General features: G+C 37.3%; 1 protein-coding gene across 1 annotated transcript; it reads left to right on the forward strand.

Annotated features, from left to right (window-relative positions):
• The first annotated feature begins 1333 nt into the window (after nucleotides 1-1333).
• On the forward strand, nucleotides 1334-27967 carry LOC100727015 (melanoma-associated antigen B3-like). The gene is made up of 2 exons (XM_063242913.1): nucleotides 1334-1500; nucleotides 26692-27967. Exons 1-2 carry the CDS (start codon nucleotides 1334-1336, stop codon nucleotides 27965-27967), a joined length of 1443 nt encoding a protein of 480 aa, XP_063098983.1.
• The last annotated feature ends 44122 nt before the right edge of the window (nucleotides 27968-72089 follow it).

Genomic DNA, 72089 nt, shown 5'->3' on the forward strand with positions numbered 1-72089 from the left:
GTGTCCCGGAACATAGGAGGTGGGACACAGCCTTCAGTGTAAGGCCTAGTGGGTGGGACAGGAAGTGAAAGATCGTAACTTCCGCTTTACCCACCTGTCTGGGCCAAACCCTCACCTTCCAGATTCCGTTAAGGGTCAGCTGAGACATGAAAGGAGTTGCCAGTTGTCTTGGTGGGTAAACAGAAAACTGTGATAACTTCCACGAATACCTGAAAACTCTACCCGTATGACTCCTAAGAAAGTAAACACAGAGGGCACCTATACTACCGAGCCCTGCCCCCGGTACCTAGAATCCCCAGGCATGGCAGTTGGACCCATAAGCCACTCACTTCCGCCTCAAGTGTCAGGGAATGACGGTTAGGTGGCCGACTCAGGTCAGAAGAGGGGAAATTTTTAGGCTCTATGGAATTAAGTAGAGGTCCTCTGTAGATGCTAGTGTAGCGTGGCGGGGTTGGGGGGTGGACGCACAACTCCACCCATGATGTTGGCTTGGCTGGTCAGCACCTAAAATTAAGGTGCTGTCTTATTTTGTCTTCAGGAGAATCAGGGGAGGGGGGACTTTGTTTTTATAGTATGAAAAATGACCAACAGAGAACGATTCTCAAGTTATTCAAAGAGGCTAAGGAAAAATCTGATCTCAGTGGGAGCCAGTGTCTTGATGAAAAAACAAACAAGCTTACCTATCATTTCTCTTGTCTCCCTAGAACTTCTAGATAACTTCTGAAAGAAGTGGTTGTTTCAATTGTCCCCTGATTTCCTTCTCCTTGGTAAGTTGGAAATTATAGTATTAACTGTAGATCAGTAGAAGGAAGAAGGTTTGGAACCTTGCTTACAATGGATAAGGTGGTCCTGAATGTAATCAGAAAAGATTATGAAGCCTGAACCAGGAGAACTCCAAGGCCAACTCCTTGTGTAATCTCAATTAGCCCCCAAGCTGGGCTGTCATTCAGTGGAATGAGCCTCTAAATTTCTCCACAGGGTTCTGAAGTACCAGGTTGATCCAGAGTTCAGTAGTCTGGTGAGTTCTTAGAGCAGTGCCTTCTAGGAAATGCACAGAAACGCTCTTGGTACAATACAAAATGCATGGCAGAGTGTATATAGCTCAGCAGCACAACACCTGCCTGGGAAGTGTGAGGTCGTGAGTTTGAATACCAGTACAAAAAAAAAAAAAAAAAAAAAAAAAAAGGGAAAAAATAGCTTCTCAAGCCAAGGTGCTTTAATAGCCATTCTTACTACTTACAAGTCACCTATTCATGTTCCTGCCTTGTCAACCCTCCTGCCTATGCTTCTTCTTACTGTCCTAAGCAATATCCTCAAGATCAGAAGCATAAGCATGGGAACACATGCCCAGTGCAAACATGTCCGTCTCAGGGGTGCTCATGGCACTGCAGGTGAGGAAGAAGAGTGTCCTCTGCTGTTGGTGGGGTTGGGATCAGCAGCTTTCCTGCTGTCTGCATCCCCCACGAGTGTCAGGGACCACAACCCTCTTGCTCTGCTTTCGTAGGTATTTCTTACCCCAGATCTGATATAGGTGCCTATAGTTTTGATGGAGCTACCTACAGCATCTTCCACAGTGGCTATAATATAGTACTAGCTAGAGAAGTATGAAATGAAGGAATCCAGTACAGAGGCCAAAATGTCAGATTTTCAGCAGGATGTGCAAGCAGCATTTGTCTGAAATCCTAAGTAAAGCTTGAAAACTGATAAAGGTGGTCTTGGTTTGAGTTAAAGGAAGTCTATCCCAGAAGTTAATTTTATGTACTAGTGAGTAACTTGGGCCCCTCCATTGAGAGAAGCCTGGGTGGCAGTAGGGGGCTGCCTAAGACAGGTGTTCTGATGATGCTCTTGGATGTGATCTTCATGAAGGGCCATGGTATCCTTGAGAAAGAGATATGATAATTCCCAGTTGTTTGGGACATACATAGTGAGAGAAGATGCTTAATGTTTGGGTAGCCCTTAGAGGCTCAGTAACGAAGATTTGGTTTAGGAAAAGTACCTGGGGTATTGTCAGGTGCTCAAATGTGATTCTCCAAACTATGAATACCTGTGAAATCCCAGAACCTATGCTGGGATCACCAAGATACAGTCCTGGAAGATTTGGCCAAGTTCAATACTACCCCAATTTCCTTTGCTAATCTGTATTACTAGCCTTGCAGAGACAAGCAAGAGAGAGGAATGGAAAACACACGGGTAGGACTAATTATATTGCCAAGGTCAGGGCTTATCCAGAGGCTGTTTCCTGTAGCTCTTCCCATACCTAGTCGGCTCTGATGATGTTTGAAGAGCACATGATGTTTGAAGAGCTGTCATTCTTTAATCTGTGGACCATACTAGAGGGTAGAGGGAACAAAATACAAATGTTTTTCTTCTTGTTAAACATAAGTAAATATAGGTACCTTTATTTTCTAATTTTCAGGCATTTCTGTAATTGAAGTATTATTTTTTTCACAGTCTAAATTTTGTCACTTTAAGGATCATATATTTATTGATTTTTTTCAACTTTAAGGCTGGATGTTTTATTATTTTTTTAAACAAATTGAAAACACTTTCATTACTTTCCCTGTAGTACAAATAACATGGAATGAGAAAAGAAATTTTTATGGAAATGTAAGACAAACCCTATAAAGAATAGTTTTTGGCATCAGAAAATGGTTAAAGAAAAGCATTTTGATTTGTTCATAGTTGTCTCTGTTGTCTTTGTCCTTTGATTGTAACATTAAATGAAATAAACTTGGATTTGCTTGTTTTATTCACACTGTATGAAAACTTAAATCATAAGTTAAATTTCTTGCTCATGGATTTATTATTTTTAATTTACTTTTTCCTAAGCATTAATTGAATATCTCTCTGTAAAAGTCTCCTGAGTGGCACTGGAGACCGTAAGGCAAAGGAGATCCAGGCACTGGCCACAGATGGTTTTATTGTAGCAGCAGCTAGTATAGGTAATCAAAATGGTAAGATTCTACCTAATATGTAAAGGAAAAGTAAATACCCGTATTGAGTGAGGCAGAGGGGATTTCATATGAAAGATAGTGTAAATTATCTGATCAAAGCAATTTGGAGCATTAGGAAACTCCCAGTTCCTCAGTGGGAGGTTTTTTTTTTGTTTGTTTGTTTGTTTGTTTGTTTTAAGGTTGCTTGGTTGACTGAATAAGGCTGTTGGAATATTTATCAAGTGTCAGGTCTTCATAACATACATCTCAGTTTTGAGAGACTAAAGTTGTAATGGAAAGGAAATCTGAACAATTGTAATTATATCAGAAAGAAATTCTCACCAAGCACAGAAATGGAAGGAGTTTGGGCTGTCCACGGTGTGGGTGATTATAGTATAAAAAACAGACACAATGTCTGGGGAGCTCCTAAGAAATATGTAAAATACTCCATTGACATGAGATTCTGAGAAGCCACTGAACTGTCACTTTCATCATGCTCTGGCAGAATTGGGTTCTACTCCATTAAAAGGACATTTTAACTGGGTTAATAGTGTATAATTTGTCAAATTCTGAGGAAGGTCTCAATACCTGGTGATAAAGCAAGGAATGAAAAAAAGGGATAAATTGGATGGAAAGACACCTAGGAGGGAGGTTGTTGGTCATTGACACAAGATAGGAACTGTGTATTGGCTTCAATTTGAGAATAACAACCCGACACTCCGATCAAATAACAGGGAAATACTACTTAATTTTTATGCATTTACTATTATTTCAGATGATGTGAATTTCTATGCCATTTGAACTTATATATTTTCAAATCTTCTGAAAGTAATTTATGTGAGAGTGTTGTTACCAATAAACTAAAATAACTTTAGTAATAGCTATTTATTAAAAAAACGTCTTTGCCCAGCACTGATCCAGGTAATTTGTGTAAATTACAAGTATGATTGAATTGTACATGATAAGGCTGTTTGGATTCCTGGGTTTTAGTTCCTCTAGAGTCTACATTAGTACACTCCTCCAAGACTGAGGGTCACTAAGTGACCCTATTAGTGCCCCTTATTCATTTTGTGGTTATCTCTTCAAAATGTATTTTAGGACATAAAAAATAATACTTCAAGCACAAAATACTGTTTTATCAAGAAATAAGCAACATCAGTACCAAAATACATGTGTGATATGAATAAAAGGGAGAGTACTAGAATACAATATTATCTTCAGGGTCAGTATTGGTACCCCTCAGAAGATGAGGAGTCCCTAAAACCATCTTATTCATCCTCTTCCTTGTAGAAAATACGGATGTAAAGCAGAATTGTGTAAGTGGTTAAGGCTGACTGGTAAAGACAAGGTATAGAGCAGTACATTTTGTCTCTGACAGCAGAGCACCTACCCATGTTTCTCTGCACTTGACTTCAGCTTTCACATGGAACATCACTGCTAGGGTGAAGCCTATTCTCTGCCAGGTTGTTGCAGGAGGGGAAATCAAGAGTTCAGAATTATGTGGTATTTTCCTCCCATAGAATATTAGGAACCAACACTAACAATCTAAATGATAAAAACTAAAAATGGGTACCCCGTAAAAAGGAGCCACAGCCTTTGTGTGCTCTCAGATCTAGAAGGCTAAAGCACAGCTGTTATACTGGGTGTCCTGTCACATATTATTCAGGATGCTCAGAAACATGAGAGCTTTCTTCAGTGTAGGTGATGTACCAAGTTTATTTCACTTCAGTGTCAAATGATTGTCACAATCATAGGTGGACACTAGAAAAGTTGATCTCATAAAAGTTGAGGACAGAATGATGGGTATTAGAAACTGGGGAGAGTAGGGTAGAGTGAGAAGTGAAGATATTGATTAATGGGCATTAAGTAAAATGAGCAAGAAGTTCTGATGTGCTGTTGCACAGTAGCATGATTATTTGTATACTACATATTTAAAAATGCAGGAAAACATGATTTAAACATTTTTCTTCAAAATAAATGATATACATTTAATGCTACATGCATGATTAACCTGATTTAAAAGTTTCCTGTTATATACATATATCAATACATTACATTGTACTTTATTAGTAGATACAGTGTTATGTATCAGTGAAAAATACATTGAATTAAACATGTAGAAACTCAGGGCCTTCCAAGAGTCAAGGTTAAGAACTTGCATAAGGAATGAGTACACAGACTTAACCCAAACACAGAGAGTCCCATGGAGCCTGAAAGAGAATGGATAACGGTAGTTCAATGTGGCATTTCTCGTTTACCTCTCTAGGGCTTTAGGACTTCAGGCTGTGGATCTGAATTTTATGCTGTTTTACTTTTGTTATTACTGAGACAAAATGCCCAATACCCACAACTTAAAGAGGTTTATTTAGCTAACAGTTTGTACTGGTTTCAGTACATAGCTGGTCCTAAAGCAAGGTAGCATTATAGAGGGGCACCATGGAAGAGACAAAGTCCTTGACGTGGCAGAGCTGGCAGAAGGGAGCACACAGCAGTAGCAGCAGCAGCATTCCTTCCTTCTCTCCCTTTGTATTTTATCTACACTGTAAGCCTATTGATTGATACCATCTACACACAGGTTGGAGATTCCATTATCTACACCCTTAATCCCAGTATTACCCTCAATCCACTTTCACACACCTAATTCAGCACTTTTGAAACTCCCCTCCTATGATTGCATGAGGCCTTGGGGGGACATCTAGATACAAGCCATAATAACATCTAGGACATTAAAGAGAAGTGTCTCATCCCCTGGAATTAAAGGTAGAACCATTTTTAATATTGAGAGCAGCACAGAACCTACAAGACTGGAGTGCCACAGAGCTTTAGTTTGCCATCTGCTCTGGAAGGAAATGATCAAGTCTGTTAGCCGGCCTTTCAAAAAAGAAAAAAAAAAAAGAAAAGAAAAAAGAAAAAGGATGTTGGCAATATGAGTACCTTGGACAAAAGAGAGGGCTATCAAATAATCAAAGGAAGGGATTCTAATCGTTTTCAAGAATTAATGTATGGGTCTTGAGGAAGGATGTAGGCACTTCTCCAGCTTCAGAACTGAAAAGATCACCCAAAGCTCCAACTTTGCTAGCAACAAATCAGTATTTGGGCATTGTTACCATGATGTGACATTCTTAGTTTCATGTTATACAGGGGACAAGGGATTTGGTCTAAGGATTGAGGCATGAGGTTGACAGTAGAAGGACTTCAATGTTTGTTTAGAGGCCTCAGTGGGGACCCCAAGGACCACACACCTCATAACATTGGGAGCAACATGGAATTATTCATTATTCATCCTTGAGAAATCAAGAGCAAGTATGATTGGATGAGAAGGCACTCACATAGAACAAAGGCTAAGGATCTTAGTGTAACATTGTTTTTCCTCTGAGCTAGCAGGACTCAGACATGGAAGGGAGGAGTTCTAGGCATCAAAACAAGTATAGAGAGAAGCATTCACCACTTAAGAATCTGATAGCAGAGAATATGGCCCTATCATAGTTTCAGGCCTTGAAGACCCGGGTAAAGGGTGTCAAACTTATATTCTTACCACTTAGTAATATCTGGCCTGCTATAGGGAAGAACCATATTCTGAAGTTGCAGTGAAAACACAAACAGATATTATAAGGGAGCAAAGAACTATGTGCAGTGCAAAGACTGAGGACTCCACAGGTGAAGAAACAGAAATTTTCCATTGATAAGACTATAGTGAGGTATCTCAAGAGCACTAACAAATGAGGGGTCCCTATGTTTCCCTTCTTATAAGTCCCAAGGAGATTTGTAATATCAATTTAAAAGCAGCACAAAAAGGGCCTTCTTCTACCTACTAGCAGTTGACATGTTTCTGAATGTGAAAGGATAACCCAACTTTAGATATTTCCAGCCTCTTTTCCATCCCATAGAATATCTGAGGCAGGCACAAGAGGGTATATACTAATGCTTACTCTAATAGCCCCCATAGGTTGCAGCAGAACAGGATGAGCTTAATAGCAGGGGCCCAATGTGTTCCTAGAGGCATTCCCTCACAGAAAACTGCAAATATAGTCTTCCTTAGAGCCATGGTAGAATCTTCTGCTTAACATTTATATTCATATTAATTTTCTCCTTTTAATCATTCCTATTCTTCTAGCTATAGCATTTCTAACTATAATGAAACAAAACAATTATTGGTTATATACAATTACATAAAGGACCAAATATTGTAGGCCCACTTACCCCCTTCCAACCTCCTTTCTGTACTGGGATCTCTATTGCCTGTTCTCTTACATTTCTACCTGATATCTCTGACCACAGCTATCATACTGCCATGTCATACTGCACAAACCCTTCATCTGACATTCCACGTGGCATGAGATGACTCTTATCATCACAGGAGAATTAGAGAAGAGCCTCTTTTCTCTTCCTCTGTCCATGGAAATTTCTCTTAGATCTAATCTGTTTCTGAGTGAAGCCGTGCTCCATAGTGCCTTTTATCATAAGATTGACTGCCTCTAGTTCTGAATGTCCTGTATAGATAAAATTCAGTGAGAATGATAATGGCTGAGATCATGAACATCCAAGTTCCTCCCTCAGAGGATCTAGTCTCTACTGAAAGCTTATGCAGCAACTCTTTCTCTACAAAGATGGGTTTGTTGAAGTTCCTGATTTACAAATGCAAAATTAAATAGTCCATTATCAAGAAAGACTTGCTGAGGATTGTTGACCAAAAGTATCAACACCAGTTTGCTGAGATCCTCAGGAGAGCTTCTTATCACACTGAGGTTGTTCTTGTAGTTCCATGGAATGAAGCCAACTCAATCAGTCATTTATATGACCTTGTCATTAAATTAAACTCCACAACAGTTGGAATATTCATACTGGCAAAAGGATGCACAAAAGGATGCACTGGTATCATGACACTCTTGGCTATGATCTTCATGAAGGTAGCTGTGCTTTTGAGGAAAGTATCTGAATATTCCTGAAGAAGATGTGAGTGTATCCTGCAAGGAAGAACTTTACTTATGGAGAGCTCTTGTGTCTCATCATGCAAGACTTGGTGAGGCCAAACTACCAGGTGTACTGGTATGTGCATAACTATGCTCCTGAATGTAGCAAATTCTTTTGGGTTACAATTGCTTAAAGCAACACTGTAAAGATGAAACTCAAATTTATGCCTAAGGTCAGTGATACTATTCCACTGCTTTTGCAGAGTTGCTGTCAGTTCTGGCATTAATGGCATAGGCAGGCCTGTTTCATGGTCATATTCCATGGTTGTTTCCACCCCTATGGCATCTGACTTTTCTACAAAAATTATAACACCATTGTAGAGGTTATTTTGGAAATACCAAATGTTCTCTAGTAAAATAGTATGCCTATAATGGAATACATAAAATAATATTAATAGTAATAATAACAAACATGAAAAATCTTGTGTTTCATTTCTTCATTTATTTTATTTTGTGGATAAATGCATGAATAAATGCACTGTAGTGTAAGATGTCAAGTCAAATTCTGATATTATGTGTGATCTTGACAATTCATAAATCTATAGTGGTCTTTAGCTACTCAGCTACAATTTCTCTTCTATACTTTGTATTTCCAGAGAAGTTCTTTTGGTACAACGACAATCTATATTTATAAAGGGCAACAGGCCCAGATCTTGCTAGTTTCCATTCTCTACCAGACATATGAATTATTTAAATAAGGAAATTACATAATCTCATGGGACCTACCAATAACTTTTTTATTCCTTGATGTACCAATCCTGCTTCCCACAAGCCCTGACTATTTGCTCTATTCCTGAATGCAAGTCCCATGTGGCACTTTGTAGTATAGGATCTCTTTCTTCTAAATGCAGTAAGCATATGTGAATATGTGACTGATTAATTGCTTTTAATCTTTATCTGTCCAGTGTTCAGTGTATATCATGTGATCATACTGTGGAAATTGCTGCCTCACCAATGGAGCACACAGGAGGATATTAAAATACTTTCTTATTAACTGCTTTGGGATCAGAGATAAATAGGAAGGAATGATTCAAATAAGAAACAATGGATAATCCAGTTGGAGAAATGAGTTTCTATGTTATTGCTATTGTAAATGATACAATAGACTCAATATCTTTAAAAAGAACCAGACATTTACTTTCTCACAGTTCTGGAGACTAGAAGTCAGTGATCAAGGTGTCATCAGGGTCAGTTTTCATTGAATTTCTTCTAAACTTGCATAAGAGCACCTTGTTTTGCTTCTTCTCTGTGTGGTCCCTTTCTCTGTCCTGATGTCTTTCTGTGTGTCAATTTTTTGTATAGGTTTCCACAAGTCAGTTTGTATTAGGGAACATTTTAACAGGGCCCTTTCAACGTAATCACTTTTGTTAAAGGCATTAACTCCAGCTAAGTTGACATTCTGAGACACTATTAATCAGGAATTCAGCATACAAATGTATGTAGAGAGGGGATTACAATTCAGCTACTAGTAGGCAAGAATGGGAGATATCATCCCTGCCCTGATCTCAATGTCCTGATCTCAATGCAGTGTGCAATCTTTTTCTTTTATGGACATTGTGCCCCGGTGTTTCTGAAAAGTAAATGGAATACTCTGTTGAAATGTAATGCACAAAAGCCACTTTTTTGGTCATGGTTTGCCTTGAATATAGAACAACAGTGCATTAAAAAGCTATTCTTTATTGCATCTTTAATGCATTTCAGTGCATTAAAAAGATATTCTCATTAGATGACTAAGTATAATTTGGCAAATTTTAGGGAGGGCTCAGTTTTTGTGGAGAAGAAATTAAAATACAATTAGGTTGGATGGAAGGATGATTGGGTGACACTAAAGGAATTGGTCCTTGATAAAAATTCTAGGAGCCCTGCATTGAATTCAGTAGGAGGAAATAGCAGATATCCCAATTTATTTTTAGGTACCCCAATTTAATAACAAATATGTTAATTGAGAAAATCTAACATTACTGGCTGCCTCTCCCGCCCAGGGCCCAACTACCACTGCTGGGGACCTGAAGGTGAGAGTACAGCCGAGCGGAGGCCAGCCCTGCGGCCGCCTCTCCCACCGGGGGCCCATACTACCACCTCTGGGGACCAGAAGGTGCGCATCCAGCTGAGCGGAGGCAACTCCGGTCCGGCCCTGAAACTGTGCAAATTGAGGAAGTTTTAGGTCTACCTGGGAGGAGCCTGGAAAGCCTCTTTTAATCCAGGGGCTCCGCTGCCCAAGGAGGGAGCTACTACAAGAGGAGTCCCAAGAGCCCAGGATATAAGAGTCAATTTACAACACAACCAGGGGAAACTCTGAAACAACACTTGAAACACAGTAATATAGGAAAATGGCAAAACGAAAGACCAAAATACAATCTCAAACATCCAACCCATCCCAAGAAAGCCTAGGAGCCATGTACATAGAAGAAAATACTTGCCATATACCTGAAATACCTGAAACAACAGTAACAGAAATAACGAAGCAGCTCTGGGAAACTTTGAAGGAATTCAAACTAGAAATAATATATCAGGTAAAAGAAGAAATAATAAAAGAAATGAAGGAGATGCTGAACATATCTAAAGACACAGCTAAAAAATTGGAGGAACTAAACAAAAGGATAGAATCTCTGGATGAACAATAAAAGAAACAAACGTAATATATAAAACAGATGCAAAGAGATATACAGGAAATCAAAAGCAACATTGAAAGTTGTAAAAACTGCCTGAATGAATGCGAATATAGAATTTCGGACCTCAAAGACAAAATTGCAGCCAGTGAACAGGAAAGGAAAGATCTTTTAAAATAACAAGAAATCAAGAAATAACAATGCAACACCCGCAAGATGACACAAAGAAAAACAACATAAGGTTGACAGGAATAAATGAAAAAGGAGACAATACAAAGAATGTCAAGAGGATATTTAGAGAAGTAATTGCTGAAAACTTCCCAAACATGAAATTGGAAAATGATATCAGGATCAATGAGGCATATAGAACTCCAAATAGCCATAACCAAAATAAAACTACACCCCGACATATCATAATCACCATTCCAGAAATTGAACATAGAATAGAATATTAAAAGCTGTCAGAGAGAAAACAGAGATCACCTATAAAGGAAAACCTTTCAGCAGACTTCTCAACACAAACAATAAAGGCAAGAAGAGCATGGAGTGAAGTATTTCAGACCCTAAAGGAAAATGATTTCCAACCTAGACTGATGTACCCTGCAAAACTGTCCTTCAAACTTGATGGAGAAATAAGATACTTCCACGACAAAGAACACCTGAAGAAATTCATGATCACCAAGCCAATCCAGCAAAGAATACTGAAAGACAGTCTAGATACACTTAAAAAAAAAAACACTTAACAAAGCAGAGAATTAAATAGAACAGATAGATAAAGATGCAACAGCACAAATATAACATTTCACTAATAAACCAATATATAACACTTATAACTATTAACGTAAATGGTCTCAATGCACTAATTAAAAGAAATAGACTGACAGAATGGATCAAGAAACAAAATCCAACCATATGCTCTCTACAAGAAACCCATCTAACCCAAAAGGATACTCATAGACTGAAAGTTAAAGGATGGAAAACAATACTTCATGCAACAGGAACCCCCCCCCCCAAAAAAAAAAAAAGCGGGGGTAGCTATTCTGTTTGCAGACAATGTGAACTTCAAACCAATAATGATCAGAAGAGACTAAGCAGGTCACTACATACTGGTTATGGGAAAACTTCAAGAGGAAGAGATAACTATCTTAAATATATATGAACCAAATTCCAAAGCACCCAGTTATATGAAACAAGAAATATCAGAAATGAAAAACAAAATTAGCAGTAATACAATTATAACAGGAGATTTTAACACACCATTGACACCAATGGACAGATCAACAGGACAGAAAATCAGCAAAGAGATAAAAGAACTGAATCACACCTGTGAACAAATGGAATTGATAGACATATACCGAGTATTTCGCCCAACAACAACAGAATATACATTTTTCTCAGCAGTACATGGGTCATTCTCTAAAATAGACCATGTATTAACTCATAGAACATATTTAAAGAAATGCAAAAGAGTTGAAATCATCCCCGGCATGTTATGAGATCATAGCACTATGAAATTAGTACTTAATGATAAAAGATACTGCAAAAATCCTATGAACACATGGAAACTGAACAACACACTCTTGAGTAACCAGTGGGTCACAGAGGAAATTAAAGAGGAAATTAAACAATACCTACAAACAAATGAAAACAGAAATACAACTTACCGGAATCTGTGCGATGCAATGAAAGCTGTCCTCAGAGAAAAATTGATTGCACTGAGTTCCCACATCAGGAAAACAGAACCAATACAAATAAATAACCTGATGTTACACCTCAAACAACTAGAAAAAGAGGAGCAAGTCAAGCCCGAAGCCAAAAGAAGAGAGGAAATTATAAAAATCAGAGCAGAAATCAACGCAATAGAGACTAAGAAAACAATACAAAGAATCAATGAATTACAGAGTTGGTTCTTTGAAAGAATAAATAAAACTGATAAGCCCCTAGCCAACCTTATGTAAAAAAAGGGAAGAAAAAGCTCGAATTCATGCAATAAGGAATGAAAAAGGTGAAATCACTACAGACCCAATAGAAATACAGAAGAGCATCAATACCTATAACAAAAACCTCTACTCTCAAAGGTTAGATAACACAGAATAAATAGACAGAATTATAGAAGCATATGAAGTACCAAAGCTAGGTCAAGAAGAAGTAAAACTGCTGAATAACCAAATTTCTATTCATGAAATCGAAAATGCAATTAAGTCATTACCTACAATAAGAGCCCAGGCCCAGATGGATTCACTGCAGAATTCTACAAGAAATACAAAGAGGACCTAATGCCGACACTCCTCAAACTCTTCAATGAAATTGAAAAGGAAGCAATTCTTCGTAAGTCATTCCTGGAAGCAAATATTACTCTAGTACCAAAACCTGAGAAAGACCCAACTGAAAAAGAGAACTACAGACGAATCTCCCTAATGAACACAGATGCAAAGATCCTCAGTAAAATATTGGCAAATAGGATGCAGCAAATCATCAAGAAGATTATACACCATGACCAAGTGGGATTCATTCCAGGTATGCAGGGATGGTTCAATATATGTAAATCAATAAATGTAATCCATCATATCAATAGAGTCAAAAGTAAGAATCACATGATCATTTCTATAGATGCAGAAAAAGCTTTTGATAAGGTACAACATTCATTTATGATAAGATCCTTACAGAAAATTGGAATAGATGGTCTTTACCTCAACATAGTAAAGGCCATCTATGACAAACCAACAGCCAGTATCATATTAAATGGCCAAAAATTGAAGGCCTTTACTTTAAAATCAGGCACAAGACAAGGATGTCCCCTCACCGCTCCTATTTAATATAGTACTGGAAATACTAGCCAGAGCAATTAGACATGAAAGAAAAATAAAAGGCGTAAAGATAGGAAAATAAGAAGTTAAATTATCATTTGTAGATGATATGATACTCTACATAGAAGAGCCCCAAAACTCCATTGAAAGACTCCTAGATATAATAAATAAATTCAGCAATGTGGCTGGATACAAAATCAATACTCAAAAATCAATAGCATTCTTATATACTAACAACAAAATCACAGAGAGAGAAATAAGAGAAGCCACACCCTTCACACTAGCAACCAAGAAAATGAAATATTTAGGAATTGCTCTCACGAAAGAAGTGAAAGACCTATACAGGGAAAATTATAATACATTGAAAAATGAAATTGAAGATGATCTCAGGAAATGGAAAGACATCGCTTGCTCATGGATAGGAAGAATTAATATTGTGAAAATGGCCATTCTCCCAAAACTGTTATACAGATTCAATGCAATCCCGATAAAAATACCATCAACATACCTCATAGATCTCGAGAAATCACTCCTAAAATTCATCTGGAGTAAGAAGAGACCTAGAATACCAAGGAAAGTTCTAAGCAGCAAAGGCAAGGCAGGAGGCATCACAATCCCTGACTTGAAGTTATACTATAAAGCAACTGTAGTAAAATCAACATGGTACTGGAACCAAAACAGAGCCGAAGACCAATGGAATAGATTAGAAGATACAACCACAACTACAAACACACTCAACCACCTCATCTTTGATAAAGGGGCCAAACAGGTTCACTGGAAGAATGACAGTTTCTTTAATAAATGGTGTTGGAAAATCTGGCTCTCCATATGCCGAAAACTAAAACTAGACCCATGCCTGTCACCATATACTAAAATAAAATCTAAATGGATCAAAGATCTAAATATTAAAACAGAAACACTAAATCTATTGGAAGACAAATTGAGTAAAAACCTTGAAGACATAGGGGTAGGTAGAGAATTCATGAACAAGACTCAAACCGCACGGGAAACACTTCCCAGAGTCTATAACTGGGATCCCAACTTATTAAAAAGTTTCTACACATCGAAAGAAATCTCTAACATAGTGAAAAGAAAACCCACAAACTGGGAAAAAATCCTAGTGAACTGTCCCTCAGACAAAGGACTTCTGTCTAAAACATACAAAGAATTAAAAAAAAAATCAGACCCTCAAAATTCAAAGACCCCATCCAAAAATGGGCATCGGAGATGAATAAACAATTTTCAGATGAAGAAATCCAAATGACAAATAAATATATGAAAAAAATATTCAGCATCACTAGTCATTAGAGAAATGCGAATTAAAACCACACTGAGATTTCATCTCACTCCTGATAGAATGGCCAAGATCAAGAAAACCACCAATAACAAATGCTGGAGAGCCTGTGGGGAAAAAGGAACTCTGCTGCACTGTTGGTGGGAGTGTAGACTGGTGCAACCATTGTGGAGGTCAGTCTGGAGATTCCTCAGAAAGCTGGGCCTGGAAGCACCATTTGACCCAGCTATTCCACTCCTAGGCATATTCCCAGAAGAAATGAAAGCATCATACCACAGTGATATATGTGCACCCATGTTTATAGCAGCACAATTTGTAATAGCAAGATCTTGGAAACAACCTAAGTGTCCATCAACTGAGGAATGGATAAAAAAGTTGTGGTATTTTTATACAATGGAATACTACTCAGCTATAAAGAATGATCACATTGAGACATTTATAAATAAATGGACGCAGCTCGAGACCATACTTCTAAGTGAAATAAATCAAACTCACCTGTATAATTACCGAATAGTTTCCCTAGTGTAAGAAATGATAAGAATACATGAAAGTATGTGGTAATCATGATTCCCAGTCACACTGGTTTGAAGCCATATAATGTTTTCACTCATTACTTGGAATGGTTTCAATTTGGGTAGTTTTATTTTATTGTCTGTGATACTACAAATAACTATTTTGAAGAGAATAAGAGCGTAATAGCTAGCACAGATTTAATATCATCCTGTTTTGAAGCCCCATCAAGTTTTTGTTCATTTGTTTCCATTGGTTCTAACATGTGGTACCTTATTATATCTTAATGTATGTGATAGTATAAGCACGTTTTTTATAGACAAAGAGATAATATAGAAATTGATGTTGGTTTCTGCTAGCTGGTTCTAAATTCCCTGCAATAATTTCATTCTCTTGAACAGTCTCACACTGTCTTGATAAATTTGATGCTATAGTACATGAAGTTAGACTCAAATATTTCAAGGAAAGAGTCACTATGGTAACTACTATTAATGTCAAGCTATCTGGGGGTGAAACACAATGATGGTTAAATTTTTCGATTCTGACCAGTGTTGTTATATTGATACATTCTTTTTTTTTAATCTCAGTCTCCCCCCTTTTTCTTTCCTTTTTTTAAAATTAATTTATTTCTCAGTATCTTTTAACTAAGGGAAAACTAAGTTAAAAATAGTGCGATAGATTATAGTAATTTTTTTGTTTCCCTATTAACCTGATTTGAACCCCTGTAGTGTTCTCCAAATCTTGTTCTGACTGATTTTATTATATTCTGTTTCGCTTAACAGTATCAAGTTTGAGTGTATAGGCAACCGTTTGGAAGGCAACCAGATATTCTATGATGCCCGTTATTATTTGACTATTATCTTCTTTGGAATCCTATAAGCTCTCCAATGTGGTTTTATTGGTCTTACATACAGTTTTGTTCAATTCTTTTATACTAGCTGATATAGGCTACTCTTTTTAGGATAACAAGAGGCATAATGGTAACCATTGCTGATCACCTAGTAACCCCCCCCCTTTTTTTTTCCTTTTATGCTATGTCCATCCTCCTGATCTAAATGACTCTGTTTTGCTTTGTAACATTGGGTTTTTCTTTGGTCCGTCTTGTTTTGTTTTTTGACCTTTTTTCAATCTTTTTTTCTTTTCCTCTTCAAAGAAAAAGTTAAAAAAAAAAACTGTGGAAGTAATGGAAACTAAAATGCGCGATTATTAGTGTAAAAAAGAGAGGAAGGAAATTGATCTCAGGGATATAACTGCAAGTTTATTTAAATGTGTAGGAAAGAGAACCATATTGCTGAGTATTTCTTGGATCATTGAACAGAACTGACTGCAATCTCACTGTATTAATCCCCACTTTGTATGCTTTAATTTTGTAATCTGGACAGCTGTTTGTAAGTTGACAATGTGTGATTTATTAACTGGTGAACTCTTACTGTATGTTTTTTCTCTTGAAATTCTGTGTTGCTTCTAGCCTTTTACTGTCTTGCTGCTTTAGTTTTGTTTTTCTCTTTAAATAAAAAAATCTAACATTACTTGCTAAAGTGCATTTTGGCTATTTCACTGTTCTTTGATAGCACTGATTTTTCTTTTACATACTCTGAATTTACAATTAAAAACTTTTGATAGCAGACAGTGACATTATCTGTGTAAAAAATGATGCAAATACCATTCATTACCATTCATTTACTGAATATTTACCCCTCATTGTGACAGGTTCTCTATATGAGACAATGTATTAAATATTCCCATGATCCTACAAAATTAATTTGATTTAGCTCATGCTTTGAGAACATAATTCCACAGGCAAGAGGGGTAAACAGCAACCATTAATTTCTTGCAACTTTTGAGACAAAAAACCCAAGATGAAGGGCCCAGTGAATTCAGTTCTTCGTGTTGTATCCAATATATGCACCTACCTTCTTACTGGTGGAGGAGGAAATAATTATCTAGTATTTTACAAGAGTGTTTATCCCATCATAGGGGGCCCAACTTCATGAATTTATCTAAGCCTAATTATTTACCCAAAGGCCTTTATTTTAATATAAGAATTTAGGAAGAACACAGTCCAAAGAAAGACTAACTGGAATTGTTTGATTAGGAACTAGTAATAGTCTCATTTCTCTAGGTACTGATAGACCTAGAATAGTTCTCTGATATTGATGGAACTAGGCCCCACACCACCCTATATCACCCACCCCAGAGCTGAATTTATGTATATGTATTTGTATTTCTCTTTACTATTCCTGAATATATATCACATGATTAAAAAACAGGTTATGTGTCAGAAGTACTGGGTTAGAATGGAACAATAAGAATATCACAATGAATGAGAGGCTCGGGTAACAAACAGAAGGATATTGTATTTGGTAATAAAATGATCATCTTGAGAAATGTGTCTTACAGAACACAATAGAACATAGAGGTGGAGCCTGGTGATAGAAGAGAAATATGTTTGTATATTTTATGTGACATCCAGGCTCTTTGCCTAGACCTCAACCTTGTTCTTTATATTTCACATGTCACATCAATCCAGAGACAGAGATGGATTATTCCAGTATCAGAAGTATGGACTCTACTAAAATGTCTACAGAGATTCAACATTTTCCACAAAACTTTCCATTAATGTGAGAGGAGGCAAGAAGAGGACTTGGATTAATAACAAGTGAAAGTACCTAATCCTACAGGGGCTAATTCAAAATCATTACTTCACTTCTTTATAGATTTCTGCAGATCACAGCTGCAGTGCCAGCCTGATTCTGCAAGGAGCATCTCAAAATGTAAGATCCTTGCTATAAAGGAGGAGTGGCAGAGGGAGGGACCAAAAGCTCTGAGAAGAGTCCTGTGTCCAGGCTTCTATGAGACTGAGGGAACATGCACCCCAGCACAGAAGAGGCACTAGGGTTGTTGCCCTTGCAATCTGCCTCTCTGAATCTTTTCATATATGATAACACTCACTTCCTTTTACAGCGCCTCAGGAAAAGAAGGGCTTTGCATACTGCTTCCAACTCTGGTAAAGTCGGAAAAAAGACCCAGTCTCTGATACAGTCAGGTAAAGAGTACTACAGATAAAGAAAGGAACACTCACCTCAGAAAAAAGTGCTTGCCTATTACCTTACCAAGCCTCATCCTGGCTTCAAGTCTTGATGGCTTCTAAGCAGTGTGGATTGGTTGATATATGCCCACATTTTCACCTCTGGGATCTAACGAATGTGAGAATAATAGGAGTGACTAGTGTAGTTCAGCAGACTGAAAGGAAGTAGATCTTAATGCCATGGATCAGGACAGTTTATTGTTTCCGGAACTTTCAAATATGGTGGTCAGGTAGAAGTGAGCTCTTGTTTTCTTTGTGATGCTATCAGTGAGCTGAAAGTCTCGGATGAGGACAAAGGGCTCAGGTCAGCTAAGGAAAAACTAGCATAAACTGCAAGGGATCAAAAGCAGAACACTGATTTCTCAGGAAACCACTGATCCCACAAGTTTGGTGTGGCACACTACTTACCCTGTCATCAATTCTAGGGGATCCCATGTGGAACTATCAGACTGTTTTCTGGAAAAAGGGTAACAGGAAAAGTGAGAGCCTCAGTTTCAAGTCAGCATGGGGGAGATCCCCAGCTACTCAGGCATAAAAGGAAGAAAGCTATGTGAGGAGTGAGGAAACTCAAACTCTGATGAGAGCCTGTGGTATCTGTGGGCTAGCATGTGTATTGGACTCATTGTCTCCCTCTGTGGAGGTGGGGCTGTTATTATTAGTGTAAGAAACTTTCTAAAAGGAATGCCCTATAAGATCAACAACCGGAGGGTTTCTAGGTATTTCCACTACAAAGTCCATCTTATGTACATTGATAGGCCATAAGTAGATGAGGTAGAGCTGTATCTTCTTACCGAGTCTTGGGGTGACAGCAGAAACACAAATATCTAGGTAAAGGAAGGCTTCAGAGGTCAAACATACAGGTGAGGGCACAACTCATGATGGGATACATAACAAAGAATTGTAGCCTGACTCAAATTTAACACTTGAAGGCCCAAGGCAGGCCTGTCAGGCTGTGTCACTTTTTAAAGGAAAATTCAAAACAGGTGATGGAGATAAAATTTGATGTGAAGATTCAGCTACCATGAGAAGAAGATGATTGTAACAGGTGATGCCTGGAGATCAGGATAATTTTTTGACTGAGAACTATATATATTAACAGCCCACAATGGAGAGGCCTCTGTGCAGCTTTTGATGGTGCAGAGCACATGACATGATAGTCTGAGATGCTCCTTCACTTCCTTCTCTTGGCTCTTGGATACAAAATGCTGGCTTTAGCCAGAGGAGTCATCTTCAGAGCAACAAAAGTGAGAAGTGCGGGACTACAGTTGGTGATAAGTGTGATAGGGAACTAAGAGGACCCCACACAACCCTTGTTGCCATCCTAAAATACCACAGAAAGGACTAGTAGGCCACAGCCTTAAACTCATTCTGCCTCTCTTTACAGGGACACGCTGAATAGAACAGGGACACTGTCAGTTCCCAGAGCCCTGCTCTCATCTCACAGAGCAACAGAAGTATGCTTGGTTAAAGTCGAGGTGGTATCTCTCTGCTAAGGGTGCTCACACAGTCTCATCCTCCCTCTTCCAGGTGCCTGAAGCACCAATCATCTTACTGATGTTCCTCCTCTTGTTTCTAAAAACATTCATAATGCCTCATCATAACAAGAGCAAAGTCCATGCCCAGAAGAAATGTCCCCAGGTTGGTGCTGACAAATAAGGGTTGTGAAAGTGCCCAGAGAACTACAGCAACAGCAGAAGCAGAAGCAGTAGGAAAAGAATCTTTTTCTCCCATAACCCACCTGCCACTAGATCAGGTGGTTGTCCCTGGGTGTGTCAAAGATTACCACGCACCAGCACTTCTACTTCTGATGGCCAGTCTGAGGAAAAGAAGAGCCCTTTTAAGGACACGCTTTTCACTAATTATTCATGGGGAAACTTCACAGCCACGTTAAAATGTTGGAGAGTTCATGCTCCACAAATTTGATTTAAAGCAGATTTTTTACCAAAGAAGAGATGCTGAAAGTCAGTGGCTGGAAGTACAGAGATGAATTTGCTGAGATTTTCAAGATAGCCTGTGAGCACCTGGAGACTGTCTTTGTAGTTGAAGTAAGAGAAGTTGAATCATCTCATCACTTTTATAACCTCATTAGTATGCTGAACCTCCCCAATTATGGGAGGGTCTGCCCTAGCAGGGGACACCCTAAGACAAGACTCCTGATGAATGCTCTGGCTATGATCTTCATGAAAGGTAACTGTACTGCTGAGGAAAACATCTAGAGATTTCCAGAAAAGATATGCATGTGTCCTGGGAGGAAGTCGCTGGTCTTTGGATATCCAAAGAAGTTCTTCACCCAAGATTTGGTGAGGCTAAACTACCTAGAGTACCAGCAGGTGCCTGGTAGTGATCCTCCATGCCATGAATTCCTGTGGGGTCCAGAATCCCATGCTGACACCACAAAGATGAAAGTCCTGAAGTTTATGTCCAAAGTTAATAAGATTCCCCCTTCTTACTTATCAACAGTTTATGAGATCCCTATAAGGGATGAGGTAGAGAAAGCCCAAAAGATTAAGCCAAGTAGAGAGAAACACAGTGATACCTTGATACACAGTGCAACCAAATCTGGCAGAAATACCAAACCTGGTGAAGTATCCACAGCCACGTATTCTGCTATTTTGTCCAACATTTCTGATGTGTGAGGTTTTTGATTTTCCACTTAAGGAAAGAGGATATCACCATAGGGAATTTTTTTGAAAATGTTAAACAACCCCACAATAAGTGGAATTATTCAGTATAGGAAAAAATAGAAACGTTTAATTTTTCTTTTACTTTTAATCATTGATTGGTCTTGTAAAATTAAATTTTTTAAAGTTTTTTTGCCTTACTAAACTTAATAGAAATTAAATTCTTATCAGATACATTTCCTGGTTCTTAACACTTATTTAGTAAACAATAATTGAACATTTTTCTTTGGCAGGCTCTGTAGTAGTACAAATATGGAAGGCAGTCTTTGTTGTAGAATTTTTGAACCCATGACCTTCAATCAGAAAGGGAGAACCTTGAACTACCATTTGACTTTTGAGTGTTTTAAAAAGGATTAATTAATATACTAGTGTCCATGGCAACAGTCAAATGGAAATTTCCTGAAAAATTTCTTTAAAACTTTTGGAAACTGCAAAATCCTTATGGGATATCATTTGCATTTAATTTAGGCAATGGACTAACTGAAATGGTGGGATTGTTGAATTAATGCTATACTTCCCATGCAATCCTGTAAGTCTGCTCTGTCTATCATGACAAGACACCATACACTAGGGAACTTAACAACATAGATTAATGTATCACACTTTTGGAGGCTGACTACCCAAGATTGAGGCATAAACATGTTAGTTTCCTGGTAAGAGCATCCTTGCCCTCATGACTTACAGAGTTGTGTTCTTCCTGGGTCCTCACATGAGGTGGAAAATTAAGCCAAGTAGAGAGAAACACAGTGATACCTTGATACTACTTTCTAATTGGTATCTGGGAGGCAAGGTTAGTACCAAAAAAGATGAGTTCCGAACATATTGTTTTGCCTGGCAAGAGTAGCAGATCAGGAGGCAGTTGATACCATGTTTTGGTTTGCCTATTGAATGTCAAACAAAAGATGGTCACTGGTTCTAGTGCAAATTTGACGAATTTCAGAGCAGTGGACTACCAGGGGTATAACTGAAGAGAGAGAGAGATAAATTTACAATTTCACTCTTGTTACACAGATTGCAAAATTGTTACACAGATTGCACTGAGAGAAAATCATCTAAATCTAAATACTTCTGAAAAGGCCCACCTTTTATTATTATCACATTGGGGCTTAGGGCTTCAGTGTATGAATATGAAGGAGGTGACACAGTGGCACAGTACTTCAGTGCATTATGGAAAACTGCTCAGATAAGTTCCTTTTGGATTGTGGGTAAAAGAGATACAAATCTCCCTCTGTGGAGGAAAAGAATATACTTTGATCTATTTCCAATGCTGCTGAATAAAGTCTGCAAACCACGTTTTCTATGCACATTTTCTCTAAGGAATTTCTTAAAAATGAGAATAAAAATCCAATGTGAAGCCACTACCTTAGTATTTTCTGTATGTTTTGTAGCCCTGGGAGTGAGACATAGCTTCTAACTTATCCTTTATGTTGGAACTTGTCTTTAATTGGAAGAACTACATTTCACTCCAATAAAAAGAGCATTTTATCAGTAGGCTTTTTTTGTCTTTTTCCTTTTTATTGGTACCGGAGATCGAACTCACGACTGCCTACTTGCAAGGCAGGGGCTTATGCCGCTGAGCTAGATCTCCAGCCCCCAAAAGAGCATTTTAATTAGATTATCTTAAGTCTAGCTTGAAAAACTTTCAATGAGTGTTATATTTTGTGAAGATTACAACTAATGTAAACAAAGATTGTTTGGATGCAGATAGATCTGGGTGGATAGAAAGACTTGTGCCTTGATCCCAGTCCTGGGAGGATGAATTGCAAACAACTGGAAAATAGAACTCTACACTCGAAAATGTGCTCTTTTGGGGAAAATTTACAGCTTTTCTTAGTAGGGAGGTTTTTTTTTTTTTTTTTTTTTTTTTTTTATTCAGTGCCATTTGAGTGAGAGCAGCCTATGTACTCTAACATCTGAGTTTTAGGGAAAAAGCTGCTAGTACTTGTTGCCCCCATCCATGTGGGAATTAACTCAGAAAAAAAATAAAGAAAACTAAGTAGATATTGATGACAGAAGCAGGTAGACACTGGCTAAGACTCAGTGCACTCATGATGACAGTGCTTCAATGTGGCTTTGAGCTACCAGCTCCCTGACCTGTGCAGAATTCCAATGGACTAATTCATAGATTCCTCTCATCACATAGCATGAAAGTACTACTGTCTAGGGAGATCCAGTGCAAGGAGGAACTGCTTTTAACTTTATAGTGAGTCCTCGTTTTTAAGTGGCTCAATATAGTCCCTTTTACTCCATGGAAATAAGATTCAAAGGGAAAAAGAACAACATTCAGATTGTACTGAGTGAATTTCTATCACCATAGAGACTTCACATGAGTTAAACATATAAATTAAATGGTGTGTATGGGGGTAATTTTCCAGTAGATATGATTTTTTCTTGTATCTCCCTAACTCTATTCAAAGTTCATCCTGAAATTATGCTAGTTGATACAAAATCAGTACTAGTTTTTCTTACTCTATTATGGGACAGAGATGCACTGGTTGGACCACAAGACAGAGGGGACAGAGAAACAGGTAAGGGAAAGACTGATTTAAGTGCCTTCTCTTTTTTTCTTTTGTTATTTTAGAGATTAAGACAAAAGAGGACATAACAGAGCATATCAGAACAGAACAATGTAAGCAACACAGTATCTCACCACACGACAACCCATAATTAACAGTAGCTACCATAATGTCTCTTTCTTTGAAATAGTTGAGCATAACTTCATATGCAATAGTATCAAAGGTAGAAAAAATAGTATAAAACGATTCAAGAGAATGAAAGTATTACAGGGCATTCAGAACCAAATAACAGAGAATGAACAATGGCTCCTATATTATCTCATTTTCCATAGAAAATATGTTTATACTATTGCACATAATAAAATCCAATAAGATACAATATGATAGAACCAATGGAAATAGAAGAAAAAAAGCATGGAAGGACTTCAGAATAAGGTGATATTAAATCAGTAATGGCTATTATGTCTTCTTTCTTAAGTGGGATGCCATCTGCTATGTAGGCCTCAGTCACCATTAAGAAGCATTTCGTTTTCTATGTGACTTAATTTCAGATCTGCAGATTTTTGGTTCTGTAAACAAGGTAAACTCCCAGAGCAGTCTGGGAATATCAAGATGAAAAATTTAAAAGCATGAGTCAACAAAGCAGCTATAAGCTCCAGGTGGGAGTAGCAGACGTCTTCTTTACAGAAATCACATTAACACAATTTTTTTTCAAATCCCTTGCTTAACTTTCAAGATTTAAGACCTCAAATTGAGACTATTTTTATTCCCACTTTTTAGCAATACCCCAAACTTTGACTGATTTCCTGGGTGCACAATGGAACATATAATTGCTTAAAGCATACGATTTGTTTCTGTGGAAACCATCTCATCTGACTGTCTTGTTCTCAACTCCAAAACATCTTGAACGTCTTGGGAGAGTATCACTCAATATCTCCACTAACCAAACACCCTAAAGTTTCTCTCTTACCAGAATATCTCTGATGGCAGTGAATAATTGTTAACACCAGTGATTTATAGGGCTTTGCCATGGAATTTCACAGCTGATTAGTTCTATTTACTAAAAAAAAGGAACCATGAGAGTGTTTGCAGAATTGAAAAATGATAGAGGCTAACCGAAAGACCAGGTATCAAAACAATAATGTGCAATACAAGAGAGATATAGTGTGTATACATATGAATTTGCATTCTTTGTACGATTTCTCACTTAAGGAGAGCCAATAGTCTAGTAAAAGGACATTATTTGTGGAATAGGTAATACATATATAAGCCAAAGATTAAACATATAAAAGGGTTCCAGTGGTGGCTTTGACCAGACACAAGAAGTGAATGTACAACCATTTGCCTAGCCTAAAAAGGTTCACCTGTTTTTGGCACAGTAGAAAGACTCTTCCAAAGGTCCTCACCATTAGTGATTTCTGACTTCTTTGTACTCTTCATGATGGGGAATCATAGGTCATGGGAGCCTGTGTTTTGAAGATTATACAAAATTGACATAGTTTGAATATAATTGGAACAATTCTAGGAATTCCTTAGAAGTTAAAGTGAGTACCCAAAGAACTGTGGCAAAAATGAAGCAGGTACTCAAAAATCGATTGATTGATTGATTGATTTTGTATTTAAACATGAGTGTGTGGTTTCTTTTGCTTAAAGCCAGGTGTGGTGGTGCACTCCTGTAATGCCAGTACTCTGGAGGCTGAGGCATGAAGATCCTTGCAAGTTAGAGACTAGCCTGAACAAAGAAGTGAGACCAAGGCCAGCATGAACTGCATAGTGAGACCCTGTCTCAAAGACTATATATATATATATATATATATATATATATATATGCTCTTGAAGTATACCCTTTTAACTAAAAAAATTGTCAAGGTAATATTTATAGGAAAGTAGTTATCCACTCTACATAAATCCATATTTCCTTGTTATTTGTAAAGAAGAAAAAATGTAAACAACATTTGAAAACAAAATAGGAGAGTAACAATAATTAATAAGTTGTGAACAGTTATCAAAGCTGATAATCAAGTCACAAGATATAGGCATGATTTCTTGTCTAAACAATATTAGCTGAGGCATTCTTTTCAAAATTTTTAGAGAAACTGACAGTGTACATATCTTCACAATCTTGTATATATACATTTTTTCCCCTTTGTCCCTTTCTTCCTCATCATCAGCTTTACTTTTCTGATAGCTAAATCTTGGAAACAACCCAAAAGCCCAGCAACTGAGGAATGCATAAAACAGATGTGGTTGTTTTATGTACTGAAGTATAACTCACCCATAAAGAAGGATGAACTTGAGACTTTTATATGTAAATGGATGCAAGTAGAGACCATACTCTCAAGAGAAATAAATCTGACCCAAACATGTAATAGGGTCACTATTATATAGTGTCACTAGTTTGAGAAGTTGAACAAGTTAATAGGACCCAATATATCAATAAATAGTGTGATTTGGGAAGAAACCGGTAAAAACAAAATCATGCATTCTTAGGCACAGTGGGAGAATATAGGAAGGTAAGGTGGTTGTCACATGTTCTCAGAGAGTCTAGGCAAGGGCAGAAACATCACAGAGTGCCCAGGGAAAGGAAGGCATCGGAGTAAAATGAGTGGTGGAAGGACAGCCTTGATTGAGTGGGCATCAGGGAATGGAAGCTTGATCCATATACTGAGCGTTCCATGCCTAAGGTAAAGATGTCAGGCTGATTCTCTTTGTCACTGCTTCATAGGAAATCTAAAACTCATGAACATATTTAGTGTGTGGATTTGAGTACCATATAGCAGAGACATTAACAGGCAGTCCCTGGAGATCAGAAAATTTCTCAGGATGAGAAGTGCTTACCTTAGCAGCCCATGAGAGAGAGGGCTGGCTCCGCATAACTCTCGATGGGGCAGAGCCCATCACATGATGTTTGCCGTAGATTCTCTTCAACTCTTCGCTATGGACTGTGGAACACAGAATGTTACTTTTCTGAGATTGAGAAATCAAATTCTCAGAAGCAAATTTGAGAAGTTAGCGATAAGTGTAACAGTAAACTCAGAGAACCCAGTATCACACACAAAGGTCCCCAATACAAAGCCCTTTTATGACTCCAGGATACTAGTGAAAGGGACATCATGGTGTAGCCCAAACTCACTCTGTCTCCCCGTAAAAGGACACACTTCCTAAAGCAGGTCCATTGTCCATCGTGCACCATTCTCACAGCAACCTGCAGAAGCAGCCTGGGTTAAAGCATGGGAGAGATCTCTGTGAAGATGCTCACACAATCTTGTTTTCCCTCCTCCAGGTGCCTGCAGCACAATCCATCGTCCCCACACTCCTCCCTCTTGGGCCTAAGTAGATTCATCATGCCTCGTGGTCACAAAAGCAAACAACGTGCTCGTCAAAAACGCCCACAGGGCAGAGGTGATAAGCACGCTGGTGAGGTGGCACAGGAAGGAGTAGCACCCACAGCAGAAGCAGCAGCAGCAGAAGTAGAAGCCCCACCTGCAGAGGTAGCAGAAGCAGCGACACCAGAACAAGGAGTAGGAGCAGAAGCAGCAGAAGTAGAAGCTGTAGCTGAAGCAGCAGCAGTGGAAGCAGCAACACCAGAACCAGCAGCAAAAGCAGAAGCAGCTGCAGCAGCTGCAGGAGGAAAACAAGAAGAGGAAAAGCAGTCTACTTTTTCCCAGGGCCCATGTGGTGCTACTTCCTGTAGCCCTCGCCTGAAACCTAGGAGGAAAACACCATCTCCTGCTGCTCCCTCTGCTGATGGTTCTGGTGTCAGTTCTGACAACACTTGTAAGAATGATGAGCGCATTTCTGAGGCCAGTCACTGCCCTGACTATATGGCCAAAGACACGGAGTGCCCGATTGAGGCCTTGGAGTGGTTCATACTCAACAAATTTCATTTGAAGCAGCCCTTTACAAGGTTAGAGATGGTGTTGTCAGTCAATCGAAAGTACAGAATCGAATTTCCTGAGATTTTCAACAGTGCCCGCGAGCATCTGGAGATGATCTTTGCAGTGGAAATGAGAGAAGTTGAGTCCACCCGTCACTCCTACAACCTTTTCAGCATGCTGAACCTCCCCAACAATGGCAGGGTTCACCCTGGCAGGGGCTACCCTAAGACCGGGCTGCTGATGAAAATCCTCGCTCTGATCCTCATGAAAGGCCACCGCGCTTCTGAGGAAGACATCTGGAAATTCCTGAGAAGGATGCAAGTGTATCCCGACATGAAGCACATCTTTTTTGGAAATGTCAATAGGCTCCTGAACCGCGATTTTGTGAGACTGAAATACCTGGAGTACCGGCAGGTGCCTGGCCGTCTTCTTCCACGCCGCGAGTTCCTGTGGGGCCCCCAAGCCCATGCCGAGACCAGCAAGGAGAAAATCATGCAGTTTTTGATCAGGATCCATAACATGTGTCCTATGTACTTCTCGTATCTTTATGAAGACCTTGGAAAAGAGGAGATAGAAAAATTTCAAGCTTCACTTTCTGCCAAGCATGTCTCTACTGGCAAACCTAGGGCAGTTTCTCCAGCAACACAACCTGCTGCTCCTGCCAAGCCCATTGATGTCTGAGGCTTCAGATCATCCAATATAAGAAAGTCAGCTTTACTATAGGAAATTTTCCTGCAAAAGTTAAAGAACCCTACAGTAGTGGGTGCTGCCACATAGAAAACTTTTACGACATGTTCATTTTTTGCTTTTCTCATTCCTTTATATAATTCAATGCTTTAAACTGTTTGTTTGTGCATTTCTGGAAGTTGTGCTTAAATCGATATCAGTTTGCCCTCATACTCCTTTAGCATAATTTAGCACATATTAATTGATTGCATTCCCTTTGTCAAGCTTTGTTGTACTGCACTGGTACTTACATGATGAAGACCCAGTCTATGATGCTAGAAATTTTGAGCCTAAGTTCCACAAATTTATAGGAAATTAGTTGAACTTGCTTTTTTTTTTTTTTTTTTTTTTTTTTTACTTTTATGTACCTTAATAGAAATGAATGGGATGAGATGGTCATTGAGAACAATGACGTGAAATTTCCTAAGGAAGCAGTGTATAATGTTGGAAACTGCAGGTTTGGGCCTGGATATAATTATCTTTTAACTTTGGGGTGGGCTAAAGATGGAAGTGCTGAGTTAATTTCTTGACACTCCATGTTGAGAGTCAGGATTTTGATGCCCATTTCTGTAAATCAGTCAACTAGGGCAAAACACTGTAGACTGGAAAAAAAAAAAAAGATTAGTCACAATTCGTGTTTAGAAAATAGAACATTAGAATAGAGAATTTTCTTAGAAATGATATAGATGTATATGGAGTGATATAGTAGACAAAAATTTGAAGCATGATAAAGCCTTCAATTCTCTTAGTGCATTTACTCTTTATCATTTTAAATAACTGAATGTTTTATATGTGATGTTAACCTTTTCTGGATGCAAAAATAAAATTTTTATGAATTAAATTTTATATTTCATGAGAGTTATTCAGCACACATTAATCATGCGCTGGAATTTTGTCATGATATATGGGAGTACCTGGATGGTGAACTAAAGAAGTCTTGGCTTCTCCATTCAGAATTTTTGAAATCAGAGCTGCAATGAGAATGGCAGGGGATTAGACTACCTTGTGGACATTTAACTAAGCTATAGCACACAACCTTAAACTTCACCCATTTCCACCAAACCCTCACCTTCTAATACCTCCATATTAGCTATTAGTGCTTCACCTTATGATATTTGTAGGTGTCATAAGAAAGTAGAAATATTCAATGAATAATGAAAAAGTGAAAGGAACGATATCTTTTGTTTTCTTTACTCTCATGAATATGGAGAAATGTGAGAGAGAGGGACAGAGAGCTGGAAAGAAATGGTGAAGGGTAAAGGGAAGCAGGAGATGGTGGGGGGAGAAGATGAGAAACAAAGGGTGAGAGGGTCAGAGAGTGGGAAAAAGGGAAGCTGAGAGGCAAAGATAGGAGGCATAGGAGTAGGACGTGGGGAGGGCAAATGGGAGGGAAGAGAAATATGGACAGATGGTTAGAGACATAGGAAGAGAGAGAGGGATGGAGAGAGAGAGAGAGAGAGAGAGATGGAGAGAGAGAGAGAGAGACAGAGAGAGAGAGACAGAGAGAGAGAGAGAGATTGCCTCACCCATCAGGAATAAAAATCACAATATGGGAACACATTCTCATAATCCAATATCCAATTCCCAAAAGTTGCAGCATCAGATACCATAAAAGGAGAATGAGAATGAACTCTTTAGCATATGGATTTGGACAGAGATGATCAAAGGAAAGGAGCATTCTGGACATTCCAGAAAACTGCTGGGAGTAACCTTAGCACAGTGGGTAAGGAATAGGCAAACCTGTACCTGAGCAGGAAAGCAGGGTGTCTTGAACTCTGTGTTCAGTGATGCTGAATGCATTGGATTCACCAGGTGTTTTTTGAACATTTTTTTCCACAGTGTTTTAGGGAGCTCAAGGACACAATCCCTTCATGGTTTCTCTATTCTATATTCGGGGGGCATAAAAAACTTGTGCCTTGACAGCAATTATGGAAGACTTGGTTGCCGCCAGGTTGAGAGGGCCATTGTATACTGAAAGATGAGCAATTTTAAAGAGTAGGTGTGATTGCCTTACACTTATGCTTCTTTTTATACAATAGTATCGCTTCTATTTTATAATTATTGTGAATTTAAAATTTACAAATCACAATGCTAGATAATTTTATCTGGGATCAAAATAATATTATTAACTCTTGTCAATCTCTAAATGTCAGAAACCTTTTCTACTCTTGACTATCTATGTTGTACAGGTCATTCATGTCTCATTACAAATATGGCTTCCTAAATTCAAATGGGAAGGGATCAAATTAAGATTACGCTAAGTTTAGACAACACTTTTAGGTACACCTGGAGCCCCATCTACAATTTTGTCCCACCCAATTTGTAGCACTAATGCCACTGGATGCACTCTTCCCCTTTAATTCATTTTTTCCTCAGAATTATGAAATGAATCTCAGTTGATATAAAAGCTTGTGCAGTCAAACAAAAGAAACAGAGAATCAAGATTACATAAAGAGGAAAAATGGTAATTGTTTTGACTTCACTTTTATTCAGCCTGTGTTCCCTTAAACCTAACATTACTCCTGTGCTGATGACTTATGCAAATAGAGTCCTTTCCAGGACTGGAACCCTTTTTCACTGAGTGTTTTCTTCTATAAGCTTCTATTCTGGAACGTGGCCTGTCCAGCTCTTCCCTGTATTGTGCTCAGAAGGCTATGCTATGCTCTCAGTGAAAAGGACAGCTCCTATGGCCTCTGAATTGAACCTTCTATCTCCCAGGGGACCAGGTTCTCCAGCCTGGATGCAAGGCATCTTCATGTTCTTTCTCATGAGACAAAGAGGAGATTGATTCTTCTCAGCCTTTCCCTTCTTCATTCTATTTTATCTTTTTCTTCTAACATTATAGTTATTAGTTTTACCAAATGTTTTAAATATATTCACAGCATGTTTATGTCAGTTATTTTTCAGAAGCCCTGGAGTTTATGGATTTGCATAATAGTCACAAGGATATCATTAAGTAGGAGGCCTAACGTTCTTCCATGCAGAAATTATATAGTTTTTTTTCCTATCATGACTCAAGCAACTTAAGACACAACCCAGAAGAAAAGGCAGGAAATCTGTCTGATTTCTGTATCTAGGTCTACATAATGAGATAGAGATATTTCTGTAACCCATACCTTCTAAGAAGACATATTTTTTTTTAATTTCATGTTTGAATTACTTATAGGATAATGGCATGATTTACAAAAAACCAAAATGGATCCAAGAATTAAATATTAAAACAGAAACACTAAATCTGCAGGAAGAAAAAGTAGGTAAAAATGTTGAAGACATAGGAGTGAGCAAGGAATCCTTAACCAAAAATCAAACTACTCGGAAAACACTTCCTAGAATTAATAAATGGGATGTTGTCTTATTGAATAGTTTTAACATGTGAAATAAAATCTTCAAAATACTGAAAGGAAAACCAACAAATTGGGGAAAATCTTAGTCAACTACTCTTAAGGCAAAGGAATTCTACCTAGAATATATTAAAAAAAAAAAAAAAACAGATCCCCAAAGTTCAAATACCCAATCCAAAAATGGACATTTGAGATAAATATATACTTCTCAGATAAAGAAACACAAATAGAAAAAAAAAAAAACACATGAAAAAAATGTTCAGAATCATTGCCATTGAGAAGTGCAAATTAACACCACATTGAGATTCCATCTCACTACAGAAACAATGTTCAAGATCAAGCATCCATCAAGAATAAATGTTCAAGAGGTGATGGGGAAAAATGGAAGTCTTCTGCACTGTTCGTGGAAGTGTAGACTAGGGCAACCACTTTGAACATTTTTCTGGAGGTTCCTCAGAAACTGCAACTGGAAGTCCCATTTGACCAGGCTATTCCACCTCTGGGCATATTCTCAGAAAAAATAAAAACAGCATGCCACAGTGATATATGTGCATGTGTGTTTATAGCAGCCCAATTTGTAATAGGTATATATTGGAAACAAAAACAACAACAACAACAACAACAACAACAACAACAACAACAAAAACAATGCAAAGGTCACTCACTAATAGAGTATGTACTTTTGTGATAACCCTATTTAAATGTCTGCAAAACTGTGTGGAATGAAATTTTAAGCATCTAAAATTTTTAACTGATCACAGCTTATTATTTTTCAGGTTACAAGAGGCCTAAGTTAGTCAAGAAAGAGTCTGATTAAAGAGAAACACTATGGCCCCAAGAGTAAGATAGCACCTTAATGAAATTTTTGGTATGTGTAAGGGAGCCACCAATGGTTCCAGTTTCTAGGCTTCAATTACCAATAACTTTGACTTTCACAGTACAAACAAGTGTTTTCCACCCTCCCTCCATAAACACAGCAAAAAGAAAGAAAAGTAGAGTTAAGATGACTGCAGAGGCAGGCAGAGTCTGGCTAAGACTCCTCACACTCACTCTCTCCTATTTTCTAATGTGGCACTGAGCTCCAGGGCTCTGGCCTGCCTGGAGGTACAGGGGCTTTCTTCAGCTTGCTCTCCAAGCACTGCATTGAATCAGTGCTTCCTAAGGAGACTGTCATCAACACTGACTCCTACCAAAAGTGGCACTTTCTTGATTCATAATTTTTGGAAAACAATTTTCCTCTTACAGTATGAGACCATGATTTCCATGAATTAAAACCCCATTTTGAGTAAAAATACATTCAACCTGCATTGTTACCGATATGGCCAGAGTTTCTAGTGATGTTTAAGTGTTTTCCACCAGGCTATCCCTCTTACACTCTGAGATTAGAGTCTGTATGTCTAACAACTCAATATATGAATAAAAAAACATTTAGGGGCTACTGAATGTTTCTATATCACTATGAAGACCTTGTTTAAATTGAATGATGAGGAAGAATTCTGTGTTGGATAGAGCTTTTCTGCTGCTTCCCTAATTGCCTTCAAAACTCACTCTGAATTCTTAGCTCACAAAAAGGCAACATGAATCATTACTGTTCTTCTAGGGGACAGGACAGCATGGGGTGGACTGCAGGCATTGAGGGGCCATGCCAAATAGGTGAGGGAGGGTGTGGTCTAAGTGCCCCTTTCTCAGTTGGATGCCATGTCCTGTGCAGCCTCGAGTCAACCATGAGCAGTATTTAGCTTTAGCTGAGATCTGACTGCAGATCTATGGATTTTGAGTTTTGTAATAAGGGTCAGCCACTAGAGCGTTTTGGCACTTTTATGATCAAATATATAAAAGCACAAGTCACAAAGCACCTAGCAGCCCCAGGTGGGAGGAACTGAGGTATACAGTACATGTACAGTAACCCAATTACATTTTTTGACTCTTGGCTTTCTTCTGCTATGTGTTAGACCTAAATGGTCTTGAAAAGACTCTTGTGATCCTAGGTGGAGTATTTTCTGGTGAAGAGACTGTGAGTCTTTGGAGCTGACTTGTCATTATTAGGAGATGACACCTGGTTGGAAGGGGTAGGGCTCTGGCAGATTGACCTGTACGGGTTTATTCTCTCCTGGGCCCTTGGCTTCCATTGCTATACTTCCTGCCCTCCATACATTTGTGAGTGGCTGTCCTCTGCAGTGTCCTGTGTCATGTTGCACTGTGTTGGTTTCAGTTGACTGTGGATCAACCACCAATCAAAAAAACCTTTTCCTTCATTTACTAAAAACTATATGGTATTGTTTCTGAAGGACAAGGAAATGAACTTCTTAAATTTAGTCCTTGTTTTCTCTAGCTCTTTCCATTGTAACTTTTGAGCAGTACCTATAGTTTGAGGTTTCCTATGATCTACAAAGAACATTCAAAATATGAATAATGCCATTATCAATAAAAAGTAAATTGTCTACAATGAGAGATGGTGTCTTAGATAATGTACTTTATTTTTAATTTTATTATTTATTGATTTATTTTATTAGTACATGTGAGTAGTATATGATGTTTGCATTCCTAGTGTGGAGTTGCTGTGTGTAAACCATAGATCACTATTTCCTTTTTCATCCCATTTTTTTGCCTTCACTCCTCTTTCCCTCCATCTCTTGATCTACTTCCCACTTGGGAAAGATGTACCACCTTCCTTCCTATATTGTATCACTTAGTTTGAGCCTCATTTACAAAGTGAATTTCAGAGGAGTATCATCTTTCTTTTGGCATATAGTATAATGAGAGCTGCAATATTGTATGAAGCTGTATAATCTATTTCTGAATATTAAATCACAGGCCTATTCATAATTAAGGTGGGAACAGATGAATCATAGGGACCAGAAGGCAAAATTTTTAAAATCATCAGAAGAGAAACTTAAAAATAGAGAATATACACGGAGGTTAAAAAAAGGAAGGACAGCACGGAAAAATTTTACAATATAAAGAGTAAGGAGAGAAAAAAGGAAAGCATATTAGGTATACAGGATATTTTTGTAAAAGCCCACTCAAGCAGAATTTTGTAACAAAGAAAATTATTCTTCAAAATGAATGGGAAGTATGGGAGATACAGCTCAGAGGCACAGTGCCTGCCCAGCCTGTATGATGTCATGACTCTGACAACCCATAAGAAACACAAAATAAGGGAATGGGAAAGTAAAGTTTCTTAGAAAATAGGGAATTTTTTTGGACTAGATATGTCTTTCAAGAATGAAAAAGATACAAACTGGATAGAGAGTTGTCAACATTTTTCTATTTGTAGCCAAAATGACCACTTACTTAAAAGACCCTAAATCCTCCAGCACCGAACTTTTTTTAAAATTAGGTAAACAAATTGCACTAAGTGACAGGATGTCCAATCAAAATATAGAAGTCACTAGCTTTTAAAACCTAGCTTTTAAAACAAACCTCCTGATAAATTAATCTGTAGGTAAATCCTGTTTTTAATAGCTTAAAAAATAGAAATGCCTGGAAAACAAAAAATTGAAGGAGGTCCAGGTTCTCAAACACAAGAGCTTGAAAGAGACAATGGAAAATTAAAAGACAACCAATGACAATGACTCAGTAGAAACAATAATGTTCAATTCAGCATATTACTAAAAGAAACGTACTGTTTCAGTATGATCACCGTCAAATTACCAATATTTTCACAGGACCTAAATATTTCTAAAATTTGAATAGAAACAGAAAAGTCCCAAAATAGACAATGCAATTGGCTGCAAGGAAGTCAATGATATTTGTATCACAACAATGTACATGAAAACATATTCAAAAATATTCAGTAACAATGTAGTAACAAAAACAGCATGATGCTGGAAGAAAAACAGACAAGTCAAAAGAGGGACATAAAGTATACAGAAACAAACTAATGCCACTGAAAAAACTGATTCATAATAAAGAGACCAAAAACATATGTGAAAGTAAAGAAAGAGTTCTTTAACAAGATGTAACAGGAAAAGTGGTTTATGAATATGCAGAAAATTAAAACTAGTTCCCAATCTCTCATCCTGTAGAAAACTCATATCAATGCACAGAACAACTAAGTATAAGACAAGACACACTGAAAATGCTAGAAGAGAGCTTAGGAGACATTGTTCACAATACAAACACTACCAATGACTCCCTGCAGGGCCATCAATAGAGTGGGCAATAAGAACAATGACAAAAGGGATTGCACCAAATTAAAAGTTTCAGTTCAGCAAAGGAAACAAGAAAAAAGTAGATGGCCTGCACAATAAAATTCTGTCTCAGTGACAAAGCTTAACTCCTAGAAACAAATAACTAAATTAATAAATGGACCAGTTCACTACCCGATTTCTCAAAAGACGTAACAAAGCCACCAAATACACAGAAAAGTATCTAGCTCTGTATCCATCAGAGAAATGCAGATCGAACCCGCACTGAGATTGCATCTCACCACAGCCAAATGGTGTTTTAAGAAAAGGAAGACAATGCTGGCTAGGAAGTAGGGGAGGTGGGGCTGTTCTCAACTCATAATGTACGGGAAAGTTAGTACAAACTCTATGTGTAATCCTTTTTATTTATTTATTTACTTTTGTTACTGGGGATTGAACTCACCACCTTGTACTTACCAGGCAAGCCCTTGAGCCACTGAGCTAAACCCCCAGGCTAGTACAACCACTATGAAAATCAGGAAAGAGTTCTTATAAAGCATAAAGTCAGAGAGATTATTTGAATCAGGTATCATACTTCTTGATATAATCCAAAAAGTTTAAACTTGGCATACATTAGAGATATCTGTACACCAATTCTTATTGAATATCAATGTATAATAGATAAGTTACAGGTCAGTCTATATGTCCATAAACACAAAATGAGTAAAGACACTGTGACATATATTCACAATGGAATATTTATCTATTAAACGGAATGAAATTGTGTCATTTGCAGGAGGATGAATGGCACTGAGAATCATCATGTTAAGTAAAATAAGCCAAATTCACAAAAGCAATTATCACATAGGTTTTCTCATATATGGAGTCTTAACAGAAGCATAAAGCAGAATATGACATAGCATAGAGCGAAAGACTACTAGGGAGCAGGTAGGGAACAAGCATGCAGGGGGAAAGAAAGAGGACTGAGTTTTAAGTCATCTAAGCACAATACATGCTTGCATAATTGTGCCAATATGACACACATTTTTTGTTTAACTAATATGTAATAATATGAGTGGCAAAAATATTTTAAGAGAAGGAAAGTGATGTAAGGCAAAAATAGGTTTAAATGAAGACAAGAAATTTTAAAAGAATAAAGGATACAAAATTACTTTCATTATTTTAGATTATTTCTCATAACTGAAATATGAGACGGTGTTTTGTTCACAAAAATGAAATCAAGAATCTATCCAGTGATCACATCATACAAACATGTAAAATGCAGGACTGCAATATTATAAGTGATGGGAAGGGATAATTTGAGAGTATTCCGCATTAAGATAAATTTACCAAATGTGAAGTGCTAGAGTGTTACTTTGAAACAAAATTAAATTACTTGAAAACGGACTTTAATATTGACAACCATGAAAACATTGCAAAGAACAAATGATAATCAATATGCTGCAAGGAGATAACATTACATCATACAAAATGTTCAATTAGCAGTGAGATTAATAAAAGGTTAGAATATATTATTAAAATGGCAACACATAGCAACAGAAAATTCAGAAAATTAGTATATATATATATATATATATATATATATATATATATGTTTAATTTTTCCAATAAGTTCCTTAAAATTCACTGATCTAAATATACCAGCAGAAATTTAAACTCTTTGATGATATTTTTTTTAACAGAGAGGACAAACTTAGTGTTTTCTATACGATATTCATTTATAAGTACAAAGGTACAAGTAGACTACATGTCGAGGAATGCAGACCTGTGTAGGGTTGCATGGTTTTGATGGTGGATCCTGGGAAACATGAGGCAGGTGGATCACAAGTTTGAGGCCAATTGGGAAATTAGTGAGAACCCATCTCAAAATCACATGAAGAAAATAGGTCAATAAAAAGGCTATATTCTGCAGTGAAGGTAACCAAAATCATGTGTAAATATAACATCGTATCTCTGGGGTGAGAAACTAAAAATGCATACTGGAATATAAATATACAATAGATATTGTGCAATAGGGAGAATATATTGAAAAAGAAAAGGGAAATAGAGAGAGGGAGTGAAATACAGGAAGGGAAAGGACAAAAGATAAAAGAAGGACAAAATGAAAACCAAGCTTTGTGAAAAGGGAGGAGACGGAGTTTGAAAAGAGGGGATGGGAATAGAAAAATATAAAAACAAGAAGTAAAAATTGTGTCATGTACCGATATAAATTTCCTAGAGTGAATGTGGTCATTTAGGTATACCTAAATGGAACCAATAAACTTAAAAGTAAGGGTTACGTGTATAGCATGACATTTCTTGGGTTCACCCATCAGTGTTGAATGAATGAGTAAATAAATAAATTAATATGAAGCAATGGAAATGATACTCCATCCTAACTTAAACGGAAACCTCAAAATGTCATACTTATTTCAGGCAAATCAGAATACAGTTTAGGAAAATGATCACAGATAAATATGAGCATAATAGAGATAAAGGGTTTAATTGTGCAAGTAAATTTAACACTACTTATTGTGTATTGGCTGAAAGGTGCCATTTGAAAATGACTCCCATGAGGCAAACAAGGATAAGGAAAACCCACTGTTACAGTTGAAGATCTCAACACCTACACTACCAGAAACAGAAGATTCAAAAGGTAGATAATCACCAAACATAGTATACAACAAAATATCATTATTAATTAACTACATTTAAATGACTTTTAGACAATACTGCACAGAGCAAAATTGGAAACTGTACTTTTTAAGTTCAAAAGTAACATGCACCAAGAGAGACAACATTGTGCCTCACTTAAAGTGTATTATCTAATATAAATAAATGAAAATAATTCATTAATATGTTCAAACTCCACAATGGAGTTAAAATACAAATTGAAATCAGCAGGTCCGAAATTCCAAAACAAACCTAAACAACATATACAAAAGAATATGTAGGTCCAACAAGGGCTCTTGAGAAAATAGCTTTTAAAAAAATATGAAATGAAACTCTAGCTCATTAAAACATTTGAGTTGCAAAAAAATCAGTGCTTGAAAAAATTTAATAGCATTTAATGCATGCTTTAAAACTAAGGATTGGCTCATCTAATAATGTATGTTTGTAAGCTACAAAACTAAAAAAAAGAGGAAACAAATTTCCCAATGAAAAGTTATATTTGGGCAAAAAATAAGGAAACTGGAATTATTTATAGGTAAAATTAATACAAAAGATTGCCAATTTTTTTTCTTTTCTTTTTTTTTCATTTTTTTCGGTACCGGGAATCGAACTCACGACTGCCTGCTTGCAAGGCAGGCGCTTATGCCGCTAAGCTAAATCTCCAGCCCCCAAGTCTTTTTTTTTTTTTTTTTGTCTTTTTTAAAAGATTGCCAATTTTTATAAGATTAATGAAATTGATAAGCTTCAGTCACATTAAAAAGGAAAAAATATTATAAAAATCAAAGAATCTCCATTGTTACAATTCCATAAACACTAATAGGATATAATGTAATATGACTAAGTCTATGGCCATAATTTGGTAACAACACAAAATGAACCATATTCTTCAATGACACCTACATAAATTCATGGAGTTAGCATATCTGAGGAGATGATACATCTGTGAATTAAATTAAAATAATAATTTATGAAATTCCAAAACCAGAAAACAATCATCCTGAATGAAAACACTTAATATTTAGGTGAACTCTAACGATTTCTTTTTCTTTTATGAGAGATGATCTGACTATGTAACTAAGTTGTCCAGGTCTAGCTTCAGTGTGCAATTCTGCTGGTTCAGCCTCTCAGAGTACTGGAATTTGAATTATTCACTACCATGCCCAGCTAAAATCTCCTGAAAGTTTGGGAAGAAATGATACCAATGTCCTACAAAGGACTCTATGAAAAGGGTTCTATGACCACATAATATTAGGGAATTACAAATTAACAAAAGAATATTGTATAACACACTCATTTTAACTTTTAAATGCCAAAACACTGACAAACTCAAATTAAGGAGAAGGTGTAGAACACTGGATGCTTCACTGAATGCTGTTCGAAATGCGTAATGGCACAGACACATTGGCAGACACTTTGGAAACTCATTACAGAACAATACACGTATGTGCCTTGTGACCCAGTAATCTCACTGTTTCATATTTGGCAAAAGAACTGAAAACATCTACACAAATAACTGCACACAAATGTTTCTAGAAGATTTATTCATAATTGTGCAAATTTTGTTAGATAATACATTCTTGTGTCCAGAATTTGTATTAGTATCCACAAGCAGCATCATTAGTGGATGAGGATTGACTACACATCAATATCTAACTAGAACAGAATACAAGGTACTGAATTAGAACAGTAACTATCACAGTGAATAACACATAATAAAGAAAAAAAATTTATCCCTGAAAATTTTGAATACATGCCCTGAAGTCATCCAACATGAGGACCCTCCTGGAGACTGATGTCACATTATGGATTTGTGGGTCAGGAACACAAAGGACTGAGTCATCCTTATTATGTGATTGAATACTTCACTTTCTTCTTATGGATTTTAGAGGTCATGATCAGTAGAACAAGAGAAACCACTGAAATACCAGGTGCTTCCTGCAAGCAGAATAAAATCTTGGGTGAATAGAGGATTCCAACTCCACAGAGCAGGAAGGACCCACAGTCTTCTTTTCTTTGAGCACCATAAATTACCAGAAGCCAGCTGTCTAGAAGTTTGATGGTATAACTATCAGCACAAACTAAAAGAAAGCTGAAGCACCATATTTATTTTAGACAAAACAGACTAAAAGTTAAGGAAAAGGATCAGAGACAAATATGGACATAATCAGATGATAAAAAAGTTGAATTCTCTAAGTAAATACAGTGATCTTTTTTGTGCAGCCACTGAAATATGTACACAGTGATAAAATGAGTTACATTAGGCAAAAAATGATTTAAAAATCCACCCTTATGACTTAAGAAATCAACATACTTCTATCAGTACTTGACAGGACCAAAAGGCAGCTAATCAGCAAAAATAGGGTAGAATAGAACAGAGCCATCAGATAATATTAAATGACTTTCATGTGATACTGAACATTAATATTACACACTACAGTTTTTGAGATTACATGGATCATCCATGAAGACAGACAACATTCTGTCCATTTAAAACATATTGTAGGTATGACTCTGCATGATGGGCACACTCACCGTTCTTAGGCCATGGTTTTCCCAAACAGTGATGAAGCCTTAATTAACAAAAATTACCCAAAGACCTTTTATTAAGAATGTTGTTCAGCTTGTTGTTAAATTTTGCTTGGTCTAATCCACAGTGTACTACGTATGTACATAGCATTGGTTTGGATTCTTTTTTTTTTTAAGAGAAAAAAAGAAAGGAAATAAAGAAAAGCAGTAAAAAGGTACAAATAATACACAATTTCAAGGAAAAAATACAGTAAGATATCACCAGTTAATAGGTTACATATTGTCATCTTTGAAATAGTTGTCCAAATTATAAAATTAAAGCATGTAAAGTGAACATTCATACAATGAAATTGCAGACAGTGCCGATCAATGATCCATCAAAAGTTCAGTAATATGGAGTTCCATCCTGCACACTCATACATGCAGTTATATCCCTTAGACCACCTTCCTTTCCTCTCTTTTTAATAACAATTACACTTTTTGGTTTTTTGTACTCCCACAATTCTTATTATTTTTTTGGAGAGAATAAAACCTAACGTGGCTAAACAAAACAGAGTCGGTTAGAACAAAAGGATAGGCAAAGTACATGATGTAAAAATAGAATATCAGGTGATCTAAATGGTTACCACTGTGCCTCTTGCTATTTTTTTAAAAGTTGCCTATATCATCAGGTATAATAGAATTGATCAAAACAGTACATAACAAGACCAATAAAGCCTACACTGGAGACCTTACAGGATTTCAAAAGAAAGAAGATAATAATCAAACCACAATGGGCATCTTACTGAATCTTATTGCCTTCAAAGTGGTTGCCTATACCCTCAAACTTGATACTATCGAAAAAAATAGAATATAGTAAAATCTGACAGATCAAGATGGGGAGAACCATATAGGGGATCATATCAGGTTAATAGGAAAACAAAAAAGTTACTATAATATATCCCACTATTTTTAATTTAGATTTCCCTTAATTGAAAAAAATGTAAGAAAAAATAGATTAATTTTTTAAAAAGGGTGGGATTGAGGTAAAAGAGGACATTGTATTAGGGCAACACAGGTCAGAACTGAACAATTTAAGCATCATTGTGTTTCACCCCCAGCTAATCTAGCATAATAGTAGTCACCATAATGCCTCCTTCCATGAATCATTTGAGTATAACTTCATATACTACAGCATCAAGCATATCAAGTCAGTCTGAAGCTATTCAAGAGAATAAAGAAATTATAGGATATTTAGAAACAGTTAACAAAAAACGAACAATGGTTTCTATATTATGTCTTTGCTTATAAAAAATTTTATACTATCACATATAGTAAAATATAGTAAGATACCACAGGTTAAAACCAGTGGAAAAAGGTGTGCAACAGCTTGATGGGAATTCAAAACAAGGATATTAAATCAGCACTAGCTTTTATGATGTGTTGTTTTCTTCAGAATAGCTATTCGTACTATCACCGATACTGAAATCGAACAACCCAGGTTAAAACCATTGCAATTAATGAGTGATAACATTATATGGATTCAAGCCAATATGGTTAGGTTCTTTTTGTAATGTGTCTTAGAGGAACCCAACCAGAGGCACACATGGAGCCAGGCTAGACCCAAGCCTTTCAGCATCACCACCTCCCATGCAGACTACCTCAAAGGACCTGTAACTCAAACAGCCAGCAGTGCACATAGGGCCGGGCTAGACCCAGGCCCCTGCTGTGACCCCTGTTATCTGGGCAGAACACCTACCAGGACACAAGAACTATATAGCAAGATGTACACACTGGGCCCAGCTAGACGTGGGCCCCTCCTATGACAACTGCATCCAAGCAGACCACCTAGCAGGACCTGGGAACTCTAGCCAGCAGTACATGTGGAGCTGGGCTAGACCCAGGCCCCTCCCATGACCCCTGCCTTCCCAGCAGACCACATTGCAGGATACATAAACTTCAGGCAGGGGGGCGGGCAGGGCCTGCCGCAAATGGGACCCTCTCATGTCCCTACAATCCTGGCCACCCACCTTAGGACCTAGGAACTCCAGGCCATGTTGTGTGCCCTGCAGTCCCACCACTGCCATCGGGGACTACACTACCACCTGGACCTAGTATTGCTGTTGATCTTTGGCTCCCACACCTCCCCCCAAAACCTTGGACTGCAGTGGACTAACCACACAGTTAACGTGAGGAGAGATACAGTAACTCCTCATTCAAACAGAACTCATCAGGCTTCCATCAGTGAGGTGAGTTTGCCTCTAAAATAGAAAAACTGCTTGCCCCATTCAGGGGGTGAACAGGAGCAGTAGTGAAGCCCCCTGTGGAACTAGGCCATAGGTGAATTTGTCAAGTGGGTGGGTGAGTCCTTCCTCCACACAGAGACTATCAGGTAGGTTGAGTAGGGTGCCAATAAGGCTTCATTCAACCTAGAAAAAAATTCATGGCACCTGTGGGACACCCAGAGACACAGTAGAGTCCCATCTGAGACAAACACTATAAACAGGGAGATCTGGTGACTCTGAACAACCTGAAGACATAATAAGAGCAGAAACTCGGAGTTGATTTCCATCAATATTCAAAGGCTTGTCAGCCTAGGAAGAATATAGGACTCCATAAGCCTTGCAGGGGGAATTCAGGTGACTGGCCCAGTTCTTCATGGGTCACAACAAATGGACAAACATAAAATTTACAGTAGGACTCCAAAACACACACTACCAACAGTTGACACAGTGGGATTGAAGGACTAAATATTAACCCAAAAGGGAAAAATGGCAAAACAAAAAAGTGAAGTGCAGTCTCAAACATCTAGTCCACCAGGAGCAAGTACAGGAGACTTTGAAATAGAGAATGTCAAAAGTTACACACTGCAAATCTCTGAAAAGATAGCAAATGAAATTAAAAAAAAAACTCCATAAGGCTATGGAGGAAATCAAATTAGAAATAATCTCTCATGTAAAGACAGAAATAGCAACCTCAGTAAAGGAGGAGTCACTCAGCACAGCTAGAGAAGAAATAGAACAACAACAACAACAACAACAACAACAAAAACCCACAGAAGAGTGTGAAACTGATTGAAACATTGAATGAACAATATAGAAAACAAGCAGAATTCATGAAACAAACTCAAAGAGACATACAAGAAACAAAACATTGTAATGAAAGCTGGCAAAACCATTTAAATGAAGCTGAGGATAGAATTTCAGATCTTGAGGACATGATCGCAATTAGCGATCATGAAAGGCTAGAATTTATAAAAATAACAAAGCAGCATGAAATGACAATCCAGCAGCTTCAAGACGATGCCAAGAGAAACAATATAAGACTAATAATAGTCATGAGTGAAGATGCAGGAGTCAATGCAAATGACATAACTAAAATATGCACACAAATAATAGCGGAATATTTCCCAAACATGGAAAGTAAATCAAATATACAGACAAGTGAAGCATAGAGAATGCCGAACAATCACAATCAACATAAATCTACACCCACACGTATAATAATTAACATCCCAAACATGCAGCATAAAAACAGAATACTAAAAGGTGTTAGAGAAAAGATACAACTGACCTATCAAGGAAACCCCATTAGATTACGGCAGACTTTTTAGCACAAACGTTCAAGTCAAGACTAGCTTAGAGTGATGTATTTCAAGCCCCCCCCCAAAAAAAAAAAACAGTTTTCAACCAAGACTGATGTACCCAGAAAAATTTCATTCAAATTTATGGCCAGAATCAAGAAAACCATCAACAGCAAATGCTGGAGAGGCCGTGGGGAAAAAGGAACTCTCCTGCACTGTTAGTTGGGAGTGTAGACTGGTGCAAACATTGTGGAGGTCAGTCTGGAGAGTTCTCAGATAGCTTGGATTGGAAGTCCCATTTATCCCAGCTATCCCACTTCTAGGCATATTCCCAGAAGAAATGAAAGCATCATACCACAGTATCAAAAGAAATAGGGTAACAGAATGGATCAAGAAACACGACCCACAATAATACTGTATACAAGTAGCACATATGACCCAAAAGTTAGATTAAAAGTCAAAGGATGGAAAACTGTATTCTGTGCATCAGGAACCCAGAAAAAAGAAAGAGTAATTATTCTATTTTCAGACAATGTGAATTGTAAACCTAAATGATTAAAAGATATAAAGAAGGTCACTACATATTCATTAGTGGTAAATTTAGGAGCAAGAACTAACAATTTTAAATACATATGCACCAAGTACAGGAGCACCCAACTATATAAGACAAATAGTAATGGACGTGAAAAACCAAATACTCAAGAACACAGTTATAACACAGTACCTTAAAACCCCATTGTCACAAAGAGATAGTGCAACTAGACAAAAAGTCAGCAAAGAAATAATAGAACTGAATCATACCTGCAAGCAATTGGACTTAGTATATGTTTACAGAGTGTTTTACCCAATCACATCTGAATACACATTCTTCTCAGCTGCATGTGGGACATTCTCCAAAATAGACCATTTATTATCCCCTACAACATTTTTAAGTAAGTGCAAATGTATTGAAATTATCCATTGTGTAATATCTGACCATTGCACACTGAAATTGGAAATTAATGGCGTAAGGAATTTTAAAAAAACCTGCATAAATGTATGGAACAGAAATAACAACCTTCTGAACAACCAGTGGGTTACAGGTGAAATGAAGGAAGAAATTAATCAATATCTAAAATTCAATGAAAATACAGAAAAAACATACTGTAATCTGTGTAATGCAATGAAAGCAGTCTTAAGGGGGAAATATATAACAATAAATTGTCATATCAAGAAAACAGAATGAGCACAAATAAACAACTTAATGCTTCATCTCAAGCATCTAGAAAAAGAAGAACAAGTTAAACTCAAAACCCATACAAGAGACGAAACTGTAAATATTAGAGCAGAAATAAATGCAATTGAAATTAACTAAAAAACAATACAAAGAGTTAATGAATCAAACAAGTGGTTTTTGAGAGAATAAACAAATTTGGCAAGCTTCTATCTAACCTTATCAAAAAACAGAAAGAAAAAAAAATCATGCAATAAGGACTGAAAAGAGAGAAATTACTACAGATCCCATGGAAATTTAAAAGATCATGAATACTCATGAAAATCTCCTGAAAATCTCTACTTTGAAAATCTCTACTCACATAGAGTGGAAAACACAGAGGAAATGGACAGATTTTTAGCAACATATAAACTACTGAAGCTCAATCAAGAAGATATGGCAATTTTGAATAAGCTATTAGCTTATTCAGTATTAGCCATTGAAATTGAAAATGTAGTTAAAGACTTATCAACAAAGAAAAGCCCAGGTCCAGATGGATTCACAGCTTAATACTACAAGAAATTTAGAGATTTGATGCCAATATTCCTTAAACTCTTCAATGAAATTGAAAAGGAAGCAATATGTCCTAAATCATTCTTGGAGGCAAGCATTGCTCTGATACCAAAACTAGAGAAAGACTCAACCAAAAAGGAGAGCTATAGGCCAATCTCACTAATGATCATTGATGCAAAGATTCTCAATAAAATACTGGCAAATACAATGCCGCAAATCATCAAGAAGATTATAAATCACAACCAAGTTGGAATAATTCTAGGAATGCAGGGATGGTTTCACATACACAAATCAATAAATGTAATGCACCACATCAACACAGCCAAAACAAAAACAATATGGTCATTTCATTCAATGCAGAAACAGCTTTGGATAAACTCCAACAACTTTTCATGATAAAGACCCTTCAGAATCTAGGAATAGACAATATCTGCCTTGATCTAATAAAGGCCATTTATGACAAACCAACAGCCATCATTATCCTAAATGGACAAAAAATGAAATCTTTCACTTTAACATCTGCAACAAGACAAGGATGTCCACTATCAACACCCTTATAGCTCTGGGAATACTAGCCAGGGTAATCAGAAAAGAGAGAGAAATAAAAGGAATAAAGATAAGACAGAAAGAAGTTAAGTTGTCACTATTTGCAGATGACATGGTATTCTATATATAGAATGCCCAAACAGCTCCATTGAAAGACTACTAGAGGTAATAAATTCAGCAGTGTAACCAGATATGAATTAAACGCTCAAAAATCAATAGCTGTCATGCACACAAACAGAAACTCACAGAGAGAGAAATTATGGAAATATCATCTTTCACAATAGCATCTAAAAAATGAAATGTTTAGGAATCAGCCTAGCAATGTAAAAGACCTATATGTTGAAAACTATGCTACGTTGAAAAAGGAGATGGAAGAGGGTGCTAGAAAATGAAAGGGTATTTCTTGCTCTTGGCTAGGAAGAACCAACATTGTGAAAATGACCATACTCCCAAAACTGTTATACAGATTTAGTGCAATTCCAATCCAAATACCATTAATATACCTCACAGATCTAGAGAAAACACTCCTAAAATTCATTTGGAAATAGAAGAAACCTAGAATAGCAAAGACAATTCAGGGCAACAAAGTCAAGGCAGGCAGCATCTCAATTTCTGACTTGAAACTATACTACAAAGCCACAGTGATAAAATTAGCATGGTACTGCTAAAGAAACAGACCCAAAGATCAATGGAACACATTAGAAGATGAAAATACAACTACAAAGACACTCAGCCACCTGCTATTTGACAAAGGGTGTAAACATGTTCACTGGAAATACAATAGCTTTTTTAATAAACAGTGCTGGAAAAATTGGCTCTCTGCATGCTGAAGACTGAAACTAGACCCATACCTATCACCATGCACAAAACTAAAGTCTAAATGGATCAAAAATCCAAATATTAAAACAGAAATAATAAATGTACTGGAAAACATGGTTGGTAGAAATGTTGGACACATGAGGTAGGTGGAGAATTCATGAATACAATGCAAACTACACAGGAAAAACTTCAAAGAATCAATAACTGGGATCTCATATTATTGAAATGTTTCCACACTTCAAAAGAAATCACCAATGGAGTGAAAAGAAAACCCACAGAATGGGGAAGAATTTTAGCTAGCAATCCCTCAGAAAATGGATTTACATCCAGAACATATAAGCAATTTAAAAACATCAAGCCCCCCAAATTCAAAGACACTCTCTAAAATGGGCATCTGAGATGAATACACAGTTCTCAGATGAAGATATACAAGTGGCAAATAAATACATGAAGAAATGTTCACCATCACATCACGTCATTCATGAAATGCAAATTAAAACAGCATTGAGATTTCATGTCACTTTGGAAAGAATAGCTGCCATCAACGAATCAACTGATAACAAATGTTGGTGAAGCTGCGGGAAAAAAGGAAAACTGCTCCACTGTTAGTGGGAGTGTAGACTTGTGCAGCAACTATGGAAATCAGTATGGAGAACTCTCAGAAGACAACGATTAAAAGTTCCATTCTGAGTTGAGCGGAGGTAGGGAATCGTTTCCCAGCCTGGCGGAACTCTCTCCCTCGCCTGGGGGCCAGGTCAAAGCTTCCTGTTGGAACCAGTAAGTCAGGCAGAGGCAGGGAATCCCATCCCAGCCTGATGGACCTCTCTTCCACGTCTAGGGGCCAGGCCATGGCTTCCTGTTGGGAACACTGAGTCCGGCCAAGCCACAGAACCCTGTCCCAGCCAGGTGGACCTCTCTCCCTCACTTAGAACAACACTTGAAGCTCAAAAATATAGGAAAATGACAAAATGAAAGACCAAAATGCAATCTCAAACATCCACCCCATCCCAAGAAAGGCTAGGGAACCATGCGCATAGAAGAAAATACATGCCACATACGTGAAATACCTGAAATAATAGTAACTGAAATAAAGAAGCAACTCTGGGGAGCCTTAAAGGAATTCAAACAAGAAATAACCTGTTAGGTAAAAGAAGAAATGATAAAAGAAATGAAGGAGATGTTGAACATATCTAAAGAAGACACAGTTAAAAAATTGGAGGAACTAAACAAAAAGATAGAATCCCTGGATGAAAAATATAAGAAACAAACAGAATATATAATGCAGATGCAAAGAGATATACAAGAAATCAAAAACTCCATTGAAAGTTCTAAAAACTGCCTCAATGAATGTGAAGATGGAATTTCAGACCTTGAATACAACATCACAGCCAGTGAACAGGAAAGGAAAGATCTTTTAAAAATAACAAGAAATCAAGAAATAACAATTCAACACCTGCAAGATGATGCAAAGAGGAACAACATAAGGTTGATAGGGATAAATGAAAAAGAAGGGGACAACATAAAGGATGTCAAGAGGATATTTAGAGAAGTAATAGCTAAAAATTTCTCAAACATGTGATTGGAAACCGGTATGAAGATCAGTGAAGCATATAGAAATCCAAATAGCCATAACCAATATAAAGCTACACTCAGACACATAATAATAGCCATCCCAGAAATCGAACAAAAGAATAGAATATTAAAAATGTCAGAGAGACAAGACAGCTCACCTATAAAGGAAAACCTATCAGAATCACAGCAGACCTCTCAGCACAAACAATGATGTCAAGAAGAGCATGGAGTGAAGTATTTCAGATCCTAAAGGAAAATGATTTCCAACCTAGACTGAAGTACCCTGTGAAACTGCCCTTCAAAATCAATGGAGAAATAAGATACTGCCACGACAAAGAACAGCTGAAAAACTACATGATCACCAAGCCAACCCTGCAAGAATACTGAAAGACAGCCCAGATACATTTAGGAAAAAAACCATTAAACAAAGCAGATAATTAAACAGAACAGAAAGATAAAGGTGCAATAGCAGAAAGATAACATGTCAACAATAAACCAATATATAACACTTATAACCACTAACATAAATGGTCTCAATGCACTAATTAAAAGAAACAGACTAGCAGAATGGATCAAGAAACAAAATCCAACCATATGCTGTCTACAAGAAATCCATCTAACCCAAAAGGATACTCATAGACTGAAAGTCAAAGGATAGAAAATAATACTTCATGCAACAGGAAGCCAAAAGAAGTGGGGGTGGCTATTCTGATTGCAGACAATGTGAACTTCAAGCCAATAATGATCAGAAGGGATAAAGAAGGTCACTACATCCTGGTTAGAGGAAAACTCCAAGAGGAAGAGATAACCATCTTAAATATATATGGACCAAATACCAGAAACACAGTTACATAAAACAAGTACTAAGTGAAATGAAAAACCGAATTAGCAGTAACACACTTGTAACAGCAGAACTTAACACACCATTGACACCAATTGACAGATCAACCAGACAGAAAAACAGCAAAGCAATAAAAGAACTGAATCGCACCTGTGAACAAATGGACTTGATACACATATACAGAGTATTCCACCCAACAATAACACAATACACATTATTCTCAGCAGCACATGGATAATTCTCTAAAATACACCATATATCAATTTACAGGGAGTATTTAAATAAATGCAAAAGGGTTGAAATTATCCCTTGCATGCTATCGGACCATAGCGCAATGAAATTAGAAATTAGTGATAAAAGATACTGCAAAATTACCAAAAACACATGGAAATCAAATAATACACTCGAGTAATCATGGGTCACAGAGGAAATTAAAGAAGAAATTAAACAATACCTACAAGAAAATGAAAACACAAATACAACTTACTGGAATCTGTGGGATGCAATGAAAGCTGTCCTCAGAGGAAAATTTATTGCACTGAGTTCACACACCAGGAAAGCAGAATGAATACAAATAAATAACCTGATGTTACACCTCAAACATTTAGAAAACAAGAGCAAGTCAAGCCCAAAGCCAAAAGAAGGGAAGAAATTATAAAAAGAGCAGAAATCAATGCAATAGAGACTAAAAAAAAAAAAATCCAAAAAATCATTGAATCAAAGAGTTGGTTCTTTGAAAGAATAAATAAAATTGACAAGCCCTAGCCAACCTTATTTAAAAAACGGAAGAAAAAGCTCAAATTCATGCAATAACGAATGAAAGAGGAGAACATGATCATTTCTATAAGTGAAAAAAAGCTTGTGATGAGGTCCAACATTCATTTATGATAAGAACCTTGCAGAAAATTGGAATAGATGGTCTTTACCTCAATATAATAAAGGCCATCTGTGACAAACCAACAGCCAATATCATACTACATGGCCAAAAACTTAAGGCCTTTACTTTAAATCAGGCACAAGACAAGGATGTCCCTTATCACCACTCCTATTTAATATAGTACTGGAAATAATAGCCAGAGCAATTAGACAAGAGGGAGAAATAAAAGGCATAAAGATAGGAAAATAAGAAGTTAAATTATCATTATTTGCATATGACATGATACTCCATATAGAAGATCACCAGAACTCCATTGAAAGACTCCTAGATATAATAAATAATTTCAGTAAAGTAGCTGGATATAAAATCAATACTCAAAAATCAATAGCACTCCTATACACTAACAACAAAGTCACAGAGAGAGAAATAAGAGAAGCCACACCTTTCACACTAGCAACCAAAAAAATGAAATATTTAGGGATTACTCTCACGAAAGAAGTGAAAGACCTATACAGGGAAAATTACAATACACTGAAAAATGAAATTGAAGATGATCTCAGAAAATGGAAAGACATCCTTGCTCATGGATAGGAAGAATAAATATTGTGAAAATTGCCATTCTCTGAAAACTTTTATACAGATTCAGTGCAATATGGGTAAAAATACCATCAACATACATCATAGAACTCAAGAAATCACTCCTAAAATTCATCTCGAGCAAGAAGAGACCTACAATAGCAAGACAGTTATAAGCAGCAAAGGCAAGGCAGGAGGTATCACAATCTCTCACTTGAAGTTATACTACAAAGCAACCATAGTAAAATCAACATGTTACTGGAATCAAAACAGAGCCGATGATCAATGGAATAGATTAGAAGATACAACTACAACTACAAACACACTCAACCACCTTATCTTCGATAAAGGGGCCAAACATGTTCACTAGAAGAATGAGAGTCTCTTCAATAAATGGTGTTGGAAAAACTGCCTCTCTATATGCCGAAAACTATGATTAGACCCATGCCTATCACCATGTACTAAAATAAAACCTAAATGGATCAAAGATCTAAATATTAAAACAGAAACACTAAATCTATTGGAAGACAAATTGGGTAAAAACCTTGAAGACATAGGAGTAGGTAGAGAATTCATGAACAGGACTCAACCCGCACGGGAAATACTTCCCAAGTCAATAATTGGGATCACCTATTATTAAAAAGTTTCTTTACGTCAAAAGAAATCTCCAGCATAGTGAAAAGAAAACCCACAAACTGGGAAAAAAATCTTAGTGTACTGCCCCTCAGACTAAAGACTTCTGTCTAAAACATATAAAAAATTTAAAAAAATCAGACCCCCAAAATTCAAAGACGCAATACAAAAGTGGGCATCTGAGATGGATAAAACAATTTTCAGATGAAGAAATACAAATGGCAATTAAATACATGAAAAAATGTTCATCATCATTAGTCATCAGAGAAATGCAAATTAAAACCACACTGAAATTTCATCTCACTCCTGAAAGAATGGCCAAGATCAAGAAAACCAATAACAACAAATTCTGGAGAGGCTGTGGGGAAAAAGGAACTCTCCTGCACTGTTGGTGGGAGTATAGACTAGTGCAACCATTTTGGAAGTCAGTCTGGAGATTTCTCAGAAAGCTGGGATTGGAAGCCCCATTTGACCCAGCTATACCACTTCTAGGCATATTCCCAGAAGAACTGAAAGCATCATACCACAGTGATATATGCGCACCCATGTTTACAGCAGCACAATTTGTAATAGTCAGATCTTGGAAACAACCTAAGTGTCCATCAACTGAGGAATGGATAAAAATTTGTGGTATTTTTATACACTGGAGTACTACTCAGCTATAAAGAATTATCACATTGAGACATTTATAAATAAATGGATGTAGCTTGGATCATACTCATAAATGAAATAAATCAAACTCACATGTATAAATACCAAAGTTTCCCTAGTGTAAGAAATGATAAGAATACATAAAATTATGTGGTAACCATGATTCCCAATCATATTAGTTTGAAGCCATATAATGTTTTCACTCATTAATTGCAATGGTTTCAACCTGGGTTGTTCGATTTTAGTATCTGTGAAAGTATGAATAGCTATTTTGAAGAAAACAACACAACATAAAAGTTAGTGCTGATTTAGTATCATCTTGTTTTGAAGTCCCATCAAGCTGTTGTACATCTGTTTCCACTGGTTTTAACATGTTGTATCTTACTATATTTTACTATATGTGATAGTGTAAACAAAAATTTTTATAGGCAAAAGATAGTATAGAAACCGTTTTTCATTTTCTGTTAGCTGGTTCTAAATACCCTGTAATTCTTTCATTCTCTTGGGTGGCTTCACATTATTTTGATATGCTTAATGCTATAGCATACGAAGTTATACTCAAATAATTCAAGGAAAGAGGCATTATGGTGACTACTATTATGTTAGATTATCTGGTGGTATTCTATTTTTGCATCATGTACTATGCCCATCCTTCTGTTCTAACTGACTCTATTTTGCTTAGTCACATTTGGTTTTATTCTTTTCAGAAAAAATAATAAGAACTGTGGGAGTAATAAAACCCCAAAAGTGTGATTGTTACTGTAGAAAAGAGAGGAAAGGAAGGTGGCCTAATGGATATAACCACATGTATGTTCGAGTGTGTACGATGGAAAACCATACTACTGAGCTTTTGTTGGATCATTGAACAGAACCGTCTGCAATCTCGCTGTATGAATGTCCACTTTATATGCTTTAATTTTATAATTTGGACAACTGTTTCTAAGAAGACGATGCTTAAATTGTTCGGTTCTGACCTGCGTTATTCTGTTACAATGTCCTCTTTTATCTCAATCCCCCCCCTTTTTTAAATTAATCTATTTTTTCTCATTTTTTTTTTCAATTAAGGGAAAGCTAAATTAAAAAGTAGCAGGATATATTATAGTAACTTTTTTGTTTTCCTATTTGAACCCTAGTATTGCTCTCCCCATCTTGTTCTGTCTGATTATACTATATTCTATTTTGGTTGATAGTATCAAGTTTGAGGGTATAGGCAACCACTTTGAAAGCAATAAGATGTACTATGATGCTCATTATGGTTTGACTATTATCTTTTGTTGAAGTCCTGTAAGGTTCCCAGTGTAGGTTTTATTGGTCTTGTTCTGTACTGTTTTGATCAATTCTATTATACCTGATGATATAGGCAACTCAATTTAAAAATAGCAAGAGGCACAATGGTAACCACTTTTGATCATCTTGTATTCTATTTTTGCATCATGTACTATGCCCATCCTTCTGTTCTAACTGACTCTATTTTGCTTAGTCACGTTTGGTTTTATTCTCTTCAGAAAAAGTAATAAGAACTGTGGGAGTAATAAAACCCCAAAAGTGTGATTGTTATTGTAAAAAAGAGAGGAAAGGAAGGTGGCCTAATGGATATAACCACATGTATGTTCGAGTGTGTACGATGGAAAACCATATTACTGAGCTTTTGTTGGATCATTGAACAGAACCGTCTGCAATCTCGCTGTATGAATGTCCACTTTATATGCTTTAATTTTGTAATTTGGACAACTGTTTCTAAGAAGACAATATATAACCTATTAACTAGTGATTTCTTACTGTATATTTTTTTCTTGAAATTCTGTATTACTTGTACCCTTTTACTGCTTTGTTTTTTTTTTTATGTCATTTCTTTTTTCTCTTTAAATAAAAAAAATTCCATTCAATCCAGCTATTCCCCTCCTAGGCATTTTCCCAGAAAAACTCAAAAGGTGATATCGCAGTGATATATGTGCATCCATGTTCATAGCAGCACAATTTGCAATAGCTAAATCTTGGAAACAACCAAGATGTCTATCAATCACAGAGTGGATGAAAATGATGTGATATTTTTATACAATAGGCTGTTACTCAGCTATCAAAAGGATGATCTTGAGACTTTCATAGGTAAATGAAAGCAACTTGAGATTAGCCTCATTAGTGAAATAAGAATCACATTTGTAAATATCACATTGTGTCTCTAGTAATAAAAAGTTATAAGAAATTTACGAGTAATAAAACCTAAAATGTGCAATTGTTATTGTAAAAAAAGAGAGGAAAAGAAAGTACTCTAAAAGATATAACTGCATGTATGTTTATGTGTATAAGATAGATAACTATATTACTAAGTTTTTGTTGGATCATTGAATAGAACTGCTTGCAAACTCACTAAATGTCCACTTTGTATGCTTTAATTTTGTGACTTGAACAGCTATTTCAAAGATGACAATACGTAATTTATCAATTAATTATTTCTTACTGCTTATTTTTGAAATTCTGTATTATTTCAACTTTTTTGTTTTGCTTTTTTCCCTTTAAATAAAATTTTAAAAAAATATATAAAACGTATTACAAAATAGAACAGAAAAAAAATTCAACATATGTTTGAAGGCAATAGTGGAGTTAAACTACAATTTTGTAAAAAAAGTAATGATACCATTTCAAAATACTGAGCGCTTAAAGAAACTGTTTCAAAATAATCTGTAGGTGAAAAAGAACTCTTGACTCTAATTTTTAATCAAATGTATTTAATATACATCTCATTAAAATCTACAACTCACAGTAAAATCAGTGCCTCAAAAACAAATTACAGCATTGAAGGCATATTGGAAAATTAACAGTATTTAATAATAACAGCTTCTACATTAGAACACTAGATAAGCAATAAACTAAATTCAAAGTAAGAAGGAAATAAATACCAGAACAAATAATGAAACAGAAACCATCTATAGAGAAAAACAATAAAGCCTAAAGCAAATTTTTGAAAAGGTTGAAAGTATTTGATAAGACTTAAGCCACATTTACAAAAGAAAAACACTACCTTTATCAAAAATTTAAGGTCATCAATATGATACCATAATTACAAATAAAACAATAAAGTAATATGCATAACTGTATGAATACAAATTTAGTGATGCAGATGAAATGAACCAAATCTTTGAAATACGGAATTACATGGAGAGATAGTACACCTGAATATCCCTACAGCTATGAAAGAAGTTAGACTAGTATCAACACTTAAAGACATAAATCCATGCCAAATGAATTCATCTGTGCTCAGCAAGGCTCCAGATAGTACTGGAGATGTTATGGAAAAAATATCCAGCCATTGACCATGTTATTTTCCAGTCTCACAGCAGCTGTTTTACAGCCAGTAGGCTGAGCTACTACCTAAAACAAAAGATGAGCAAGAAAAAGACATGGAGGAGATATGAGGTGATAGTCTAATATAAATTATCTAATTTTGGAGTTGGTTGCACCAGGTCTTTGGAATCTGTCAATGGATGGTAGGTTAGCTCAGGCTTCATGTTGGGCTCAATGAGGCTGTGGAATTGGTGAGCTAGGATCAGGACCTCCCATGCTCCACCTCAGATTTAAGAGCCTCTGCCAGCAATGGCATAGCAATCTCAACATTTTCTTTGGAACTGTGAATGCACCAGAAAAATATCTTCAGCAACTGGCAGGAATGAAAGGAATAGGGTGGTTCCTGTGCAGGTGAGCACAATGTACATACAATCTAAACAGCATGTCCATTCAGCTGCCAGTAAGAATTTGTGTTGCTCCTTTGCAATGAAATTTCCAGATGCTACTGAACTGTCATTTTCATCTTAGGATGCAGAACCAGATTTTGCTCTAATACCTAGATATTGTATTACTGTAACTCAGGATGTGATATTTTAAAATCTCATGGGGAGGTCCATAGATTGTGATGCAATAAGAAATAAAATTGGGATATATTGAAAGAAAGGAATCCTAAGAGGGAGATTGTAGGTCACTGACAAAAACAGGCCATATGAGTTCCCTATGGAGTGATAAAAACGCTACACTCAAATTAAATAACTGAGACTGAACTACAGAAATATTTGTTTTACTTATCCAGGAGTATTTCATTCATGTGGATTCCTATGACAACTGAACTTATACATTTTCTAATATCTTAAAAATACAAACATACCTGTAATCCCAGCACTTGGGAGGCTGAGGCAGGAGGATTGTTGTGAGTTCAAGGGCCAACCTGGGCTACAAAGTGAGCTCAAGGTCATCCTGAACTGCATAGTGAGACCCTGTCTCAAAAAGACAAAAAATACAAACATATGTGTCATCCTTACCATCTTCTAGAGGAACAATTTTAGTAATTATCAATATTGTTAACAGAAAGCCCATTTTTTTGTAAACAGTAGTGCTGTGGTTCTTGCAAGAGATACATATTGTTAAATTTTACATGAGATTGTGGATCACATTTCAATTGCAGAGAAAGAACTTGAATTTTATCAAGTGAAACAAAAAAGTGTAGGGAAAGAGAAGACTTTTATACTGGGTGTGAATCCAGAGTTATATAGTGTACATTGCTGCATTCATCTCAGCCTGAGGAAGCTCACAAGTCACATAGTCATTTTCTGCTCATTCCTTCAAAATATATTTAGGTGGCTAAAACCAAACTTCAAACAATAAACTCTTTTGAGAAGAAAAATACAAATTAAGCAATGAAAATTCCAAAAGAAATATGAGGGAGTAATAACAAAGAAGGTACACTGGACAATGTTATCATTATCTGTAAGTGTGAGGCTAGCAAGACACAAGATCAAGGGTTCCACTTTCCTGCTTCACGACAGCCTGAAACCCAGTAAGACTTTGTGCCTGGCTTACACAACAGATCTCACTCAGGTGGAATTTAATAAGTTGCACTCACAAATTTTGAAAGTGTGATTGTGATTATCTGAAGAGTTTTCTGATGACAAGTTAAAAACAGCCATAGGAATATGCATGTATCTGAACAGAAGTAATGGAAGAGCTAAGCTCAGGTGATGAAGAGAAGGACTGAACAGCACAATTTGACTCTGAAGGCTCAGTTGCTCTGGGCTCCGTGCTTGGCGATGTTTTGTCCCATCTCACTGCACTCATAGGACACGGTTTTTCATCTGCACAAGTTACAGAGGAGAAATAAGAATGGGAAGCAATGTGACAGTTTCCCAGAAGAGCACCCTAAACAGTGAAGGAGAAAACGTGAAGATTCTGAAAGATCAAAACTGAAGACAACATAATCTCATTATAAGTGGAATCAGAGGGTAAGCAGCTCATGTCTGCTCTCAGGTCTAAAAGGCTAAAGCAGTGTTTGGGCAGACTATCCTGCAACTTGGTCTATTGAGTTTTCAGAAACGTAAGGAAATTATTCTATATGATCAATTTCAAATAGAGCCTTTACATGCCTAGCTCATTTTGCATCATCTCATTCACATGTAGAACACTTAAGAAAATGATCTTATATAAGGTAAGGTGAAAATAAAATTGTTATTAGAGGCTAGGAAAATTCGTGGAAAATTATGAAATAAAATTTTAGTCAATGTGTATTAAGACAGTAAGATAGCAGTAAGAAATTTTATATACTCTTGTACAGTGTGGAAACTTCAGGTCACAATTATGTAGTAGTACATGTCACAAAAAGGTCATAGCATGTATTTTACATGCTTTTTAATGAAAATGTTACATTTGAAGTGACAGTAACATATAATAAGACTTAAATACTCCATTTTGCATACATACATCTGCTTTAGTTGTTTGTTGTCAGTCAGAAACCAAACCCAACACAGAAAACTGTAAGCAGCAGACGTTTACTTCAGTTCACACACTGTAGATCATTCAGCCCATATTCTTTTTCCTCCAAGACAGGGCAGCATGGCAGAGTGCCTTGGCAGAGGACATCCTATGACCTGGCTCTTGGATGCACAGAGCAAACAAGAATGAAGGAGGGAAATAGATCCTGCCTGTCCACAGCTGCAGTGACCCATCATCTCTAAGCAGGCTTCACATCTCAGTGGCATATTTAGATTTAAACTTGTATGTTGAATAACCCATTCTGAAGTACCATCTAAATGTTATTCCATCATCCTGGAGATTACTCACCCAGGAGCTCATGAGGCTTTAGGAGAACATACAGATATAAATCAAAATAAGTCAAAACCATAAAATGATAATGCTTTAGTAGTTAAAATGCTTCATTTATATATTAGGTAAAAATAAATTAAACCAAAAAATAACTAAAACTCAGGATCTGGTAGTACTCTAAGTTAGAATGCTAAGTCAGGACTGATAGCATAGATCTGACCCAAACATAAAGCTAAAACAGCCTGAAAATAGACATTCCTGGGAGAAATGAGACAAAGGTGTTCCACTGTGGCTTTCTCTAACTTCTGTCTACAGTAAAAGGAATAGGAATATTGACTACAGGATTTGCTACATGGGAAAAGTGTCAGAAGGGACACATTTACACAATAAAACGTAAAGTCATGGGTGATACCAAAAACAGCACAGAATTCACAGACTAGAAAGCCCATATCATGGCCATGCAATCTGCTATGAGGAGAATTGGGAGACTTGTTGGATTGCATTCTGCAAGAAAATTCTCAGAGATGTGAGTACTGTGGTCAGAGAGGTGAGTGCTTAAATACGGAAATAAGCCAGTCACTGGTACTTCCACGAGGGTGTGTATATTCCTGAGCATGGAGTAAGGGAATCCTCCGCCTTCACAACTGACAAGACCACTCAAAACCCAACACTACTGGCTAAAAGGCTATACACTGTTGCTATGATTGACATAGTTACCCTTACAATATCACAGGGGAAAAATGGGCTTCATCTTGTATTTATGGCCTAAGATCAGCAGAGGAGGATTTTCAGAGTTGTCTGTGGACCACAGTGAATACCTTCAGGACTAAGTCAGTCACTCTCATAAAGTACTAAGAGAGTGGCCACACCACAGAATCCAATACTAACTTTAAGCCTATTTGGGCCGTGGGTAGGTTTGTTCAGATAAGAGGACCCAGACATCTAGTGCTGAAGACCTCTGAGAGATTTCGTCCATCCTTTGAGCAGCCATGCCTCAGAAACCAAGTACTGGGACAACTATAAAGGAAAATATAACTGAGGTGACCATTTATTTCTTTTATTCTGGGTCCCAAAGAGATGCGTGATGACAAGAAAAGCCACAGAAGGAATGACTTACATAATTTGTCACCAGCTGACAGGATATTTCTGATATAAAAGGAGAAGTCATTAAAAGAGAGCTTTTGACTCAGTTGTCACCTGCTGAATATCTGAGACAGAAATGCCAGCACACACCGTAAAGTTCACTAAGATATCTTTCAAAGTGTGTTAGAAGAACATCCTGTTCACAAACTGAAGTCCATTGTATTCCCAGTCCATTGCATTTCCCTCATAGGAAAATGCAGATGTAGCCTTTGAGATGGGTTCGTGAACAGCAGTATAGGAATCCAAAGAGCCAAACTGATAAATTTGAAATTTAATTATTTGAGCTCAGGACCACTTGTATACAGACTCACCATTTCAGAGTCTAAAAGATTAGCACAGAACAGGAAAGTTACAGATGTTTTAAAAGAGAATATCACAAAAGACATCCTGTTGGAAAAAATTTAGCTAGAATCTCACATTAATTTTTGGTTGACACCTATATCCTGCTTCTTTGTTGAGCAGGTTAATTTTTCTCCTGTGGGTACAGCTCATTCTGCTTTTCTCATGGGACTTATACCCTGAGTGATTTTCTGTTTTCCTTGTTCGAATATGGGACACTATTTAAATGTAGTTATGCCAAGCTACAACAACCTTCCTTACATAAATGGCATGATTTCCATACTGAAAGTGCACTTGACCCTCACCATGATTTTTTCCATTTGGCCCCTCATTGCCTCTTCTCTTGCACTCTTGTTTTGATGACAAACACAAAGATCCACATTCTGGAGAAACGCCACTAGGTCCACAATGACTTCCCACGTCAAACAGGTATTCAGGACAGTGCAGTAGAGAAACAAGGGCTTTCTTCTTCTTTCTCTCTTGTCCTTAGGGATATTCCTCCAATTCCTGTTCAACAATCACAGAATGAAAAAAGCCATTATTGAGGAAGACATGCTGAAGACTCTCAGTCAGTAGTGTCAATACCAATTTACTGAGATTCTCAGCAGAGCTTCTGCTATCATCATGAGTGGGTTTGCAGTTAACATTTAAGAAATCAACACAACAACTCACATACGTGCCCTTGTCAGCAAAATGAAACTCTAAAACAATGGGAATATTCATCCTGGCAGGAGATGGCTGAAGACTGGGCTCTTCATCATGTTCTTAGAAGCGAACTTAATGAAGGTCAAATGTGCTTCTAAAGTAGCTCTCTGTGAATTTCTGGAGATGTTTCAAGTGCATCTCAGAAGGAATGGAGAGAACAGGAGTCTCATTGGGAAACATTTTGTGAAATAAAAGCATCTGATTTACCAGCAGGGACCCAACACTGGTCCTGTATGCCATGAATTCCTTGGTGGTTCACAAAATGACTCTGAATCCAGTACCATAAATGTCCATGAAAGTTTCACTAAAACCTGTGGTAAGCTTCACAGTGCTTTTACTACAGAACATAAAAAAGCTCTGAGAGATGGAGAGAGCCCATGGAAGATTTGCTGCTACTATCAGTACTACTGGCATGGGCAGGCATGCTGCAAAGCCACAACCAAAGGCTCCTTTACATCTACTAAGTTTTTAGGCCTTTTCTGTCCCAGACCAGAAAATGTAAGAAATAGTGTTTTGATTTGTAAAAATGAAATTATTCTACAAAATACAATAATGATGATGTAAGAGTTAAAAGCAAAACATGATATGCTTCATTTGACTTCACTTAGTCATTTTTACTTACAGTTTCATTGTCTAAGCTTCAATGTGCTGCACTTTCTGAAAATGTAAAGAAATCTAATGCTTCATAAAGTTCACTTATAAATTGAATATTGTGATCACTCTGTTAATTTGTTCTTTGCTGGTGTGACAAAATACCTTAGAAAACCAAAGTAAAGAGGAAAAACCCATTTTGGCCCAGTGTGTTGAAGAGTTAATCTCTATATTCTTCTGGCTGCACTGCTTTGTGTCTGAGGTGAGGTAGAATACCAGAGGACCAGGAGTGTGTGCAGATGCATCTTCCAAAGTCATGATCACCAGGAAGCAGATGGAGAGAGAAAGAACCAGATATGGGAGGAGTGACGGCAGCTTAGTGTCTTCATGGTGATAGCACATTACCATAGGCTCTGCTTCCTAAATTTCTATTGTTTCCCGATAATGCCATCGAAGTATGAAAAAGGCACTGGATTACTCTACTTATTAAATTAGATCCTTCAATATCCAACGGCTTTCCAAAATTACTTCTGTGGCACCCAAACCACTACCACAGGAAACTTGGAGCACATTTCACTTTCAGATCATCAAGCTCATGATCCTTCTTACCCTCCAGATACACACTGTGTATCTGCTCTCTGGAAATGAGCTTGAGTTAGCAGTGAGAAAATTTAACTAAGACAAGAAAGTGAAAGAACTATTGATGCTTACATAAAGATCTATATTATTGCTGGATATATTAGAAAATGTAAAGTACAATAATATGAGGTAATAACATATATCCCATAATGCCTTGTATTTAGATGTCACCAAATCCTTCATGAGTTCACAGCGAGTACATTTTAGAGATTGCTGTGTTAATACTGTGATACTGGAATTTATAATGCCATTGATAGTTTTAAGGGTTCCCTCCTCTGGGTTTGAGTGTTACCCAACTTAAAGGTGAGTAGCCTGAGCAGAATGTAAGGGACAGAAAGAAGACCTGTGCTCTCACTTTCAGTGTGCTGCTTGCAATTTGCTAACTCACTGACAGCAGACTTCTTCCTGCTCAGCTTTGCCATCGATGGTTTGTCTACTGCCATGTTCGATTTCCATGAAACCTGCCTTGGATCCAGCTGATTATATACTAAAACCTCCACACACAGTTTGCTGGAATAACACTTTTCTCCTTCAACTTAGGGTGTTTATTATTCTGTCTCAGCAATGAATAAAGCAACTAAGACATCTCCTGTGGAGGGAAAACTGATTGAGGCATGGCAGTTTCACTTGTAGAGGACTTCAACCCAATCAGTGTCATGTCATTTTCAAATTAAGCTGTAGAGGGCCTATATGGGACTGAATCAAATATATAGCCTTAAAAGTGCCAGAATGCTCAGAATACTCTTGAATGGAACACTTCATCATAGTAATCACAGTATAAGGCCTAAAGAAACTTCAGTATGATATGAGGCCATGATATTTGGTAAAACCAGCAGGTCATCAAATGGCCTATCATTTCCATTCTGTAATACTTATCTCCCCCTAGGATCCCATTGAAGAATAACAAACTTTATCACGATAAGGGAGTGTAGATCCTTTTTATACCTGTATGTTCATTGTGCCTGCCCCTGTAGCCACTGGATAAATTCAAATACTTCTCAGGTTGTCAAATGGAAGAGAGGCATTACTTCACATTGTAGATCTCAACTTTTGCCTCCCACAGGTTCTGTTTATTTTCTGATCTGAGGGCAACACATTTGTGTGTTTCTCCCACAAGGTGTGAGTGCATGACTATATGTGACAAACTGATGCTCATTGCAAGTGTCATGTGTTTAGATACCACATGATCATATAGTGAAATTCTTCCCTCATTGATTTAAATAGAACACATTAAGGCATGCTCTCTTTAATTAATTTTTGATCATTGTTAAACCAGAAATTAATTTCTAATCAGGACCATATGTTACTTTGTTAGCAGTATTATAAAAATATTGTAGACTGAGGTATCTCAAAACTTGAAATTGAGATTCTCAGAGTTCTATAGACTGAAATTTCTTGTTCTAGGCTTAAGCACAGTTGGTTTCCATTAAGATATATCTAGTTGGTTTGCAAGAGCTATCTTTGCTGGTCTCTTTACTTGATTTTCCCTGCGGGTGTACATGTTTGTATGTCTCATTGTTCATCTTAATGCCTTCATGTAAGGGTAAACAAGTCATATTACATTAGGGAGTACCATAATGGGATTTAGTGTTAACATAGTTTTGAATAAAATGCTTCAGAATACAGTCCCAATCTGATGCACTTGTGGTTGAATCTTCCACAAGTTATGGCAGAAAACTCACTTTTATCCCCAATTACCTCCAGGTAACAATTTCAGATTACAGCTCTTGCTACTTCTGCTTCCCAGACACAACTGAACCTTGTGATTCATAGATGTTCACTGTGACACACATTGGTAGAACCAGTCCCCAAATGTCAAGCCCTTCTGACTCTGTACTATCTTTGCAACCCCATTATCCTCATTCCTTGAGCTATTTGGTGAGATCTTCTTGAGTTACGCTGACTGAGAGCATAAATAATCGCAATTTTCTTGAGGCAGTATACAAAGTTCATGTATTGCCATATTGAACTTTGATATTTAAAAAAAATAAGAAAAAAAACACTGGACATTCTAACTAGGTTGCGAAGTATAATTTTAAAATTTCAAGGGAGGTCTAGATATTTCTTTGTGGGAAGAATGAATGAAACTAGAGGGTGGCAGGAAGAAAATGCTGTTGGCACTAAAGAGATATTTCTTGATTATATTCTAGAAGCTTTGATATGTGTCCAGGAGAAATGGATACCCAAGATTCAAATTAAATAACATATACCTTGCTAACAAATGTAAATTTTATTTGTTAAAGCATATTTTTGGGTGATTACATTTATTTCAATGTAATTCATTTTCTTTGTCACAGCCTCAATTAAAATTGTAGCTATAGGCCCCGGGGATTTACCTCAGTGGCATAAGTGCCTGCCTGGCCAGTGTAAGGTACTCAATTTGATCCCTGGTACAAAAAAAGTAACTATAGAGAAGTTTGAAATTATCTCTAAAAACATCAGTATAAATATGTTGCATTAAACACTGAATACTTGTCAATCATCATATGTTCATTTATGTGTATCTGTATATATGTATGTATATGTATCATATCATGGACTTAGAAAATGGGTTTGATTCATTTTCTGCTTATAAAAAACAATTTAGTACACTGTGTGAATAAGCAATAACAATTTATTTCTTCTCATTCTACAGTTGAGAATTTCAAGATCATGGTACCAGGAGATGGTTTGCAGTTGATTTGTGCACTGAAAACCGTTATCTTCTTGCTGTGTTCTTATAGGGTGGAGGACGAGAAAATTCATTCTGGTTTCTTATAAACACAGCAGCTGTGTTAACTTGGGTGGCCTCTCAAGTTTTCATCCTAAATTAAGCATTTATCAAACATTCTACTTCATAACACAGGCATTATAAGTGGGAGGATTTTAACATAGGAATTTTAAATGACAAGAATACTTTGTGCACATATAGTAAGATAGACTGAAATGGACAGAGAAACAACTAGTAATATATTCATATTCTCGAGGCGGTAAGTGTAAGAGCCAAGAAAGTTCCATAAAGAGAATTTATCAAGAGTTTATAACACTTCACAACTCTAACTGAATGTGAACTGAATATCTTTATCTTACTACTTGCTACTCTAAAGTGCATACATGTAAATATAAATATATAATAAAATTTTATGTAACAATAGAAATACATTCCAAAAATAATATATATGCAATTATATTTTGAATTTGACATCAAGTAGCTCCATTCACTTTCTTAATTACTACTGCAAAATATATACATAAACATGAAAAAAATATTTAGTATATAATACAAAAATGCATACATATATAAGATAGTTATCTTACATGATTTAAAAAATGTTGTCTCTAATCATAATATTGCAAGCAATTGTAAGAGCAAATCATATGAAAATATCTGATGAATTTGCAGAGAAAGAAGGAAAAAATTTTTGCTAGCATTTAGCTTAGTACATCAAGTCATTGCTAAAAGAATGTATCATCTTCAAATTACCCATCTGAGACAATTTACATTAGGAAGTAAATCTTCTAGAACAGAATTGAGTCACGGAACGTGACGATAAATAGAAGAAAAGATAAGTACAAGTTTTCTCTGACAAACATGTCCTATTCCAAAAACACAACATTGTTTCCAGCTTTCTCATAAAATATCAAACAAGACATAAAGAGCCAGTGTCCTAATATCTTAAAAAGAAGCAATACTGGAGAAATTGCAGGAATGCAACATTTTCACGAAATCCTTTGATTAATGTGAAAAGAGAATTTGAAACCCACTGATTGAGAAAACCCAATACCGTAATAAGGGGGTTAAGGTAGGGTCTTCCCTTCACTGGCTGGTAGATCTCAGTACCTAACCTCTCTTTTGGACGCCAGGTCCTAAAGGGAGGCTAACTCTGCAAGAACAATTTCTGAAACAAACGTGGGTCTCCCCCATAAGGAGGTGTGGCAGAGGGAGGGTCCAGAAGCTCAGAGGCCAGTCCTCTGACTAGGCAGCTCTCAGATTAAAGGAGCCCTGACCCCAGCACAGAGGGGCGCCAGAGAAGCTGTCCTTACTGCACTCCTCTCCAGGGCCTTAAATAGGGGAGGCTCTGTCACCCGCTCCCTTTTGAGGACCTCAGCAAGTGAGGGGCCTCGTGCACTGCTGCCAACTCTGCGAAAGTCAGCAAAAGGACCCAGCTTGGTTGAGGAGGTAAGAATCTGTCCTGAGAGGGGAGAAACACCGGCTTGGGAAGGGGGTGTCGACCTGGCCTAGCAAAGCCTCCGCGTGTTCTTAGGGGTTGGGGGGGGAAGCCCCCAAGAGCACATGTTGGCTGAGACAGGCTGGTATTTGCCCGTCTGAGGTCTGGGGACTGCCAGAATGCCAGAGAAAAGACCAGTGGGTATTCTAGTGCAGGAGAGGAAAAAGGGCCTCCACTAACTCCGGAGTCCGTGTAACCTAAGCTTAGGGTCTAAGAAGACCGTTACCATGCGGGAGCAGTGCTGGAAAAATGGAAGGCAGCACGTGTGAGCTGGGGTCTCATGTGGTCCGAGAGCAGAAATCCTCACAGTGAGGGCCAGGTCCAGGGTCAGCACAGCAAGGACCATCGTGCAATTAAGGCATCAAGAGCACAGGAGCACCAGTCAATGATCAGGGGATCAGGACTCCAACAAGACTGAGGACCACTGCTTGTCCCGTGGCCAGTTCTAGGAGACCCTAGTGGGACCATCAGATCATTTACTGCAAGGAGGGTAACATGGATGTTAGGGCTTTATGCTAAGGGGAGGAGCTTCAGGTTAGCCTGACGAAGATTTCCAGCTATTCAGGAGTCACACCGAGCACTCCATGTGAGGCCGAGGAAGCCCATGACTGATATCAAACTGGGATGAGAAAAAGGCTTGTGATTCGCACTAATTTCCACGATGATATGGGGGTAGAGGTTTTGCTAATATTGGGGAGGTACTTTGTCAAAAGTGCCTGAGGTGAGGTTCATATAAAGAACATTTCTTGGAAATCCTAGAAGTCAAATTGGATATTGTGAGCTCTGTGACAAATACCAAGCAGATACTACAAGATCATTGATCTATTTTTTTAAATATTTACACACGTGTGTGTGTGTGGTTTCTTTCATTTAAAATTATGCTCTGGAGTGGATTCTGGTGTCACAGTCCTGTAATCCCAGTACTCAGGAGGCCAAGGCAGAGGAGGATCCTTGCAAGTTCAAGAGCAACCTGGGCTACACAGTAAGCCCAATGCCAGCCTGAACTGCATAATAAGATTGTGTCTCAAAAACACACGAAAAATAAGTTATGCTCTCGAGGTATACCCATTTAACTAAAACAGTGTCAAGTTAATCAATATTTAAGAAAATACAGTCCACTACTGTATATAAATCCACATTTGTTTTTTTTTAATTGAAAAGAATAAAAAAGGAAAACAGAATTTGAAAACATCTTAGAAGATTACTAACAATTATTAATATGTGGTGCACTGTTATCACAGGTGTTATTCAAGACACAAAATGCAGGCATCATATCTTGTCTAAACAATATTAGCTGAAACCCTTATTTCACCTTGTAAGAGAAAACTAGCAGTGTAAATATCATAACAAGCTTTATATGTATATGATGTTTCCTTTCTCCAGTCCTTACTTTCCCTTTAGCCTCATCATCACAGTTTGAATTTTCTAATATTTAAATCTTGGAAACATTACAAAAACCCATTAGCTGAGAAATTGCTAAAACTGATACGGATGTTTTCTGCACTGAGGTACTACTCAAACATGACAAACAATGAATTGAAACTTTTTTAGGTACATGGATGCAAGTAGAGACCATACTCATAAAGAGAAATAAACCTGACCCACACATGTAAACATTCTATAGTGGCAGCAGTGTGAGAACCTGAACCACTAAATATGACACAATATATCAATGGATAGTGTGATTTGGGAAGAAACTGGTAAAAACAATATCATGTATTCTTATACACAGTGGGAGAATATAGGAAGGTAACGTGGTTGTCACACATTCCCAGACAGTCTCAGTGAGGGCAGAAGCCCCAAAGAGTGCACAGGGAAAGGAAGGCTCCAGAGGTTAAATAAGTGGGGGAAAGGACATCTCTTGACTGAGTGGCCATCAGGGAATGGAAGCCTGATCCGTACAGTGAGCATTCCATGTCCAAGCAAAGGATCTCAGGCTGCTTCTGTTTTTCTCTGGTTCATAGTAAATCTAAGACCCATGAGCATATTTGGTGTGAGAATTTGACTCCCGTGCAGCAGAGAGAGTAACAAGCTGTCCCTGCAGATCAGGGGATTTCACTGGATAGAAGTTCATACCTTAGCAGCCCATGAGAGAGAGGGCTGGCTCCACATAACTCTCAGTGAGGCAGAGCCCATTACATGATGATTGACATAGAATCTCTTCCACTCTTTCCTTATGGACTGTATTACAAAGAATGTTACTTTTTTGAGGTTCAGAAGTCAACTTCTGAGAGGCAAAATTGACAAGTACAAGACTTCTGTAGTTAGTGATATGTGTAATAGCAAACCAAGAGGATCCAAAACCACAAACAGGGGACTCCAATATTCAGTCCTTTTATCACTCCAGGCCACCAGTGAAAGGGACACCATCGTGTGGCCAACAATTCACTTTGTCTCCCTGTAAAAGGACACACTTCCTAAATCAGGTCCATTACCCACAGGACACCACTCTTACAGCAACCTGTAAAAGCAGCCTGGGTTAAAACATAGCAGAGATCTCCCTGCTAAAGATGCTCACACAGTCTCGTTTTCCCTCCACTAGCTGCCTGCAGCACAAGCCTTCTTCCACACAGTCCTTGCTCGTGGGCCTAAGCAGATTCATCATGCCTCGTGGTCACAAGAGCAAACGCTGTGCCCCTAAGAAACACCCAAAGGGCAAAAGTGACAAGAAGGGCGGTGAGGTGGCAGAGGAAGCAGTAACACCAACAGCAGAAGCAGTAGCTGCAGAAGTAGAAGCTGCAGCTGCAGCATCATCACAAGCAGCAACACCAGAAGCAGCAGCAAAAACAGAAGCAGCAGTAGAAGCTGTAGCTCTAAGACAAGAAGAGGAAGATCACTTATTTTTTTTCCAGAGCCCACCCGGTACTGCTTTCTATAGCCCTCCCCTGACACCTTGGAGGAGATCACCATCTGCTGGTGGCCTCTCTGCTGATGGCTCTTTTTGCAGTTCTGACCTTGGTTCCAGTTGTAAGTATGAGGAGTGCCTTTCTGAGATCAGTCATGGCCCTGACTATTTGTCCGAAGACACCAAGTGCCCGATTGAGGCCTTGGAGTGGTTCATACTCAGTAAATTTCATTTGAAGCAGCCCTTTACTAGGTTAGAGTTGCTGTTGTCCGTCAACCAAAAGTACAGAATTGAATTTCCTGAGATGTTTAAGAATGCCCGTGAGCACCTGGAGGCAATGTTTGCAGTTGAACTGAGAGAAGTGGATTCCTACTGTCACTCCTACAACCTCTTTAGCATGCTGAGCCTCCCCAACAATGGCAGGGTTCGCCCTGGCAGGGGCTACCCTAAGTGTGGGCTGCTGATGAAAATCCTCGCTCTGATCCTCATGAAAGACCACCGCGCTTCTGAAGAAGACGTCTGGAAATTCCTGAGAAGGATGCAAGTGTATCCTGACAAGAGGCACATCTTTTTTGGAAATGCTATGAAGCTCCTCACCCATGATTTTGTGCGACTAAAATATCTGGAGTACCGACAGGTGCCTGGCTGTCTTTTTCCACACTGGGAGTTCCTGTGGGGCCCCCAAGCCTGTACGGAGACCAACAAGGAGAAAATTATGAAGTTTTTGATCAGGACCAATAAGAGTTATCCTACCTATTTCTCATCTCTTTATGAAGACTGTGGAAGCGTGGAGATAGAAAAATTCCATGCCTCGATTTCTGCCAACCATATCTCTACAGTTAAACCTATGGAAGTTGCCTCAACCCTGCATCTTATTGCTTTTACCACGCCCATCAGTGTCTGAGGTTTCAGGTCATCAATTTAAGAAAGTAGGCTTGACTAGAGAGAATTATTCTGCAAAAGTTAAAGAACTCCACCATTGTGGGTGATGCCATGGAGAAAATTTTTATGACATATTTTTTGCTTTTCTCATTCATTTATGTAATTAATTTAATGCTTTAAATTGTTTCTTTGTGCATTTCTGGATGTTGTGCTTTAATCAAATTCAGTTTGCCCTCATACCTCTTGAGCATAATTTAGCTTATGTTAATTGATTGCATTCTGTTTGGCAAGCTTTATGGTAGTACTCTGGTATTCACTTTGTTAAGGGCAAGTCCGTGATGCTAGAAATTTTTGACCTAGGTTCTGCAAAATTATAGGACATTTGTGGAATTTCCTTTCTTTGACTTTTTTGTACCTTAAAAGGAATGAAAGTGATGAGGGTGTCATTGAGAACAATGGCATGAAATTTCCTCAGGAAGCAGTGTGGAAATTTGGAAACTGCAGGTTTCTTTCTGCATATAATTTTCTTTTAATTTTGCAGTTGGCTAAAGTTGGAATTGCTGAGTGAATTTCATGACATCCCATGCTGTGAGTCAGGATTTTGGTGCACATACCTGTAAATATATTCAGTCAACAAGGCAAAATACTATAGACTCGAAGGCTTAAAAAATAGATTTCCCACATTTCTTGTTTAGAAACTAGAACATTAGAATATGGAAGTTTCATGGAAATGATATAGAATCCTAATGTGTGAAGACTAATACAGTACAGCAAAAATTTGAAAGATGATAAATTCTTCAATTCTCATAGTGCCTTTACTTTTTGTTCTTTTAAATATTGAATATTTAATAAGTGGTTTAAACTTTCTCTGGACATAAAAATAAAATTTTTATGAATTATATTTTATATTTCATGCCAGTTACTCAGGACATATTATTCATGCACAGGATTTTTATACCATGTGTGGGAATATCTGGAAGGTGAAATAAAGAAGCCTTAGTGTCTCCATTCAGAACTTTTGAAAGCAGAGCTGCAATGAGAATGATAGGGGATGAGGCGACCTTTTGGACTTTTAACTAGGGTATGAATCACAGCATGCATATGCACCCTTTCCCACAAAACCCTCGCCTCCAAATATCGTCATAGTAACTATTAGAGCTTCAAGTTATGATACACGCAGGTGTGTGAAGGAAGCAGAATATTCAGTTAATAATGAAAAAGTGAATGGAACAATATCCTTCATTTTCTTTCCTCACATGAATATGGAGGATTGTGAGAAGAAGGGACAGAAAACAGGAACGTAATGGGGAAGAGCACAGTGAAGCAGAAGATGGCGGGGGAGAAGATAAGGAAGAAGGGTGGGAGAGTCTGAGAGTGGGAAAAAGGGAAACCATGAGGCAGGAGAAACGAGGCATAGGAATAGGATGTGGGGAGGATAAAATGGGAGGGAAGATAAAGATGGAGAGGAGGGGAGAGAGACAGGAAGAGAGAAATAAAGAGAGAGAGAAGGGGTGTTAAATAAACGACCATACTAATGTTTTTGGTTGTATCATTGAACACAACTATTTGTGGTAAAAAAATAAAAAAATAAAAAAAAATGAGCGAGAGAGAGAGAATAAGAGAGATTGCTTGACCTTTCAGGAATAAAAATCACAATATGCGAACACATTCTCATAAACCAACATCCATTTCCCAAAAGTTGCGGCTTCAGATGCCATAAAGTGAGGATGAAGTCTTTAGCGTAGACAGAGGTGATAAAAGGACAGGACCAGTCTGGACATTACACAAAACTGCTGGGAGTAACCTTAGTATGATAGGTAAAGAAGAGACAAATCTGTACTGAGAAGGAAAGCAGGGTATCTTGGACTCTGTGTTCAGTGATTCTCAAGGCATTGGTTACACCAAGTGTTTTTCAACATTTTTTTCCAGAATGTTTCAGATAAATGAAGGAAGCAGTCCCTTCAGGTGAGCTTTACAGAAGCCACTACTGAAGCACATTTTATCACCAGAACTGGGAGTGTAACCCAGAGCCAGCATACCGTTTATGTTTGCATCTTTTTGAAGATGATGAACTAGGTGCCCCTTCACTAAAAGGGCCTTTTTATTAGGTTGCCTTTCATGGAATTTTCCAG

The sequence above is a fragment of the Cavia porcellus genome, unplaced genomic scaffold (assembly GCF_034190915.1).
Source record: "Cavia porcellus strain 051 isolate PalLab524CR breed Dunkin Hartley unplaced genomic scaffold, mCavPor4.1 scaffold_33, whole genome shotgun sequence".
Taxonomy (NCBI): domain Eukaryota; kingdom Metazoa; phylum Chordata; class Mammalia; order Rodentia; family Caviidae; genus Cavia; species Cavia porcellus.

Excerpts from the sequence above, each read along its gene's own strand:
- LOC100727015 (XM_063242913.1), top strand. The coding sequence starts at position 1,334 with ATGGGAACACATGCCCAGTGCAAACATGTCCGTCTCAGGGGTGCTCAT. Across the intron at positions 1,501-26,691 it reads AACCCTCTTGCTCTGCTTTC|GTGCCTGCAGCACAATCCAT; the intron begins GTAGGTATTTCT and ends TCCCTCCTCCAG.